Here is a 72089-nt window from a genome sequence, read left to right as displayed (position 1 = left end):
CCTTTCCAGCTCAGGCTAGCTCTGCCTCACTGACCGCTAGCAGCGTCAGGAGTGGGGAATGATCTGGGAGCTATTTGTCCCAGACCGAACCTTCAGAGCTCTTAAGCCCTCAGGCACTGCGGTCTCAGCACGTTGTGGATGCTCGGTGGAGGAACGGAGGAGGCTCAGAGTCCAATAATCTTCCCAGAAACCGGATTTATTGTAGGAGACAGGAACAGTAGACGGGGAAGGGACTGGAAAGGTCAAAGGTAGGACAAACTGAGCGAGCAGCACCTCTGTGCGCCGCAATTTAAGGTGGGGAGGGTACAAACTCAGGAACCAATCAGGGTATTTCAGGGGAGGAGTTGGGGGGAGGGTTTACAATGTTGGGGGCCAATAGGGATAACACGTGGGAGGGGCGGCAGTCATAATGCCAATGGGGCTTCGAGTAAGGGATGAAAAGCAGGGAACTTGCTGGATCAAAGGGTTGGGTTTACATAGATTGATAGGGCTCGGGGGCAGGATCAGGGTAATGTATGAGGAACAATCTGGAAAAAGGGGCTAGGGTTTACAATAATTGACAAATGGGTGAAACCAACACAGAACCACGGGGGGGGGACAACAGGAACAAACCAACTAATTGTGTAAATAAAATTAATTGACTGCCTGCAACAACAGGTAATACTTTTATGTCAACCACCTATAACAGCTCAAAAAAATCTGCAACATTCCAGGCTTTTTTTGTTACTATAGCATTGAGAGACTTCAGCACTACGTTTATTCTCTAGAGCACAATTTTGTAACAAAATGAATAAATGGCACTCTCTGTTTTTTGAAATAAACATATTCTCTGAATGCAAATCCGTGATGTTGAAATCAGAACAATATTAATGGCAGGTGATTCTTCCCACTGCAGTATTCCATTCTAGATGGAAACTGCCCAGGTGGTATTTTAATTTTAATTAAGTTCTCTTAGTCTTTGTATCCTTTACCATCCTTATGTTTTTCTCTTACATACACTGCTGTAAGAATTTATTTACATGGCGAAGAAAGGACTACAAAATATTTCTTAATTTTTAATATCAAGATATTCATACACCTTTTGAAAGCAAATCAATATAGAAAGTGGTTAGGAAAAAACATTCAACAAGACAAAATATCTATATATTATATACAGACGTTAGTTGGATTTGATTATTATCCAATAAAGGAGGATTAGGAAAAAAATCCACAGAAGAAATCATCCTTGCACTGCAGCAACCTCTGTAAATTACTGGCTGCCTCTAGACTAAATTAAAACCAGTAAGGAACGTGGAAGAGCCATCACTGCTGCTGCTTTTCACTTCCTCTGAGTCCCTGTGTAACTGAGCAGAGGAAGGCTAAACCCTGTCTGTCAAAGCTGCAGCTTAATTAGCAAATATAGCCTCTGCCTCAGGAAAAAGAGAACATCCTCTGGGCTACTTCTAAGCTTGCAGAGCTGAGAAATTAGTATTACAAAGCAAGAGGCTCCTTCAAAAACAGGATATATAAACATTAGGAAAAATGGGTGGTTATGGTTGCTTCCCAAATATTAATGTGGTACCAAGACCCTTCCTTCTTCTTCCTTTGAGCTATGCATATACCAAAGCATGAACACCTCTCTTCTACCCTGCTACTTTCATTTTCCTCTTGCAGAATAGACCCAAATTGCTTCAAAGAAAATTAAAAATAAAATCCCAACTGCAGTAATTCAGTAATAATTACAAAAGAAGATAACCCACTCTGTCACTACGATACACCCTGCACTGTCTGCTATCGGCAAGACAAAACTAGAAGGCAACTGGCCAAAAGTGATTGCAGAAATATGACATTTTTTTTCCTCCAAACAACCACCTTTTTTACCTAAAATTTGAAAATATTTAACTGCTTCTCTTCAGCAGCAGTTTCTTTTTTTGTTACATATCCTGATCCAAATTTTTTTGGGTTATCTGGGTATGTGCATGAAGACAGAAGACACACTGACAGAGATCACTGCCATGGAGGTCAGTGGCAAGGCAACCAAAGAAGAAATTGCATTTATCTCAACTTCATGCAGGAGAATAAAAATATTTTGCTGTCAGTGAAATTCTGGAGAGCATTTTTTTGAGCAGGCATTTTCTACCTTTCAGAAATCTGGCAGCGTCTGTGGAGCGAGCCTCCAGATGGCTTTGTCATTTACCATGCTAAAAATGTAAAGATGCTCTATGCACGTTATTGATGTGAATATCCAAATATAGCTTATGTCCAATACCTTCAGCATCCTCATCAACCTGCCCTCAGCAGAGTGGCCAGGACTGGAGCAGCCTGGCTGGAACAGCTGCTTATGCAGCATTCCTGAGGGGGAACAATTGTGCTGGCAAAAATAGGGTTAGAGCTGTCCTGAGACACAAAATTTCTAAAAAGTCAACCAACAATTTCCAAGGGGTCCTGGCTGTCAAATGGGGAAAATGTAGCCCTGTCAAGGGGGAAACCAGCAAGAGGTTCACTCTGTCATATTGGGGACATCTCCTGGCTTGGCTTGGTTGAATTGCCCCCACATTGGTGCCTGGCCCCAGCTGGTTTGTGCTGATCCTGCTGCTTTGTATCATCACCAGTGACAAAATGTGTGTATGGAACCAGAAACTGGAGGGAAAATGGTCCATTCTGGGGTGACCACTGGAGGTTAGGCAAGATAATTCATGGTGTTCAAAACAGCTGTGGTCAGGCAGGTGATCCATCACAATGAGATGGAAATGTGATTCCAGCGCATCTCAGTTTCAAACTGAGCCCAAGGCACAGAGATACTGGGATTTTCAAAATGAGCAGGAATTATTTGTTAAATATTTTAAAAAACCAAATTTTTGGTTTTGTTTTTTTAATTTTTTTAAAGGAGATGGTTCTGGAAAATGGACTGGATCCCAAAAGACCCAGAGTTTTATAAGAATTATGCAAAATGCTTCTCATCTGCTTCAGTCATTTATAGAGGACAGCCCATCTACCTCTGCTTAAATGAATTATATAAAATGAAAGCTGGCCTAGGATACCCAGAAGCTCACATGGGTTTCTCTCCCTTTATTCAAGCCTTTATTTCTATGGTGCTCTGAAACCAGAAAGTTGAAGAAATGCACTGAAATGTATCTCTGATGACCCATTTAAAAAGAATAATTTATTGTCCTGATGATCCACAAAGAGATAAGGAGAGACACAACCCCAACTTGATATAATGTCAATAAAATATAAATATAAATATAAATATAAATATAAATATAAATATATATATGTATATATATATATATAAAATAATATAATGGAATGGAATGGGGAAGAGTCTGTACATCCACAGGATCTTCACTGATGCCTGGGACTCGATCACTGTGTGCTCCACGTGGCACCATGAGGGCATTAAAAAGTTACCAAGGCTGAAAAAAAGAATATAAAACAGAAGTGGGAATGTATGGAATAAACGTACAACTCCCAGTGAAAGAGCTGAGTGAGAATCACATAGATTTTTTTTTTCCTGAAAGAAAAGGCAATGTGTTTGCATTGCTATCTTTGAGACAATTAACTCCACTGGTTTGGGTTTTTTTTGGTTTTTTGTTTGTTTTTTTCTAATAGGTGAGAGAAATCAAGAATCAAGGCTCAGTCATGCTCTATTATCCTGTGGATCAGCAATGTTGGTGCAGGGTGAAGAATGCAGAGAGTAGATTTCATAAAGAAGTCTTAGAAGCTTTTATTTCAGAATCACCACCAAGCCCATAAGGAAACTAAATTCCACTGCTTTCAGCCTTGTATTACTGCTGTGCTTGGAACATGTTACTTTCAGATGAACATTTAGTCACAAAGTCTATGACACTGGCTGAGATAAGAATGATCTTGTTTTGACCCTTAGAAACATAGATCCCAGAATTTCTTCTTTTGAATAAAACACAAAGGAGAACAAATATGTTGCAGCGGCCTCAGGGAGACAAAGAGTTACATTGTCCCACCCCAAACCCCTTGTGAAGGGCGGCCCAGGAGTTCTGATTGGGTTTGAGTCCCTGGGGGGTTCTCCCTTGGTGTGTTTCTAGTGGTCCCTGACCCTGAACTCCACCCTCAAAGGTGTAAACCCTCGATTCTGTCCCTCAAAAACCCCTGCTGTGCCTCTGTTCGGGGCTCTCTGTTCTGGACCTGACTTTGTTCCTATGCTGAATAAATGGTTTCATGAACCGGGAGCCCGTCTCGTTGGTGTTTCATGCTGGTCCCCAGAATCCTGCTGCTTCCCTGGACGAGATCCTGAGGTTGCAGGCTGCAACAAATGGTGAGAGAATGCGTGGCATCCAGGAGAACAGCAGGAGCGGCTCCATGGACACCTCGTAAGTCCCCGGCTGATGGCTTGAGAGCCAGCGAGACCCCCGCCTTGGAAAGGAGGACTCGAGAGTACCTGGCAGGGAGACTGGGTTGGGAGTGCCTCGGGCATGGGGGAAGTAAAGGGATTACGGAGGTGTGGGAGCCGAGACCAGACGCTGGGACAAGCACCTACCATCACCCAACGAGACGTATTATGGACGATATCAACACTATGGACGATATCAACATTATGGACGATTAACATTATGGACGATTATGGACGGTATGGATCTTCCGGTGGACTGTTTCTGTCTTCTGTGAAGTTCCTTTTTTTTTTTTTTTTTTTTTTTTTGGTGTATACCTCCCTGTACCTTCCCCTTTCCTCTGTTCCTAAGGGCAGGACAAAGGGTGAAAAAAGCTAAGATGGCTCGGGGTTGCTGCCGTCTGCCCGCCGTTCCGTGTCCTCCTTCACCCCCTGTCTTTCCATATTCCCCGTTCCCTGTCTGGGAAAGTCCATCCCGGACCCCCCCCCATCCCAAGATGGCGCCGGCCACGCGGTCTGGGATCCCTGGTTTCCCGCCTCGCTCCTTCTTTTCCGGTCCCAAACCTTCCCTTCCCGAACCTCCCAGTAACTCCTGCTTGGCCCCACCCCTTTGTTCGGTGCTCCACCCCTGGGGGCTGTGCCTGTTCCATAGTGGGCAACACCTCCTCTGGGGAAATCGAAACTGTAACCGAGCTCCGAAAGCCAGTGTTTCACCCAGATCATCTAAAGGGCGACGCCCACATGGGAGCCGGAGCCGAAGCTGGAGATCGAAGAATTCTGCCCCTCGTCAGAGGAGATCTAAGAGCTGCACCCTTCCTAACAGAGAATCCTAAAGTGGAAGAGACTGAACAAAAGAAAAAAAAATTATGTTTGCATTAAGTACCATCACCGTTTAATTTGCCCGGCGTAGTCCGAGATTTAAGTGTTTGTTTTCAATTTTGTTTTTTCTGTTTGCTTAATGTGTTTTGTTATTGAGCTATTGGTGTCCCACAAAGCAAAGTGGGTGCTCTGTGGAAGAGGTGAGATTTTAAGGTGTATGTTTGGAAACATTTTAAGCTCCTAATTAAAATTTGAAAAAAAAAAAAAAAAAAAAAAAAAAAGGAGCAGATGTTGCAGCGGCCTCAGGGAGACAAAGAGTTACATTGTCCCACCCCAAACCCCTTGTGAAGGGCGGCCCAGGAGTTCTGATTGGGTTTGAGTCCCTGGGGGGTTCTCCCTTGGTGTGTTTCTAGTGGTCCCTGACCCTGAACTCCACCCTCAAAGGTGTAAACCCTCGATTCTGTCCCTCAAAAACCCCTGCTGTGCCTCTGTTCGGGGCTCTCTGTTCTGGACCTGAGTTTGTTCTCATGCTGAATAAATGGTTTCATGAACGGGAGCCCGTCTCGTTGGTGTTTCATGCTGGTCCCCAGAACCCTGCTGCTTCCCTGGACAAGATCCTGAGGTTGCAGGCTGCAACACAAATACTTTAGACAAATCCCCGTTTCACTTTCTTTTTGAAATCACTCAGGATTAAGAGCACTGCTGCCTGTTAGAGGGCATGAAAATAAATTAGCCTTTGAGAAAAGAAACACAAGCAGAGGCTGTTGTTCTGTTTCTATCTCTCTGCCACATACAAATTCTTTTCTCTCCTTGCCTGGGCCCAGATAGTAAGTGAATATAAAAATGTGTAAAGAAACAGTGAGATTGTGATCTGTGTCTTCATTCTGCACTATTTTTCTTCTCAATTTCTTAATTAGTTACAAAAGTCTGTATGTGCCTATCTTTAATTTCTCCAACTGTACAATCTCTCTGCACTTTTCCTTCAATTATTCTACAGCATGCCATCTCCCTGTGTAAGAAAGCATTTCATTATATGAGGCTTGCAATTTCTGCTCCTTAATTAGCTCTCATTACTTCTACTTACGCTCTTGCTCAATGTTCTAAATAATTCCTCTTGAACCTTCCTGTCTTCTCCCTTAAATATTTGCACAATTGACTCGTGTCCTTGTTAGTCTGTCCTTAACTAAGTTTTAGTAACAATAAATCACTCCTGAAGAATCAATCACTCCCCAGCAACCCTACTGAGAACTGTTCTTTGAACTTGTATTCTAGTTAAGAAAACATCCTGAGAGAAATAGTTTATTATCAAAGCCTTATAAAGATGAACTACTTCATTTCTGCCCCATGACACCAGGATCTGGCCTTTCTCATTGGCATCTCTTGTAGCAACCTCATGTCTCACCATGGGCTTGTTTTATCTTCCCATTTCTCTGGGATATAGATCTCTCCCTCCCTGAGGAAATATTTTTCATTTGTCTAAGCCGGTCGTAGGGTTCTGGAAATTATTTTTATTCTCTTGATCTTGCTCTGTCTGCACTATTATTTTTAATGTTTTCTTCATTTGCAACCAGTGGCAAATCTAATTTTTGTTCACCTTCATCTCCCAGATCACTCCTATCATTAAACAGAACTCACTGTTTGTTGTCTTGTCTTTTTTTTTTTTTTTCTTATTCAACACATATCAACTATGTAGGGAATTACTTATTTAAAAATGAGCAGTTAGAATTTAGAGCTGAGGCAGTACTGTGACTGTGACAGATTAAAGTGTTTAACAAGAAATAATAACAGAACTTTCTGTACAACATATTTGTCAAACACCTTTCAAAACAAATATGTTTGAATCCAACAGTAATCCCTGTGCCACAAGAACAGACCTCATCTCTTTCCAATTTAAACTACTGCTGAGTTGTAGTACCCTTTGTTTAGAGGTGTTCAGCTAATTTTGAGTCTCAAGGAGAACATAGCTTATCAGAGCTAATTTCCTTTCACTTCAAAAGAATTTTCTATGAATATAAAATTAAATACAAATGCTTTATAAGCTATAGTTAGTATGAGAGCTTTTTTCCTATGGCTTTTTGTTTTGTTTTCCTGTGCCAGACTAAGGAGAACTTCACCTGAATGTTACCTCCCCTCTGTCAGCCAAGCTGCTGATTTAATTCTGTTACTGATACTCTCTGGATAACTTTGTTCAGCTCAAAGTGATATTTTTCCCACTTGTTTTCCATCCCTGCCTTGCCTACCTGTGCACCTCCATTCCCATCCCTGTTGGCTGCAGTAAGGAAAGCAGTACACATTCATAATATTCTGAAAGGATAATGTGGCTTTTTATTTCACTGGCAGGCACTGCGTTGTTGGCAGGTATTCTATATTTTCCATTTAAATCTATATCAGGATAATCATAAAGTGTAAAAGTTAGGGAGCCCATGAGAGGAACGATGGGAACCAGCTAAGACTGAACAACGATCTCCAACCCTTTCCCAGCTCAAGCTGAAAGAAATGCCAGAAAAGGCAGCAGAGAATCCACCTGTACTGTAGGTGGGAACATCCCTATAGCCCTGTGCTGCAGGCTTAGACTTCATCCCTTTGGATTGGGGAAAGACTGGCTTCCACCTTTCGTCCCAGCACATTTAAACCATCGCATCTCACAAACATTTTTGAAAGCAATTTGTACTCTCACGGCATAGGACACGAAATGGAAAGAGGCTGGATGTCTGTGTAAGCCTAAAGCTGATTACTCATTTGTCACCCACATATCAGCTATCCCAGAATCATTAATCACCAGGAGTGGTACATGACAGCTTCAGAGCTTTTATAAAAGGAAAGCTGGAAGTACTTTTGCACAGAACTGTAGGAGTTTCTTTTTCTTGCAGCAAATTTTCCCCCTGTAAAATTGGTTCTGAATTCATCGCCCACGCACGCTTTCCTGAATTCTAGTAATATTTTACATTTACTGGCATGACGTTCAGGATAACTTGGCTTTGTTTCTCCTCCCCTCTACCCCTGAGGAGTTACTCTGTCCACAAGAAGTAATGGGCAAAAATGTTTATCAGTGAGGATTGAAAGTTTAGCTGCTTATCTAGGAAAACAGGGCATGCCTGAAGTCATGGCAATGAAGTCAGTGGCAAAAACAGGCTTCCTCCTGAGCCAATGCTGAGCCACTGTTCCCTTTTCTTCTCCGTGAAGCAGGCAAGGAAATATGCTAGAAACCTCTCTCTGGATGTCAGCAATGGCTGTTTCTCTTGTCTCTGGTATTTTTTGAGGAGTGAGCAAGCCCAGCAGTAGGAAGCCTGGCTGTTTCTGCCTGTGAGGAGCTAAACCAGCCCATAGCCAGCCCTGTGTGAGACCTGGTGGGCTCTGGATAGCTCCCACTCTCTGTGTTGGTTAATGAAGGTGAACAGAACTGGACTTGTTCAAGTTCAAAACCTACATGTATTTCAGTGTTCAGAAATTCATCTCCACATCTGCACAAGCCTACATTTTTACAGTAGAGCAGCATTCCCCCTGTGTTCTGTTCCTGCCTACTGCTGCTTTTCTGGGTATTGTGCTGCCACAGTCGGACTATTCTTGTTCTAAGCTAACAAATTCTTTCAGAGGCAAAAAAAAACCTCCTCTGGGGCTCCTTTATATTCCTCCTAAGACCATTCAGTGCACTTTGCCAGGTACTGTGCTATTGTCTTTAAAAAATAAACCTGCCCTGTCTCACCCCTCCACCTGCCACATCCTCCATGACTCCAGAGGCAAAATCTCCAGGCCTCCAGGGTTTTCACCCCTACACAAATGTTTCCTTCTAGCCCAGCCTCACTTTATTAAGGCAATATTGACCGTAAACCCTATGCATAAAGTGCCCAGTGTTGCACTGTTTGTATTTGAGAGGAGCGAGCAGTGCCCCAATAAGCTGACTTCAAGTTATGTAATACACGCTTGGAAAATTGCATTTTATTGGCATCATGGCTTTTCTATATTTGAAAATGGAATTTAAAGTTATTTTCCTCAGCAATCGTGGTGATGCCATTCAAATCATAAGCAGAAGCAGTGAGCCATCTGACTTACAGAATCTCAGGATTCAAATGAACCTATGAATTGCTGAGGGAAATCTTGAGACTGAAACATTTTTAGTATCTTCTAAATATCTGTTTAACAGAACTTGTCTTCATTGTGCACCCACAGCCTTAAACTGTAGGCAAACATTACCAACCAGTCTTAACATCTCTGTGTTCAAACAGTTTCCTTGGCTGCAAGTATTGCCTTAGTGAAAAAATACAGCTTTTACTTTGCAGAGGGTTAGATCAGATTAATGGTCCTTTCCAGTCACAAAATCCATAGGGCTGTTCTCCGTTGTTTGTCTTTGCAGAAATTTTGGTAGAGTTTCCCTCAGTCAGGACTGGCTTTTTTCACACATGACTGAAATGTTGCAGCAGTGAGGGAGAGGACACTCTGAAGCTGATCCAGGGGTGAGAGTTGTGCATCAGCAGCAAATCTGGCACGTGTGGATGTGACGGATCCAAAGGTTTTTTCTCTAGGACACCCCACGTGAATGGGCAAATTCCCTTCAGGGAATTCCCTCTACAAGGGACGTGGATCTCCCAACAGAGTCAGCAGAAGAGCCAAAGCCTTGGGTGTAAATACAAGGGCTTAGTTTACTGCGGTTGCAAGCCTGCGCTGTGGGCTCGTCATTTGACCGCTTGCTCTGACCGGTGTCTGGATCAGTGCCGCAAGTTGACTGACTCCAGGTTTCCAGGCTGCGGTGCCTTTTTGTTGGGCTTCGCCCTCTCCCTTTTCCAGGGACGGGTTTGTCCCCTCCCTTTCTCCGCCTTCCTTCCAGCGGGCTCTTTTCCTTACTAGGAGACACTCTAGAGCATGCTCTCCGGTTGGACCGTGAGCTCTCCTCCCCTTCACTCTCGGCGCTGTCCGCCCGCCTCCCCTTAGACTCCCGATCGCGTATGTCCGCGTGTGTTAGGCACCCTTCGCTCCGCCCCTTGCTCGTGTCCCCGGCGCCATTTCGCGGCGCATATGGCGGGGGCCTTTCCCCGACATCTCCAGGGCCCGCGGTGTCGGGTCCGCCCCGTGGCTCCGTGGCATCGGTACGCCCCGGCGGCAAAGTGTGTTCCGCGGCCAAACCTGCATTAGGACCGGGCAGGCGGGACGGCGACTTGGGTCGGCCGTCATCATTAGATGGCTCGTTAAAATCGGTGGGGTAATCAATACACGTGGTCTGAGTGGCAGCTCCTACCCCCACCCGTGGTGTAACCCTTAAACAGCTTTGAGCTGCCTTGCAAACTTTCTGCTCGTGAAGCGCTTTTCTCAGCGCTTGCGTAACTCTCACCCAGCTTTTAAGGCACTTGCTGGACTTAATGCGCAAGACGTCATTTGTGAGCGCCTCGGAACACCTATCCCAGCAATCTGGGAGAATAATATCTACGGGATCATCGGTAACACGATTCTAACAATCTGACAACCACGCATTCAAAATTCCTTGATTTTTTGCAGTCTATACCGCTCTGCTTATGCAGCTGCGAATCTACCTTGCTGATCGACTGCATCTCGGCGGTACGGGAGCGTCCTCCCCGCTGGAGTCGGTCCTGCCGCTCCAGCCGTCACTCAGCGTCCGGCGAGACTCCTGAACTCCGGCCGCTCGAACCCGCGTGTATCGGGGAGCGGTCCCGGGTTTCGGCAGCACTTGTCGCCTCGGGGTGAGGCGTAGCGACCCGGTTCGTGGGTGACACGACGGCTGAACTTACAGGCCTGTCGGGCAAATCACGCGCTAACACCAATCTGGTGGACGGTGAAAAAGCCGTTATTTCCGGTGAGCTAGGTTTTTATAGCACCGAGATATGATGACGTAATCACCGTAGTATTATGGGTTATAGAACATTGTAGAAGGAGGGGCCCTATCTTCGCGTACAACGCGAGATCTTCCGATCGGCTTTCCCTGTCTATCCACAGCACCCTTTCCATAATGAAGTGAACTGAACCCTGGATTTTATGTTTGCACTACACAGCTATCTATGCTGTAATTTACTTTCATTTAATTAAATGACCAGAACTTCCTAAGAACACAGTTAGGAACCTACACATTTACAAAGATGGAAACAAGGAGAAACAAAGACTAATTCCAACACCTGCAAATTGTGTGCATCTCCACACCACCTGCTTGAAATCTCAATGATATCATCAGCATGGCAATCACTTTGATATGCCCCTCTCACCAATTAGAACTTTATCAGAAGTTTATCAAAGTCACTTAGATTTAGAAAGCTCAACACAAAAAATAAAGAGGGTCTTATGCTACATCCTGAAGGTAAAGTTTGTATAAATTGGGCCTGTCAGCAGAGGCTGATCTCACCTGTCAAAGTGACACACAGGACACAGAAAACAAGCCTCAGGACAGAGAAGTATTGAATGTTACAGACCAGAATGGAGATGCTTGAATTGCAAATGAGAAGCCAGAGTGGCCAGCAGAAAACAGTCAGAGCTATGTAAGCCTCATGTGCTTCATCCCACTAATTAAACCATCAGCCTCATTTTATTTCTGGCTGGTGCCCACATAAGCCCCTCAATCTGGCCCCATTTAGGAAAAGGATTGTAATCCAGTTTGGGATGGAGGTGGAATAGAGTATGCACTGAGAACCCACAATAGCTCATAACTGCTCTAATCCCCAGGCTAGACAAGTAAAGGCTCTCTTGCCACAGATATTGCTGGAGACGTGAGCCATGGGAATTCGAGAGCACATCTAGGCAGGGAATTCATTATGGAGCAGCTGACACGCTCCTGCACCGAGAGATCACACTTCACACACAGCCCCAGCTCCATCTCTGAAGTCACCCTCAGCAGCCAATTCCACCTGCAGGAATTCTGTGCTGCAGGAGCACTGCCAGCTTCCCCTCCCGTAGCCTGGCTCCAGGAGCACTCAACATTTACCTCTCAGCCTCCTGACAGTGTTACAAAGCTGAGCATCACACCTCCAAATGACATTGCTCCTTAAAATTCACCACTGCTCCCTCTGCTGAGCTCTTCCCTCTTCATAGACAGGCTGGACTAGAAAGCAATGTCTGGATAATCAACCCAGAGCTCCAGGCTGAGGTGCTGCAAAAAGTCATGCTGCTGCACCATGCCTTATGTCTGACTGCTATCAAAATGTGTCTGCTGAGAGGGCCAAAACAGTATCAAAATTGGTTTTCTTGGAAAAGGCCATTACCAGCCATTAAGGAAACCCAGTTTCTGTATCTGTCTCACACCTGTAACCATACTGAGTGATCTCAAAGGGAAAAACCAATTGTTAAATCATGACAGAGCAGCACTATCACTACTTTGAGTTGAAATTAGTTCTCCCAGAAAGGCTGCTTGAAGATTAATGTTTTCACAGCACTCTGCAAATGCAAGGACTTACAGGTTACACATTCTGATAAAAATACTCACAAGGTTCCTCATGTGTTTCAGCATTATTGTCAGACGGCTGTTCTCATAGGATATGACCAATTGTACTCCAGGATTGTGACCAGCTGACTGAGGACCTAAAAAAGGCCAGACAGCTTGATTATTTTTAGTTAACAACTTAGAGGAAGCAGATCTGTAAAATATTGAAATACATGTTAGCTAACATATTAAAACCTGCTCCATGCTTAAATCAGGGATGAAATTAAAAAACACAGATAAGGAGTGTGATGGAAGAAAGTGGTCTGACATGCAGTGCTCATTTTCCTTCCTGTTTGTTAACTGCCAGTGAGATTTTCTGTTTACTAATTGCCATCAGTCTGAAATTCAGTGGCAAATTAATGCTTGAGTGACAAATAATTGGGGTGTTTTTTTTTTGGCAGTCACTGATGACACTATTCACTATTGTTGCAGTTCTGTCTGGTCAAAAACACTGGATTTTATTTTTTTTTTCCTCCAGTTTCCAAGAGAAAGGGAAAAATAACAAAGGGAAAAAAGAGCAAGTTTCCTGACCAGCTCCAAAACAAGTTAGAGAAACAACATCACATATAAATTCCCTCTTCCTCTTTCTCTACTTTATGTATTCCAAGTTGGTTTTCATGCAACCCATTGCTTTCATAGATTTTTCTACTAAGATGCACTTTAGGAGTCTGATACAATTCCCACTGAAAAAAAGCTATTTTTCATTTTCCAAGCAAGAAGAATCAGTCTCATAACGTGGAAGAAATGACTAAGCAAATCCTGCTCCATCTTTCTGCTGGAGGCACTGAGGCAGCTGTCTTCAGTGCCAGAAAGGTGTGTCCTTGAAGCTGGTAATGTGGTTTACCTGCCCTGCAGAGACAGCAGGGAATCACAGCAGGGAAAAGATGCCTTTTACCACTGTAAATCAGGTAATGGTGAGCAAAACCTCTCCTCAATATCCATCTGACCTCCTTATTTTGTGGTGTTTCACCTGAGCAGGGGATGAGGAGCTGGGCTTGAGCCATTTTGCACCACCTGGTCAGCGAGGACAGCCCAGACACTGCCCGTGTGAAGTTGCCTGGTTTTATTCAGGCAAATAGGGCTACATTTAACTAGACCAAAGCTGTATTACAACCACAATTTACCCAAAAAAGTAAGAACTCAATCCTGCAAGGCTTACAACACAACAAGGATGTCTCATGAGCTGGGCTCTGCTCTCCCTGCTCCCTGTTAAAACAGAGACCTGAGACAGAGAAGTGCTGCTCTCCATCCTGCACCTTGGGATCTGTCACTGACACAGCAGCCCTGAACCTGCTGCAGGGTGACATAACAACACAAGACAAGACAATAGAGTGGTAATTAATTCTTTAAATAGAAGCACATCTTCTGAGAAGCAGAGGCAGTGGGAAAGGATGATGAGAACGTAAGAAGAGCCACCACGCGCCAGGGTCATGCACTGCCACAGGAGGCTTTTCAGGGAGTACCAGGACTGTTCCCCTGGGTAGCAGGAGGGTTCCCGCCTGTCCCTTTCATCCTCAGCTGGCACCTGGGCACTCCCTGTCCTGCTCTTGTCCTCTCCTCCCCACATGTGCCCCAGAGCTCTTACAGCCAGGGCGGTGGCAGCAAGAAATGCAACTCCCTCTGCTCAGCCTTTGCTCTGTGGCTCAGCACAGGAGGCAGCATGAGGCTGTTCTAATGAATAAGCCACACTGGGTGTATTTTTCTGAAGAAACCAAATGTGTAACCTCTGGAGCGAACAGAGACTAAAATAACTGCTCAGCAGACACAATGACAGTGGTGTCATGTACTACTGACAGCCAGAGAGCCGCTGTAATTGCCATTTATCCTGAGGAAGGGAACTCGAATGAATTAGAAATAACACAGTGTGTACATGCAGCTGCCATAATATAATTTTTCCAGGCAGCCTGGATACCAGCACTGCTGAGTTTATGATGCTTGGAATGGAATTTCAGAATATGAATCCATCTCCAATGCCTCCCCTGTAGAGAGTACAAAAATACATTTTTAATCACATCCTAACTAGAGAAGGGCCCGAGACATTCTTGAAGAATTGAAATTTGTGTTCTGAAAAAAAGGTGTTCTGAACTCCTTACTGCAGTGGAAAACTTGAATTTTTGTTTTTGTTGTGTATATAAATATGCATATATTATACATGTCAATCCTTCATTAAATTTTAAAATACAGGGAACTGAAAAAAAAAATAAAAGAGAGGGATTCACAAGCAGCTATAAGAATGTGAATGGTTTTCAAAGCATTAGAGAGAACAGGAGGCAATTTCAGGAATAAAAATAATGAAAGTTGGCATATTCCCTATGCAACAAAAAATCACTTACAGACAAAAAAGGGAGCAGTTGCAACTAAGTCTCAAAGACATTCAGAGCCATAAAAATGTATAAATAAAAGTTCAGTGAAGTTTTCCATGGAGTTGTACACCTTTAGTTTCTTCTCATAACCTTTATTCTTTCTCAAATTTCCAAGTTCCAAAAATAAAAAAAAAATAAATAAAATAAATAAAATAAAATAAAATAAAATGAAATAAAATAAATCAAAGCCCATCCTGGAGAATGTAGAGGGAAAATTGGCAAAGCCTGTTTTGTAATTACCTTCTTCAAATTAATTTCATAGCATTGCTAAAAATGAGTAGGCATTTTCAGTGACATCAGAACATTTATTCTGCTGAAATTTCATCCTTCTGAGCAGCTTTTGTTACAAATTCTGGTTTCATAGATCCCCTCTTTTCTAGAGAAAGGAAATTGAAAGAAAATGAGAAGTTCATAAAGGTAGGCTGATAGACTGATACTACAATATTAAATGCTTTTTATTATTGCACTCTTTGCTACAGTTTTTCTATATAGAAACAGCATTTTAAAGTTGACAGAATTTAATTCTACAGAACAAAACAATGTATTGCAAAATCATGTCTCATAAGGGATTGATCTGGTGGAATAAATCTTGAAACTGAAAGTCATTTAACTGTTCCATCTTTTTCATCATTCTTTGTTGTTCCTTATTATTTGTTCATGCTCAATATTTGTGAAAAAGTGATTTTTTTCCAATCCAGAATTTCTAGTGTTATATCTGTTTCTGTGAGCACTTACATCTATGGCCAAAATTTCTTCTATTTTCTGGTACTGCAGATATAAAGACATAAACTACACGCCCAATAAGCCATCTTCACTATAGCAGCCCTGGATTGTATAACATTTTTAATAAAATTACTCCTACTTTCAATAAAGAAATAATCACTTTTTCAACCAAATTTCATGTAAAGACAGCTACTTGTTCATTGAATGGTCTCCAGCAGGAAATAGGCACTAAAGGGTTGGATTGGTGTTGGATGGATCTCAGTAGCAGCTGTGGGGTGAAAAGAGAATGACCCAAAGGTAATGCAGCTCTCTTTGAAGAACGGAGGGAGCACAGAAAATGCTCTCTGTGCTCCATCTTTCTCTCTATTCAACTGCATTGGTTTCTCTGGGATATTTATTATCATATCCAGATACATAGAGAAAGGAACCTCCCAAATCAGAGGGCAGTAAGTATGCAAAATCTTCATTTGTCATCACAAGAGTAATCTGAAGATGCCCATTTTTGCACAGTTTTTTCTCCTTGAAACCATATCAATGCATAGTTCTTTATGACATTTTAAAACCAAGACAATGAGAGCAATCATGGTCAGTCAGCAGTGAATCTATAAAGCCACAAATGAGTATTTACAAAAGGGTGTGTTTGACCCATGTGGCACTGCAATTCCCACCAGCTATGATAAACAACAGCAAAATCTTATGCTTACAATGAAAACATCTAATATGTGCAAGAATAATGCTTGAATGTTTACACCTTTTGTTTTTAAAGTGTAGTATTTACAGTAGTTCTTGCAATTAAACTTTGTTTCTGTTGAAACTCTAATTAAAAGTTATGTTTACAGAAAACAGCAAGGATGGTAGGCATTTGTAATAATCTGTGATAAATGTTAGGAAATAATCACTATCATAGTTTGAAAGTAAACCAAAATCACATGCATTCCTTTGACCTTTGTAATAAATACTGGGAGAGGGGAATGGCATTTCTTTATTCTATAATGCTGCAACACCCAGCCTACATCCCTGGTCAGTCCTGAAATATCTTCTGCACTAGCTATAAGAAATTTATTCCTCCAGTGTCCTGATCTTTTCTTTGTTCATGTATCTATATAAGGGATTCAGAGATATATGCACAAGCAAAGCCTGAAGGCTGAATTTACAAGGTTTCACTAGCAATAAAAAAAAAAAATCTAGATATAATGTCCCAATGTCTTTGCTGATCTTCCTTACTAGATTCCTTATAATCAATGCTTCATTTGGTGTGAAATTACAAAAATGAATATAATTTTGGTTAAAACTGCGAAGGAAAGTAAGAATTTGCTTGCTATCTCAGCTGGAGCACTCTGCTGCCTTTGACATTTTGACTATTCCTGGTAAAGTACTTAAAAAGTACATGAAGAAAGTGAAAAAAAAAAACCCAAACAAATTATTTCCAGTCACTGCAGACCTGAATTATTTTTAAAGTGGTGATTGACTGATGGAAGACTCTGTACTCTCCTGAGTGATCCAGAAATAAATCAATTAAATAACTCCATTTTGTCTTTTTTCCCCCATTTTTTATTTAGGCCATCGTATCAAAGCTGGTATTTCAGTAAGCATTGAGGCACTTCAGCATAAAATCTGTGGCAAACTGCCTTTGGTCTGTCACATTTCGAGTCTCACTCAGGCTTGCTGACAGCTACACGGAAGCTGGCAACTTCGAAGCAGTTTGCCTGGGGAAGAATTCCTGTAAAACGAGTGGGAAATGGAGTCAGGGTGTAAGTCCAGCCTGATTTCCAAGGGCTGTCCCAGTGATTTGAAGGCTGATACTGGTGTGCCTCAAAGCAGGACATGGACAGCTGCTCTTGCCCAGGCTGGTTTTGAGGACAGAGAAGTTCCCAGCAGGAAAGTGGGAGCTTGGGTGGCCTCCCAGCACTTTGGGGTGGCATCCCACAACTCTCAACATCCACCATCACCCTGTGCCGTGAAGCCAGCTGGTTCCCCAAGGCCCAAAGAAGGGATTTCCCCCCAGGTCTCTGCAGTGGGTTGGTAGCACAGTGCTCCTGGTTATCTGGGGGAAGATGTTGTGCTGGCAGCCTCTGCCTCACCAGCTTGTCACCTCGGACCGGGACAGAGAGACCTCGGCCAAGCTGGCCAAGCTCCCCTGGAGGACATTGGCACGGCTGGCTGCAAAAGGCCTGCTCTGCCCCACACAGCTCCTGCCAGCACACGTGCTGTGGGTGTGGGATATCCTAAGGGTGGGAGACGGGCAGGGCCTGGAGACACTTTGTGCTGGAAGGAAAAGGCACAGGATGGTGGCAGGGTGGTGGAGCAATGGGTGGGAGACAGGGGCAGGGCCTGGGGACACTTTGTGCTGGAAGGAAAAGGCACAGGATGGTGGCAGGGTGGTGGAGCGGGGGCAGGAAGGGGCCTGTGCTGGGCGCCTGCAGTTTGTGACATCACCAGAGCAACACTGGAGCGACACTGGAAGGATGGGGGAGTGAACATTCCATGCCATTCTGTCAGGTCACAGTGGCATGAGGAGCCCACTGTGAGCCCAAGTGAGATCTCGGCTATGCCACTGCAGTGAGGGGCCTGGAGCAGGCGGTGCACAGCCACCATGGATGAGAACAGATATCCTTTTCTTCTTCTACCTTCTCCTCTTCCTCTGCTCTCCCTGCCCTGTGACAGCTGCCATTGGGATGCCCCTGACATGGCCCTTTCCCCTCAGGCCTGGGCACACAGGGGATGCCCTGGAGGGCCTGGGGCAGCCAGTCCTGTCAGCCAGGGCCGGTTGATAATGTTTGGGTGGGCACAGTGCTGGGAGCACTCGTTCCCTGGTGTTTCTTGGCACTCCCCACCATTCCCTGAGCCTGCTGAATCCCCTCGGCTTCCCCACGTTTCCCTCCTCTCACTGCAGCCCTTTTTGCACCCTGACCACCCCTTGATCACACCCTCCCTTCGGCCCTTCTGTCACTGCTCTCTGGGACTTTGAGGACAGAGCAGAAATCTCTTCCTGCACACCTTGGGGCCTGCTGCATTCTCAGAGGGCAGAATGCAAGGATGTTCTAGAGTATGAAGAAAGGGAAGCACAATCTTCTTAGGTTTAATGAAATTAAACTTTTCCCCCTCATCCCCTCCATTAAAAGGCAATTTAATTGGCCAGAATCTTCCTTAACCTGACGTCTCATACGTGGTTTTGGAATACAATTCAGAATGATTTCATGAATGGGAATGTTGATTTAGAGGGCTGCAGGAGGCTGCTTGAAAAAATGCAAATAAAATTTGATGAAGACCATTTAAAACATATTTTCAAGGTAAGGTGTATGTACATTAAGCAATGAATGGTTTAGAAGTTCAGTTACACACATCATATGTTTGCTGATTTTTTTCAAGTTAATTTTTTGGGAAATGTATTTCAAGCTAGTGTGGTGTGCAAAATCAGCAAAGAATTTTCCTCCTCCAGGTCTTTCATGTCTGTGTAAAATAGATAACCCAGGGTTTGAATTTGAATCATGAGCCTTTAGATTGGAAGGTATCTCTAAGATCACTGAGTCCAACCATTAATACATTGAAAAGTCCACCTCTGCAACTTGTCCCTAAGCACCACATCTGCAAGCATTTAAGTACTTTCAAGGAATGGTGACGCAGACACTTCCCTGGACAGCCTGTTCCAATGCTTGACAACACTTTCAGTGAAGAAATTTTTCCTAATAGCCTGGCACAACTTGAGTCCACTCCTGCTTGTCCTACTGCTTGTTACTCGGAGAGACTGACACCCACATAACTCTGTCTTTTCTCCACAACAAATTAGTGTAAGATGGAAAATATGTTGGTTTGGATTCCCAGGGTTTTTTTTGTAACATGTCTGCGCTTGAGAAAAGTTAAAGCATTCTGGTTTCATCCTATTCAGCTTCTCTGGTCAAGCTAATGAGCCCAGACATGTCTGTCTGATTCTGGACAGAGCCATGAGAGCAATCTTCTCAAAATCCTCTTTCCAGGAGGACAATTGGGATTTCTCTGAGCTGTCCAGGCTTTAGATCCAGCACACATTCATTCCTTTCTCCACTATACCTCTCCTGTAATATTTAAGAGGTGTGCCTGAATGGATGGGAATCGCTCTCTAACTCCCTGGGAATGGATTTGGCCTTGAGAGGTGGCAGTTTTAAAGATATTTCTGTGAAGATGACATGATACAGCTAGAAGCTGGACTTAAGTTCATTTAGTGTAGGCAAGCAAACTACTGCCAAGCAGATCTTGTCTCAGTGAGCAAATACTAACAAATGAGTACTGGATACATATTTTCTTCATGTAATGACTCAAAATATCTAAGATTTTCCCTTTACATCATTTCCCCCCCAAAAAACCCCATCTGTCTGGTAATGCTTTTTCCCTAAGGGAATGAAAACAAGTGTGTATATATATATAAATATATATATTTATTTATATAAATACATGTATATTTACTTACTTTCACCTTTATAGATATGATTCTTTTGAGAATGTTGCAACCAGCTGGCAAATTTTGTCCTGATTTGGCAGAGACAATTAACTATGGCAAGTCAGAAAGGTCATAAGAAGGAAGGCACTAAGCTTTCCTCACCCTGTCTTCCTCTCTCATTGTTTGCCTTCTCAAACCAAGGTAGAACCAGCAGCATGAGCTCAACCCTGGCTGAAGAGGCTTCCTGTGGTTTTTTGAACTTTCACTGCATGGAGAAAGTTTCAAAGCTAGAGGATCTCTTGAGAACTTAAAGATATTTCTCGTTGTTTCCTCTATCTTCCCCCTACTTTGGTTTCTGGCAGGAATGTGAGAGATGGTCAGCTGTGGGAAGAGAAAAGGAGATTTGAGGGAAGTGACCTGCAAAGAAGAAGTCTGATCTAGTTGTATTTAACAACATATTATACCCAATAGCCTGATCTAGTTATTTATAGCAGTACTGTTAGGTGCCCTATGCTATTTGAGAAAGATTTACAGGGGTTCAGTAGTTTGGGGGGTTCAAATATTTCATCAGCGAAACAATATGTAAAAATCCAAAGCATTCTGGATGTTACTGACATCTTTGTAATTAACTGCACATCAGCAGTTAATCTAATGGTTCTACATAGCAAAATACATTTTATAGAAAGCTAATTTTAAGGAATAATCAGCTTTTTTCTTCTCTGTTCTCTTTGAGCTTATTTTACTGTAATACTCTTTTGAGCAGTATCAGAATTATGAACATTAAGGTTTTAAGGAATAATAAATTTTCATCTAATTTCTCTCAAGACTTTGTCTCTTCTTTTTCTGAACAGCAAAAATTTGATGTGCATTAATAAAAATAGGAATGATAAAAATCTACCCCAAAAATTTACAATATCTTTTTATAGTGACATGATTTTTATGACTTTAATTTGAAGAGTTCTTTTGTGTAGTATTATTGCCTGTATTTCACCAGGAGGCAGCTAAAATAGAAACTTTACTTTTTTGTCCAGCTTCTCTTTGTGCCAGTAACTAAGTGAACATCCTCCAAGTCCTGATAGACTGTTTATTTTCAAAAGAAGTTGGTATTTTCTTTTCCTGCTTAATGGTTATAAGCAAATTTGCAGCACTGTTAAGAACATTAAAAATTAGATGGAAGAAATCAACCTTAGATGGGGAATTTCTCAGCAGTAATGAAATGTGTATAATTAGCATTTGTACAGAAATATTTTCTTGCTGGTGATTTCTGTTAATAATGATCATTATTATTCTCTTTTGCAAACTCAAAGCAAACACTGAAGTACTCATTTGTAAGATTTTTTCACTAGAACTCCTCATGAAATTTAATTTTGTACTCGTTTCAGTTATTTAATATATTTTTACTCCTATTGTACTTATTCAGAAGTGCAGAAAGAACTTTACTGCATAGGAAGGAACTGGCACCAGATCTTTAAACTTTTGGCTTTCATGGTATGGCTTCAAAACCAATCTAATTTAGCAGTAATCCAATCTGTTGATCAAAGAGCAGCCAGAGCTCAAGTAAGCAATTTCCTGCTTCTAGACATTTCTGTGGAAGCCAAACCAGCCATAGTAAGGGCCATGTTTGGATGTTTGGATGCTGGAACGTGGTGTCTTTGGCATCTCAGTTTAAGGAGCCAACAACTGAGAATTTTCATCAGTTTACAGTCATAATCACTGAGGCAGTGGATTGCCATTTGTGGTTTTTGTGAGCAATTTTGTCAGAAGATTTCTCTTGATTTGGCAGGTTTTAAGCAAAAATCAGGCTAAAATGTTAGAAACATTTATATTTCTATATTGATATTAATTAATTAATCAGTACATAATTAACTAATATATAACATATATACAATATACAGCATATAGCATATACTATATTTTATATTATATATTAATAAATAATATTAATATACATAGTATGTAGTATATAGTTTATATAATAGAATATATGTTATATATTATTATATATATGCTATTATATCTTAATATACGTATTACATATTATATCTTATTATGGTTATATTATATTATATTATATTATATTATATTATATTATATTATATTATATTAAATTATATTAATGTTTTAATAAATTTATATTTATATTAATATTAATATTTATATTTATATTTATATTTATATTTATATTTATATTTATATTTATATTTATATTTATATAGAAATGCAATTTATATTTATATATTATATATATTATATTTATATTTTTATATATTATGTTTATATATATGCAAGACATATATTTATTTCTATGCTTATTTATATATATATGCAGTTACTTATTTTAAGTAGAAAATTTTAAAGGAAAAATAGAATTGTTAAACCTGTGAAAAATGTAAAAAGCAGAAATGGTAAAAAAGCATTATTCTGCTCAAATTCTTTTGTGGCCTTTTAACTTTTCTAGTGACTTTTATACTGAAACACAGAAATTAATTACTATGCTAACATTCTGTAAGCTGTATGAAAACAAGCTTACAATTCAAGAATTCTGAAAGTGTGAATAATTAATCTAAGTTAAACATTCTGGCTTGTTAAGATTAGAACATGGTGTCATAGGTTCTTACAAAATATCTTGTCTTCAAACTTGAATATTGTTTCGTTGTGAAACAATAAACTTCGTTTATTGAAGTGTTGAAAGGTTTGTATTTCTTGGTAATTTGGTCATCCTTATTTCATTTTTAAGATTACTGGTTGCTGATTTTGTGTGCAAATTTGACTGACAGTATTTACAATATGGTGTAAATAGCTGTTGGAGAGGTATTATACTAAATATATTTTCCACTTGATAAGTTTTATGCTGCACATTTATTTTAATGCGTAGCATTTTAAAGATTTTCAACAATGTGTTTGAATATTAAAAATGCATTAAATCTAAATTTATTGCACTTATTTAGATGCTAATTGTGTCATATGGTCCATTTTACTTTACATAAAATATTTGTAGCACACAAAGTGTCATCTAAAAGTTGAGGAGTGTAATCTGATTGTAGTCACTGTTGCCTGAGGATTCTTCTATGATGCTCACTCTTATGGTCAGTTATAAAAGAGTGTTTGGTGCATAATTTGTATAATTGCATGTTGTTTCATTAATTTCTTTTTTTTTTTTTAATAAATTTTGCTTGCTTTTTTCCCTCAGAAAACTATTGACAAACAGTCAGGAAATATTATTAGCATGGACGACTTCAGAGCAATTTATCGAGCTCTTGTACACAGGCCTGAATTTGAAGAACTATTCAAGGCTTACTCGACAGATGGCAAAATTCTACCTGACAGCCAGCTCCTTAAATTTCTTATAAAAGAACAATTTCAAACTGAAGCTAATGAAACAACTGCCTTAGAAATTATTATGAAGTATGAACCCATTGATGAAGGTATGTACAGTTTAACTATTTGATATCTAGCTCTTATTTCTCGTGCTTCTCTCAATGACTGTGTTGTCCTAAACCTCATATATTTCTTTCTTTAAAAGCATGTCTTTTCATCTATTTATTATGTTTTCTTCCTGTGTTTTAATTTCTTTTTATGGTGCCCTCCTTTCTCTGCTCTGTTCTTTTTTCTGTCATTTCTTTATCTTTTTATTTCTAGTCCTTCTACAAATTCTGTTCTTCAGCTCATTACAAACCATTTTCAATTTGTTTTTCTTAAAGTCCATATCTGCCATTTTTCTTCTCTGCTCGTTACACTGTCTTCTCTCCCTTGAGTCACTTAGTGAAAATTCAAGGCCTCAGACAAGACTTTTATGTCCTTCTGACTTCCTTGCAGGGGCACTGTGGAAAATTTTTGTAGGTGCCTGGTCACCTTTTGTGAATCACTAGAATGCTGAGATGAGGAGGGCTTCATAAATCTGTAACATGTTCTTCACCTATTTAAAGGTGCCTCAAGTTGGGGTGTAACACTTCTGCTGAGCGTCACTGATTTCAACTTGTGGCAAAATTTACAGCTAGGAAAAGGATAGAACTGCATTTTGCTGCAAGCTGTTACTTTATTCAGTGGAATATGTTCAATTCTTTCGTTTCCTTGGTTCCCAGTCGTTGAAAACGGGTGGAATTGATAAGTGGTTAAGAAAAACAAACCCTAGGGGAAAATATTTCTTCTGGGATAATAGCACTGGATTTTCTATGCTGACCTGTGGTGGAAGAAGAAAATGGAAAATGCCACTTTTTCAATGAGAAACAGAAGAACATTGGGTGTTTCATTTAGAGGCACTTACTGTCCAGTAATAAAAACATGTGACTCCTTATGCCTTTACTCTTTAAGGCTGCCTTTCAAATTTAACTGTATTTTATTAAACATATTCTGCTCTTTCAGAGGAGCTAATGTTTACTAATTGTTCAAATTACCAGCTTAAAAGGTTCCTTTTATTTTGTGTTACCTGTTTTGATGGGAAAGTTCAAATCTATAGCACAGTTAAACAATGAATAATCTTCAGTCCATTAGAAAACACCTTTATAAATATCAACTGAAGTTTCTATAGGTTTAATTTAATGTCTGGTTGAAATTTCAGATGCTGAGACAAATTCTTGTTTGTTTCTTCACCTGTGATAAATTTGTTTGTCTTGTTATTGGAAATAATCTCGCTGAACAAAATAACCTCTGTATTGTTCATGCTCCTTTGAGTGAATTCATACTCCCACTCAAACATATTTCTTGAAAAGTTCCAGTTATGATTGACATGAGAGATGATTCATATGGTATTGTGATAGACCATTTTGTGTAAGTGTCGTTCTGAATTTGCTACAGAACATTATTCATCAGGATGATCTGTTGGACTCATCTGTCACCCTTGCCCTCCCTGTGTCTTACAAAAAGGGAAAAGGCCAGGCTTTGACATTTGATTGACAGGTTTGCTAATAGTAATGACCATTCTCTCATAAATGTGATAGCACTGCTATGTCAAGATTAGGATGAAAACAATGACTACATTTTACATCTAATTTAAATAAATCCATTTATAGCATCCAGTGCATCCCTAACATTTCTGCAGAGAGATTTTCAAAGCTATTGAGCCAGATAACTTTGAATTTATTCTCTGTAGGTACTGTAGCTAGCTCAGGACAGTATGGAATAAACTAATCTTTCATTCTTGTTATACAATTTAGATGCCCAATGTCAAAATACTACACTAACAGGTTTTTTCACGTGTGTGCTAAAACCTTGCATTTTTGGTAGAAAGAGCCATTTCTATGGAATTGATCACAAAATATGTGATTCACACCTGACAGTTGTGTCTTACTAGCACCCCAATGAGAGTTTTATTCTTCCCAAACATTCCATTATCTTCCCGTTTTACTATTAGCTTTGAATAGAAGACTCAACTCATTAAATGAGATTAAAGAAAACATGCTAACTAAATAATTTTTTTTTAAGCTTGGTATATATGTCTTTTTTAAAAAAAATTCTGCTCATTTACATGGATAGGATTAGAGGCACAGTGAGGATAAGAAAGTGCATCCCAGTATTATTTACAATGTAGAGCCATTCAAGGACTCTATTCCTGCCTATTTTCCTGCTAGGCAATACAAAAACAGGGCAAAAATGCAATCCTGTCTTAAAAAAAACAGCTTGCTTTGTAAATAACAATATAAGCCTGGTGCATCTGTCAGACAAGGACTTTGAGTAATCCAGAATGTATTTGTGAAGCAAAAAAAAAACATTCGCAGTTTATTCCTAGTGCACACAGTCGTGAAGGTTTTTTTTGGATTTTTGATGTATGTGAGACAGAGCTGAATGTAGAGCACAAATTTACAGAAGAGAGCATTTGATCCCATTGGCCAAGGTAAATCAAACTTAATAAAGGAGACATCTCTGCCAAACTCCCACAGATTTCATAAAAAATCATGTGAAGTAAGAAAGATGGCTTAAAAATCTCAACTAAGACAATGGCTGTGGCTGGATTTGAGAGACACAATATATCAGATTATGAAAAGATGTGTAAAGGTCTAGTCTCAGGGAAAAAAATCAAGACAAGGTGATTATGAGATATAAACCCTTAGAAAACTGAACTGCTGTTCAGATAGATACTTTATTCCAGCATGCACCAGCTGTAAGTGTGGGTAAGGGAGAAAAAGCCTCCCTAGAATATAAACTGAGACTAGAAAAGAATTAAGTGTATTATAACTTTAGTCAAGGAAATACTTCTCTCTTTACTGTTCCCTTAGAGCATGAATGTTTCATACTGATGTAGTCAAATTTCATAGTATGAAATTCCATCTGATGATGTTTCTGCCTTTTAATGACTGAAAGATTCCTCCTTCCATTATAGCAGAGTAAAACCCTTGTCTGTGATTGCAAGTATTTCTCATGAGTTCACCCCTAAAATTCCCAGCAAATGTATCTGTACCCACTCCACTCTCTCTGTCCCAAGTACCATAGACATTTAATTACTCATTTAGCTCTCTGGAAGCAAAGAGCACTCACATACATTTAAAAACATGGGAAACATCTCTCTCTCCACATTTCCTAGTCTCACATTCCGTTCAGGCTCTTCTCCTCCCCACTCCTGAGTCTCTATTTCAGTCCAGACACCTCTCCCAGACCCTGGCAGGGCTGCAGGTTGTACTCAGTCCCTTCAGGAGGAAATGGGTCTTGCAGGAGGCTCTGGCCAGTGCAGAGTGATTTCTTGCTTGTTTTGTCTGCCTCATTGTGGGTACTCTAAAGGCCTTCAGGGCAACAAACATCTTGTGATAGTTTTCCATTTTTTCTTTCTGAAGAGAAACATTTTCAAAGAAATTCCAAGGTAAATAAGAAAAATGGAATGTAATAAACTCTGAAAATAATGTATAATGTAATCCAAGTTTTTCAAATACCCAGGTTCAAATATCCATAATTCCTCTCTGATATGACAGTATTTGTATATATGGCAGAGCTGGAGTTTACCCTAACAGGAGGAATGAGAAAAATAATTTTATCTTAAATCAGATTTAAAAAAACCCCAAACAATATAAAGGAATATTGTTAATAAAATGAATTGTACACTATCCAAAAGAGGAGGGCAAGACAAAAGAAATCATTGAACTTTGTGAACAAAAAGAGGCAAGGAGAAGGCAGAAATCTTTTCTTGCCTTCCCTTTCTACAACAAATGGATATGTGTGTGCACACTAACTACTGCTAAAAGGTCCTAATGGAGAAAAAGACTGAGGTTCCTCCAGGGGAGAAATGTAAGGTCTTGATGAAAGTCTTTTCACTGTGGAATAGTTATGGAGATGAATTCCCATTTCCTTTAATGTAGAAGCAGAAAATGTCTGTAAGTGGTCAGAAAATAGCATGGCTGGGCTATTCCTCAGAAATGTAAGCTCTGTAAAAATACAAAGATTTTTAGTCTGTTGATTGGAGACATGAGCTGAATGTTTTACTGAAGTCTATGAGCTTACATCTTGACTAACAAAACAATGTTAGATGTTCATTTTTTGGGGATTATGGTCATTAGCATATTTGCTTGAACATTAATTTCTCTTGAGAATATTGCAGTTAACTTTTGTCGATGACAAGAACAGCCAGGAAAACATCATAAATAATTCAGAAAAAAAGCAAGACTGAAAAGCCAGTATTTTTTCACTAATTTAATAAATAAATGCAGAAAAGGTAGAACATAAAAGATGTACACACACACACACACAAATAGTTACTAGCTCTACTTGTAATTGCTCAGAGAAATCTATAGACCATGAAAAATAAAATAATCCAAAATGAAATCCAGACAGCTCATGTAATTCATTAGAGGCAAAACATACAGGATGAGTGTATTCTGTTTTGAGTAATGTGAAAAAATTCAAAATGTTTTTTAAAGATCCAGACAGTAGAAATTTAATCCAGTTGTTACAAGTATAGAACAATATACCACGTGCATGTGGATAAATCTATAGGATTCACTTTTCAAGAGTCATCAAGGCTGCAAGAAGTCATCCTGCAAATCTCTCAGCTAAAAGAAGACCAAAGAAATTCCCGATGCAATAAGTACAGTCGGTTCTGTAATATTATTAATATTATTAATCTGAGTAAGATAGTCAAAAATATGGATGGAACAGGGTAGGACCTTCTTAAATGATGTAATCAGGTCAGTGAAGACAGGTTGACAAATCCAAGTTCTTAGAAAATTGTAACAAGCTTGACTAATACAAGTCAAAGGTTACTTTTGAAAACAGGGGGGAAATGAATGATGAATTGAAAGACTGGAAAAGATCAAATGTAATATTTGTTTTAGAAAGGGAACATCTAAAGAACTAGTCACTGTCAGTGACTAGAAAAAAAAAGGAGAAAATAATAAATACGTAAACCCTTCTAAGATGGTAAAAGTGAGTAGCAGTTTGTCAGGACATTCCATGAAGAAATAGTATCCTGTTTTCTCCTATGAAAGATTAACAGTACAGATGGATAGCAGAAAAACGAAAATTATCAGAAATCTGAAACAGAAAATGCCCTGGATTGGATTTTTTTTTGAGGAAAGGAGTGGAAAGTGGGAAGTGCAAAAGCAGTGTTCATAGGAGAAAAAGTGTGAAAAAAGAGGAGAGGAATAATACCAAACAGAACAAATATTTTGGACAGCAAGGAAGTTTCAGGGTAAATTTCTGTTTCCTAATTATGAAAAATTTCCTAACAAGGTTATTTAGCAGTTGAAATGCTTTTGTTGGGTTGTCTGTGGATTCTTCATCAATGGAAGACTGGAAGAATAACTTCAGAAAGACTTCTGTTAGGAATAAGTTGTTGGGTGAATGCATGTTTGATGTCTGGATGCCCTTCTGTTTTTCTTTATCATTGTAAAACATTGCAAGTTTTCTAGTTCAAAGACCTGTGTAATTGAGAAACAATTATTTTCTGTAAATTCTCATCCAGGTGTAAAACTTCCAGTCTGTCACACACCAAAGATGGATAATTGCAATTCTAACTTGTACATTCTGATTCTTATAGCTGCAGTAAGAATTACCAGGGCAGAAAAGGGGGTTTTCCTACTGGTATTTCCAGTCCCCAAGTTTGTATACATCGACTTCTAAACTATTATTAACATAAAATAATCTTGGATTATTTACTTATTGTTAACTACTAGCCTAACGGTGACAATAAAATTATTTTAGAGTAAGAACTGAGCAAAATCCCTCACTAATTCAAACTATATTTTGAAGCAAATCTAACTTTTGAGATTATATCATTTGTAAAATGACTGCATTACAAACATGACATTGAGAGCAGTAGCTGGCAGTGTAATGGCTCTGTTTGCCATTAAATCAGTCAAAACCAAAACAAATGGGATGACTATCACTGGTATGGACTCAATTAGTTCATTTTGTTATAAATATAGTAGTGTAATAGGCTTGATTTGCAATTCATCTGTGTAGACAGTTATTTCTTTGGTTACAATGCTATTTTTATTTCAAATATTTCTAAACATGATTTGATCAATATTTATTTGGAATTTTCCACCCCTGGCAAAGACATTTGGTGCTAGAAGTCATAGTTTCTGCAAGATTATATTGAGAATTTCTGACTTTTTAGAGAACAATCCTGGTTCTTTTAAAAGAGAAGATTCCCTTAACACGTTGTCTGGCATGTTACTTTCCAAAGTAAATGACAAATATTTTATTTATATTTAATTAGGACTACTGAAAATTCTTCTTAGTGCTGTCCATAGAAGAATAAAAGTGTCAAAACACATTTTTTTCCTCTCAGAAGTTTGAACCACAGCAATTCAGCTCCAGAGTCACACGTATCTGATGTTTGTGTTGTTTATACATTTGGTATGAATTTTAAAATTGCAGGAAAGCATTGTGCTGTATAACCTTTAGCAGTGTTCAGAATTGGCTATTAAAAATTTCAGAAAGTGCATCAGAGTGGCTTCACAACAGAGATTTATTTTTTTTTCCTTTTGTTTTTGTGCAGTGAGGAAGAAAAGGCAGTTGTCATTTGAAGGATTTATAAGATACCTGAACTCAGACGAATGTTCAATATTTAAAAGCCAGCACAAGACCGTCTATCAAGATATGAACCAGCCATTATGTGACTATTTTATTTCATCTTCTCACAACACCTACTTGATAGCTGACCAGCTAATGGGACCCAGTCACTTATGGGGCTATATCAGGTATATAGACATAATTTTTAATATTTTAAACTTTCTTTGGCTTTTTTTTTTTTTTTTTAATTAATGCTAAGTCACATACAATCCTACTTGGAAATAAGGGACAAAGCCATCAAAGATACAAGTTGAAATGAGAGTGGTATTTTATTTTGTGTGTACACTTTTCAATATATTTGCCAAACCATCTGTTCATAGTCTGGAAGCAATCTATTTTTTTCACTTACATCTCAGAAAATCAACCTTGCAGCAAATGGAATCTATAGTATATTGTACAGTACACGATTAAATCAGTTTTTAATCTCAACGTGCCATGCAAAAAATAAATAACTCCCTGAAAGAAATGTAAAATTCCTGGGCAAGCTGTGATCTGTTCAATGTAGAAGATGTGTGTTGGAGTATGTCTGTGTCAAGGATATCTGTGTTCAGTGCATGTTGCGGTGTGGGCAGGTTAGAAACAACAAAAACAACAAAACATGGGCATTCAAGTAGGCAGCAGGGAGAGGAACCTGTGCAGTGTGTGACTCCAAGAGGATGATGACCAGGATGCCTTATTGCCAAGACAGGGAAGAAAGAAATTAATTGTGTAGTAAATGCAACACTGAGAGGGCAGGATGTATTAAGAATTAGGAGGAGATGTGTCCAGAATTATTTGTACTACTTTAATGAAGAGAAAGCAGCAGGAATCATCATCTATCTGAACACTTTGTAATTTTTTTTTTGGTTGCTCTCTTGATGTTCTTTAGTGACTTGCAACCATCAGAAACAGTACTGAATTTCTAACAGTATTTAAAATTCCATTATGTTAATGCTGCCTTGCTGAAAGTAATTGCAAAGAAGGTATAACCCCCTCTCTCTTTATCTCCTATATGTGTGAGGAAAATGCTAAAATCAGCTAAAGGCATATTTGACATATTGTTAATGTGTGAAAAGCAGGATGTAAAAGACAGCTTGGTAATTAAGTAAAACAGTTTATAAGAAATGTTTCAGTTAGTTGCAAGTCAAATATTAGAAACCTAAGAATTTAAGGGATGACACTAACATATTCAGATTAAAGCAGTAAAGTCAGGGTGTCTCAGAAACTTTAGCACTCTTAGAAATGTGGTCTGGGGAGAGGAACTGTTTTATGTAAAGACCAAGTGCAACCTGATTCTCCAAGTACTATAGATTTTTAAATATAGTGATTCTCAAAATTCTAAGCAAGTTTGGAATAGTAGCACAAAATAGCATTGAAAATATTTATTCTTTTATTTTAAGTGGCAATTTGCCTTTGTTCCAAAATTCCTTAATTGAAATCTTTGATTTTTAGCCTTTTAAGGAAAATAATGCAGGTAATCCCATATTCTTTAAAGGTCTAATAAAGTTTATTAAATAACACACACCTAAAACAGGCAGAAACAGAAAGTATGTCTGTCTCATATAATTCTGTAGGATTTCTATTTATGGTGAAAATGAGGTGTTTTTTCTGTAATTAATCCCTGTGCTTGTAATTAGAAACACAGCAACTTGTATAAAAAAGTTTGCTATCTTTCTTTTGGCTGCAAAATTGTTTCTCTTGTTCTTCTGAAGTGCTCTGTTAAAAGGATGCCGTTGCCTGGAGATTGACTGCTGGGATGGCACCAACAACGAACCTATTGTGTATCATGGTCACACTTTAACAAGCAAAATTCCATTTCGCTCTGTAATTCATGTGATTGACAAGTATGCATTTATGGTACGTACAGATCTGTGTGTGTATACATGAGTTGGTTAGAATGGGATGGTGGCTTTAACTAAGTGGGGACATGGCTCTTGTAAATTCTCCAGGGTAAAAAAATGCAACTGAGCAATGGGTATTTTAAAAATTAATTGCAGAGCAATTGTGCTATTTGTTCTTAATGTAGTTTAAAATCTAGTTAAAGGAATCATAATCATTTTTCCTGATAATGAATATAAACCAAACTTAGTGCAAAGGATTCAGGTGATCTCACTCAGCTTGTTAGGTGGAATTCTCACCTGACATAATTTAAACAAGGACTGAATCTATATTGAAGACCTAGTTCAGATTTTTTCTGATGTTTTCCTCCTTCTTTATATCCCTTAAAGGTTTTTTTGTCACTTACTCTTCTGCTGCTATGAGTCTGTCTTGTATCCTCTGTGTGAATTTATAAAATAGACAAAAATATTAGATAATAGATGAGTTTGAGACTTTGTTTTCCATTTCCTCTCTTTTGATTTTGAATGTTGACACTGATAAATGTTAGCAGCTACTGATGTTTTTTGGTCAGGTGACCCATCAGAGCAAAGTTCCTTTTACCTATCTCTAGAAAAACACTGAAATCTGGAGAGTTTTTGCACCGTCTCAGGCTTTTGTATAAGCTTCTGGTGAAACTCCTGCTCAAAGGAAGTGCTGAATGACTATTAAGATAAATCTCAGAATCAGGCCAGCATTATGTGTATGAATATATACATCCACGATCATAAATTTATGTGGATTTTCATGCATATGTATTTATAGCCTTCTCAGTGTTAATCAAAGCTGCGGTTTTTTTCTGTTTTCTATATAAAACTTAATTAATCTCTGATTTTAAAAGTGAAATTAAAAACATGATTTTATTCCACTGTTTTTCAAAACCCACTGGATAAAACTTGCCTCTTCTTGCTAACACACAGCATATTGTGCTTAACTCTAATTCAAACTTCAGTTCTCAAGCCCAAGTGCCAATGAGATGATAAAATCACAACAGGTCATGGTTGGTACCAGCTGTCCATGCAGGCTGAGCTTTTCTTCTCTTAAAAGTCAATAGCAAGTGCTCAGGAGACAAATGTAAAGACAGGAAAAACATAAAATGGTGTTTTCCTTATTGACAATTTAGGCTCTGCCTGAGCAAAGATTTCATTCAGACTATATTTTTGGTATCCACCAGTATTATTGGCAACTTATGAGATTTACTTATAAGTCTAGATGGATGCATTTCTTTTGAGTTCTTCTCTAATTTTTACTAATTTTCTCTTTTTCACCTTTTAGCTTTAATTTTTACTCAATTACCCTTGCTTGAGTAGTGTGATGAGAAAAGTGTATACTGTTCCTAGAAAAGTTTGTGGTATTATCAAAAATAAAAAATATCCATAGCTTGTTCATGTAAAGGAAATAATTTCTGAACAAGCTTTGGGGAGACTATCAGAGTCTTGATAGACTATTTGAAAAGCAGTCCTTTTTTCATATATGTCTAGCTCTGTTTTAACTTTCTGAAGGTGCATTTCTTTTTTCTTCTTCAATCGTGCTTTCTTTTTTCCACAAATGTTACCTGTTTTATTGTGTTACTAACCTGGAACAAGTGATCTATATTCTGAAGTTTTTGAAAATGAATGTAAATACAGATGGCCAAGGGGACTTTTGTAAGATATTTTGGAAAAGCAATTATTCATATTTTTATTTATTAATAATAAAATCCTAAAATTATATTTCCAGTCATCTGCCTATCCAGTTATACTGTCTCTGGAGAACCACTGCAGCCCTAAACAGCAGGAAGTAATGGCAGACTGCTTGAAAAGTATTCTAGGTGACAAACTTCTCACTACACCAATTGGTGGTGCAGTAGATATGACTGAACTGCCTTCTCCTGAGGTAATAAGTTTTCATTTTTCTCTGTGAAAGAAATGGAAATGATGGTGGGGTTCTTCATTATTTTTTTTTTTCAGTCCTCTGGGACTGAATTTATGGATCACATCTGTGTCAGAAATAGACTTCAGGTAGTAACAAAAATATTTAAACTGCACCAAAAAAACACATGGAAATACATCTGTTATTTGCTGATTTATTTTTTTGTTGCTTAAATTGAAGGAAATTCCTGAAATTTAAACATGTTATTGAAATGGAAACCTGAGCCTACATTTTTTGTCAATAACAGTGATGATGGAGGTTTTTTTTGGTCCTCTGCTACTGCAAAGCCATTCTCTTTCTCAGTGTGTTTCTCCCTCAGACAGCGTTTCTCAGCGGATGGCCCGAGACCCCTGGGACATGAAGTCAGAAAAGGCAATTAGATGGGTGTTGAAAATTTTATTGCAAACTAAAACAAATACATTTCCTTTGTTCCAGTCTTTGCACATAATTTTCTTTCAAGGACAAAAACTTTTTTCAAGTCTTTTGTAGCACAAATACGTGCACACATACAAAATACTTATTTCAGCTTCTCGCTGTTGCCAGTATAGCCATATTTTATTCCTTGTGTTTTTACAGTAGCTAAAAAAATGCAAATGAAAATGTGGGAAGGAAGCACTGTCATAAGGAAAAACAACACACAAAAGGTGTTTAAAATAATTTTTTAAGGATTTGTCAAGGAAAAATATTTTTGAAGTGATCTGTGCAAGAAGATGTGCTGAAGTATTACCGTACTCTTATATTTCCATGACAATGTTGTAATATTTAATGTTCACGTTTCTCCACCCTTTTTTTTTTTATTGTAGCAATATATTTTTTTGCATCATGGTTTCCAACATAATTTTGAAGCCTTGAAAACTGTTTTTTCAATTAGGAAAAAATCTAAACTCTATCAAACAGGAGGGCTTGTTGTAAAGCTTCTCAAATCACGGCTGGATTCAGTGTAGGAGATGTGCAAGGATCATATGTCCTCTGAAGCAAGCACAAAATCAGTGAAATGGAATCACTGAATCACACACTTAAAAATATTAATTTCTATGATATATGTCCCTTACCATATGGTTACTGTGATACAGGGAGTTCATACTTCATATTTCCACAGCTTAGAGTTTTCATGAGTCAGCTCTGTAGAGTTTTGCCTGAAAATGGATTGCTGGGTCTATGTATGGAAATGCTGTCAGCTGAGATTAATTCTCCTGAGCTTTTAACATATTAAAGTATTGTGAGACATATTTCCCATCTGTGCAAGGTGTAAGGATTACCTAAATAACGCCACTGTCGTCACCTGATTACAAAAGTTTTAATTCAGAAAATTATTATCTTGAGAATGAACACAAATGAGGATCTTCTCTGTTTCTCCTAGGTTTTCTGATCATGCATGTAAGAAAAGTCAGTAGGACTTTACTTAGCAATGGAAATATGTAGCTATGACTGAATTTGTAAATTCAGTTATAAGCTTGACTTTGGCTGGCATCTTTTTGAAGAGCCAAAAAAGGAGTTTAGTGACATCACATCTTTAAAGCTTGGGACCTTGTGCATTTTCAAGGCCTGGGTAAATTCATTGTCATTTGAGAAAACCAAATTCTGAATTTAGTCTTCAGACTGCTTTACTCAAGCTGTGCAAAAGAGATGTTACAGAACCACAAATGATGAATTTGAAATGCTCTTTGTTGGAAGGATCCTCAGTTAGTGTGAAAAAGAAAAAAGCTGTCACCTATATAAGTTGTTGGTCCACTTTTTTCAAGATGGAGCATTAGCAAGAAAAGGGAAAAAGCCACCTCAGTGTTCTTCAAGATCAGAATTGAATGGTTATTTTGTGTGTACATGAAGTGGGAAATCACATAGTTTCTCCAAACACTTCAAAGAAACATTAGACAACTACAGGTTCCTTTTAGGTTTTGGAGTTTTGGAGGCTTCCATCGAAATAATTTTCTTTTATATGGTCAATCTTCTACTTCTTTCTTTAAGTAGGTCTTGAACTATACCTTTGTCAACTGAGATGATTGTGTGTGTGTGGAAGGAGGTTAAAATGAGGAACACGCCCACTCTTAGGTGGTTCCTTGGACCACCTTGCAATGATGTCTCCTACCATTGTAATTCTAAGTGAAAATCACATGGAGGCGCAGGAAATAAAAGCGGAGGATCACTGAACACTTCCTCTCTCTGCTTTTCCCAACACTTGCTTCATCTGAAAAACAAACCCCAGAAAATTTCAGGACTAAAGGTTTTTTAATTCTTTGCCTTCAGTCATATATTCACACTTCCATCTGACTATATTGATATTATTAATTCCCTGCAATTCCTGTATTCTGTGGCATCTCAGCACACAATTCCTCCTCTACATATGGAGGAAGGAGAAGACTTTTGCACTACTTCTTTCTTTCCCACAAACTTTATCCCATGAGAAACTGAGGCTGCTTTTAAGCTTCACCTGTCCCATCTCTTTCCCAAGAAGATGTTTTGCCACCCAAAGCGACAGACCTGATACAATTCTCTGCTCCCAGTCTTGGCCATCATGGTGCTTCTAAAGAGACTTCATGAACTCCCTCTAATCTTCACTGGAATAACAGGTCCTTTGAGTCAGGTCCTGCATTAAATTAGATTTGACATCAGTGACGGGCGCCAGACATCTCTGCTGGTTGTACCAGCACTCGTGGTGATGTGCTGATAGAAAGTGAAGGAATGAAGTGCCTTATGCAGCAATTTGTAGATGAACTTAGAAAATATCAGGATGCTAGAAGAGATAAGGTTTTACTTACCCTGCTGTGTTCTTCCTCTCAAGAGATCTGACAGCAATTGAAAGGAGCATGTGGGCATCCAATATAACACAGAAAAGAATGTAAGCACATTGATGCTTTGATGAAAGTTTGTTCCTCAATTATTTTGCATTGTAGAGCATTGAACTGCCTTACACTGCTGACAGGATAGATATATCAGATAGTTAGGAATCTTTTATTATTTGCAGGTTTCCTGTCACAAAGCTGGAATGAGATATTGCTGTGTGATTAACTGAAAGTGAAGTGGCAACTACTGTGATTTTACAAGTTCTCTTTAATGTTTACCACACAGCTGCAAGATCAATTACTGCATTGTGATGTCTCAGAAGCATTTCTGGCCAGGATTGCCAAGGCTTCCCTATGGTTGTTAAACCTGTGGTGTCCAAATAAAAGGATCTGTTTAATGAGATCCTTGAGAAAGATCAATAGAAGGTCTCCAGTACAACTTCATGGGCTATGGATATTTTAAATTCTGCTATTATGGGGAAAACCAGCTAACTCCATAAGCCAGGACTCATCCTTCACACTTTTCTTCACCTTTATCTACTCAGTATAAAAAGGAGAGCTTTCTCTACACAGTGAGTGTTTTCAGTGAGAAATTCAAGATTAAGCACATCTAATTCTGTTGCTTCATTTATGAGATTAATTCCTATTTATTTTGACCAACACATTCACATATGCAAATGTCTTGACCAAGTCTTTGCATCAGAAATACTTTTGTTTCTTAGCAAGTCAAAATGTTTCTAGTCACTCTTATGCCTTTTGATCAGTCTATGGCATCTATTCTTTACAAAAAATATGAAAAAAAAAAAAAAAAAGAATGTGGTATGTCTTGGTGATGACCTCAAAAATAATAATAAAAAAATCCATACTGTTTCTCATAAAATTTCAGGAATCTCTAGGCTGTAGTGAGTACATACAGAAGACTCATCTAATTCCTTCACTATTTTTAGGCATTGCACTCTTGAGGGAACATGATTTTCCCAGAAATGTGGTAAACATGTGACAGTCATTATCTGTTAATAGCTTCTTTGCATTGTAAAGCAACTTCAGGAGGTAACTAAAAACAAGACATTGCCATATTTTATATCATTACCCAGGTAGGTCTTGGGTCAATGGCTTATTTGGTGTATAAAAATCATGTGGTTTGTTTGGTAAGGCATCTTCTTGGATCATTGAACTTTGGTAAGGAATCTGTGCAATGAAGACTCTGAGCCAACCTGTAACCATCTTTCTCTGCAATCATCTGGACTTATTTCCAATGCATGCAGAGATTTAGTTGCCCATGTAGAATATAGTTTCAGCTATAGCACAGCTATTTATCCTTAAGTAGACTTAAGGTAAGTAGACTTACCTGAAGTCTACTACAGAGCACAACACAGAAATGGAATTTTCAGGGTAGGGTGCTTCTCACTGGGTAAATGTGTTGTAGGAAAACTTGCTATGAGGTAGCTAAAATGCTGCTCCTGATATAATTAGTATTTGTTTGCCTAGAGCTCAGACCTTGCTGGTGGTATTGATTAAAAATATCTGTATAATAAGTATACAGTATTGATATAAAGTATCTGTAGATGATAACTGTGATTTATAAGGCTGCCACAAAGACATCCATTCACACTTCACTAAGTGTGATTCGTTAAAGATAGCTGGTGTTGGGTTTTTTTAACAGTTGTACTTAACAAATCTTGTCATTGTCTCAAAACCTTTCCCTGTGTCAGACTTCACAGGAGGTGTTGTATCTTAACCCTATATCAGTATTTAAGGCAGCAGTATCATTCTTGAAATAGAATATTATGTAAAACTCAGAAGAGATTTTAACTTTGTTACTTAGCAAGATTTTCAAGGCTTGATATTCCTCTAACTGAGCACCTACAGCTGGTCAGGAGAGAAGAAGGGAGAACAACAAGCTCAATTTAAACAGGAGAAGCTATTCTGTCTTTAATACTTCTGTCTCAAATCCAGGGTTTGTTCCTTACATTTCTGGGCACTGAATTTTCACATTAATTGTAGTCATCAATAGGTGGGTTTGCCTGATCCAAAGTGCTTGTGATTTTTATCTTGGAAACTTGGCATTACTTCAGCTGATTTGTGTTATACATCCCATTAACCAGAATGCACAAGAAAAAGGTTTTGTTCATTTAATTATGTAAATATTTGTTCTAGTTGATTGCACTTTGAGGTTTTTGCTTATGCCAGTCTTGAAGTCCCACTATGCTCTAGGGAGGTCCTATGATGTTTTACATATTTGAATTTTTTAGTATGCTTGCAGTTTTTATAGAAGTAAACAGCAAATGTATTTTTAACATATTTTGCCTTTCATAATAAAACTAGAAAGGAGAAGTTATAGTGAATGCTCAGACTTTCAGCTCATTAAAAGGCTTTTCAGCTCTCTTAGAAGACCTGGACATGTAGAGAAAAAGGTGTCACATGTTTAGCAGTGCTGATTACCAATTAAAGAACTCAGATTTCACACAGTCACTGAATTTGTAACCATACATTTGTTATAAGTTTTTTTGAAGATGTGTGAAGTTCAGACAAAAGCCTATGCCATTTTTTCACTCTGTGTTTCACTTTCAGTGATTGGGGGTAACTATTATTGTCATTTGCTTCTGGCCAAAAAATAGCAAATTCTCTGGAGTATTTTTGTAACTGTTTCTGAAAAGAACCATGATTTTAGAATGTTACCTTTGTAGAAAACAAAGCAAACCTTAAAAAACTTCTCCTACCTCAGGATGTTTATGTTTTTGCTAACAGCTCGCAAACAGAATTTTAGAGACTGATTGACATCATGACCCATTTTTATATCATTACACACACACACACTATTGTCTTTTTTTACTTAAAGTTATGTTTGCATATAGGAGGCAGTAATGTAACCATAGATAGTTTTTTCTTCCCTTGTATACCAGGTCTTTTTTTATTTTATTTTATTTTTTTTTATTTGTAGAATGAAGTCTTCCCATGAATAACAAAATACAAGATCAAAAGTGGATAGAATTGCTTTTAGATACTGGGAAATGTGAACATGCAAAGCAAAATTCAGAACTCTTAAAAAACATGAGTAGCATTAATCATATTAAAACTCTTCTAAAAATACCAGAGAAAAATAAAAAAAAGAGTGCATTAATAAGAAATGAAGGCAATGTTAAAGGGCATCCTTATCCTGAGTCACCAGTGCAGAGAGACTAATCAAACCTTCCAGCAGCATGGCATTGATAGATATTGGGCATAGGATGTCTCATTCCACTGGCACCCTGGCAAACTACCAACACGAGATCTGAAGCGATAGGGGGATTATGAGCAATGGAGCTTGCAATGGAAATAAATGGAATGTCTCTATCCTTGCCTATGGCTCTGGTTTCTACTAAAAAACTTTGGCTTTATATATTTCTGTTATCCATACCTTTCATATTTACTTCGTGGATACCTTAAAACACAGCATTTCAGTTACCTTTCATTTATTGTGAATTTTTTTGTTCCCTCTTCCCGCCACACTCCCAGTAGTGTAATCTTCCTTTCCACTAGAGCATAGGAAATTCAAAGAACATTGTTGTGGATCACTTTATTCAAGAGTGACAGTAAGTCCTGTTACTCCCTGACAGCTCCTGTGCACAGATGTACTGCTGCATAATAGAAGCTTTACTATTAATATAGTTTTGTAAATTGAAGTGAAATATATACTCATAGGATTCTGTTCCATAGATGAAAGCCATGCTGTTAGAATCAATATAATTCAATGATGTTTTTCTCCCTTTACATTACATATTATGGAGGTTGATACACGTCTATTTAAAAATAGAGAAACTGCTTAGGCAAAATCACCAAACTTTTGTTTCCCTGGCCAGGTAAGACCAGCATAAGGTTCTACTGTAAAATAACACAAGTTATAAACAAAAGTTTTCATTTGGTACACCAGAGAGATATGCACAAAGGCATTAATCAAATAACAAATTTCCTGCAGGCTTAGTGATAGATGAAAACATTCCAAATGAATAGCAGACACATCTTTAAGTGTGTATATACACATAGAAGTACATTTAGGCTTAAAATAGAAGTAAAAAAATAAGTAAAAAAATATACCTTCTATGTCTTGCCTGGCTATCACTTTTGGCTCTTACTTAGCTTTCTACTTTTATCTTTTCATAGTTTCAGCATCTGGGTTCCTGTGGAAGAGAGCCTTTTTTCCTGTCATGGTGTTAGATAGGCTCATTCTGTTGTGTACATTGATCCCCAGATTCTGTTTGGTTTCTTTGGCTTTGGCTTCTGCCTCACTCTATTTTAATTCATTTTGCAACCTCACATCATTATATTTAATAAACAACTTTGAAGATTGGTTAAATAACACCAAGAGATGAAAACCTAAGTAATTCTAGTTACTATTGTTCAACCTCTTTTCTATAGGCATTAAAATTCAAAGTTCTGATAAAAAATAAAAAAGTTGGAACAATTGAGGAAGGTCTGCTCAGGATGGATGCTGAATATGGTGGTGAGACAGAGGAACTGAGTGACTCTGAATCTGAGTCTGAGGATGACGACGCACATGACACGTTACCTCTTCAGCCATCAAGGAGTCCCACCAGAAGAAGAAGAGATCATAGACTTTCACCCCCACCTCAAAAAAAACCAAAGGTAACTTTTGCTGCAATTGAATATAGAGAACACACAGATTTTTTTTTTTAAAGAAACTCGATTAGCTTAAAATAGAGACTAAACTGAAAAGTTGTTATAAATAAGTTATTTTAAAATAATTTATATTTTAAATTTAATTTAAAATTTAAAGAGAAAACTTTAAAATTACTAAGATCAGTGCATTTGGAAATTACATTTTTTAGCTCGAGGTTTCAGAGTTTTCCTACTCTTATAAGAAAAGTCAGACTGGACCACATTTTAGTACCCAACTCAAAATCAACCCCTTCCTGTGCTCCCATCTTGAACTTCAACATTTTCCTCTCTCAAAACTTGTGCTTGTCCCAGGCTCTCGGTCCCACAGTAGATTTAAGATGTGTTTTGTTGGTGCCATGGCTCTCCTGGAACTATGTATAGAGAACACTTACAGCAGTACCTGATGACAACAGGCAGAGTTAACCATTTCTTCCCCAGGTCTTCCAGTCTATTTTTAAGATAGATAAAGTCTCCTATTTTCTTCAGTTCTGGATTTTTTTGCATTAAATTAGGTGCACATTCCTGGTTGTGCTGGAACATTTTTCAGCACCTGGAGCTGAAGAGGTGTTTTTAGATTTATCATGCAGAGACTTAACTTTATTTCTGAAAAAAGTGTAAAAATTTGGTGTTTGAAAGTCAAATTGAACTTAGTTTTTTTAACCAACTATAACTCTCTACCACGGAAAATCTGTTGCTTCATCAAGGTTGAAACTGCCTTGTTCAGCTTTTTTAGGATGTCAGGCAGCACCTGGTGTACCCAGTCACTCTTGCACATCATGCTCTGATTGCCTGAATGTGGCTAAACCAGCAGTGCTCCTCAGAGCCCAGCACTCTCGCTGAGAAGCAGTGTCTCTTTTTTTTTATATGATTTGAAAGTTTTTTTCTTCTTTCTCATTCCAACTGACATGGAGAAATAGTAAGGAAAAATTCTGAGGAAGGATGGACTCTGACCAGGAAGGACCAGCTCTCTAGACAATAGGTTTCAAGAATATTTGTAGGACCATGTAACGGACTAGAATGAATTCCACAGACTCTTAAACAGCAGCAACAAAAAGGATCTGCTCATGTTTCCCAGGCAGAAGAGAAAGTGGTTTCCAGGGTCCCACTCTGTTGGAATATTTGCCTTGATGTCCCACTGTATTGCTTTATGGGAGGGTGGGAGAGCATTTGAATCCACAGCCAAGATACCCCAGTGATGCTGCTGGCTTTGCCTGCCTCCAGAGTTGTATTTTTCAGGATTTCCATGGCAGTAGACTCCTGGTGTCCTCATGGGACATAGCCCCAGAATAATTAATGCACTTGAACGTTGCATAGTTTAAGAGCCATGAGCAGGTAATCTCTATTATTTTGTGGGATGAGAATTTGCCTTCAAAAGCTTTAATGGAATGTAAACATGATTAGCATCAGCAGCTCTCTGATCTGAGATCAGCAGTGCTCTGAGCCCCCAATTAGCTCAGAAGTTATGCTGAGGAAAATGAAGTGGTCACACAGTGCTTCTCTGTAAGAGAGAAGATCCTGGTAAAATTTCAGTCACTTTGGCTTATTTTGGTAATTGAGCAAGACTAAATGAAGATTTTGGTGAGAGAACTTTCAACCTTAATCAAGAAGAAAAGAGTTTTCCTAACTTCAGGGCAATGCTTAAAGGAATAGGCCTTTGATTAATTTTCTTGGCGCAATGTAATATTTTCCTGTTATTCTACATTTTATAGATGAGTTTATTCTGTTGGTCTTTTCTAGTACTTTATATATTTATGAATAGAAAGTTGGAGGTATATTTTTAAGGAGCAACATTAAAAGCCATGAAAAATTATATTATTTGCAAACCACTCTTAGGAGCAGGAAAACTGTAAAGCTATTGAGAAGAACATTCTGCTAGGAAGGATCTCTCCACTCACCCTATGATTGCTGTGATAAACGTGGGCACAATAACCTCAATTTTCTCTCAGCAGATCAGATCTCACTATTAAAGGTCATATTTATTAGATTCATTAACTGTGACATATTTTTTCATGCTTTATGCATCCAAAATGATTGTTTCTCTGAATTATTAATATTAATAATAATGAAATACTCATCATTGTGACTTTTTTATTCCATTATTCATCTGATGATGTTTAGGTGAGAAAGGGAAAGATTGCCCTTGCATTGTCAGACCTCGTGGTTTATACCAAATCTCAGAAGTTTGTGAGCTTTGAGCATTCCCTGCAGCATCAGCAGTGTTATGAAAATAATTCAGTTGGAGAGAGTGCAGCACGAAAACTTTTAAGATCTTCAGGTAATTTCTTTTGAGTCAATCAGTTAAAAGTTACATTGGTGCTATGATTGCTTCACTGCTTAGGCATTGAAGGGTTAAAATTTTATGAAACACCTGCTGTCTGATTTTATTTGGTTCTTTGTATAACACTGTTTTAGATATGTACTTTGCATAATATTTTTATTTCTGTTGGCTTTGGGAGGAAAACTGAAATTCAACTTTGCTTTAATTCCGTGTATTTTTATAAGAACAAATATTTACACAGTCTAAAAAATGTACGTCTGCCTTTCGATTCATTGTTTTCTGCATCAAGTAATTTAGGAATTGCAGTCAGCACTTGAAAAAGCGTGGAATAAATTTCACCACCTCCCTCCCCACCCCCATGTCTGGGCTGAGAACTGAGCGGAGTTGGCTCGGCAGTCGCCTGGCTTTGGTGACAAGTGCAGATAAGAGAGTCCTCATTAATGGGATGGATAAACCCCAGAGCAGGCAGCTTGCTCCACTGGAGCAGACCTTCCATCCCAGCCAAACTGAATTATCCAAACCATTCTGGGCTGGAGCAGCTCCATTTGGTGCAGCCTCTGCTGTTTGAGCTCCAGCTGCCTGCAGAGAGCCCCGAGGGAGCGTTAAAAGCAGAGATCACCGAGCATGACAGTGACAATGACAATGAAGGCTGCCACATGCCCACTCACTTTGTGGAGGTGATTCAGTGGCTGGCTGTTGCTAAAGGACACAAAATGATTCACATGAACACTTTCCAGTGGTAGAACAGGAAAGAAGGAACTTTATTTTCTGACCCCAGTATTTATAGATTCTCAACAATGACCAGGGATTGGATAATTAAGTTACACCTTCCCAAGCACACTGGTCGTGTGAAACGTCCATCAAAAGATGTTTCTTAGAAGGAATGTGATAAACAACTTCTGTTTATAGAACTTCCATGGGAAAGTAACTAAAGCTATGAAAACATTATCAGGTTTTAGTTTTCAGGGCAACAGCTGGCGAGGTGAATGATGCTGAACAGTGTCACAAAGTAGGATTTTCCAGCCACTGAGTCCTCTCTCTGGTTCCTCCAGCACTCTAGGAGATAGAAAAGTAGCTCTAGAACCTCTCCTCCCCCTCAATAAAACCACCCCCAAACAACAAAGCAAACCAAACTCTACCAAACAAAACCGCTAAACAAACAAAAAATGAGGTGAGAGGAAAATGGAGATCAGAGAGATGACCCTGGAAATGTAGATTTTTGTTTAATCACTAAAAAGGAATCGTGCAGATAGAAGTCATCTGAAGTTTCCCACATCCCTGCAGTCAATGCTTACATATGAGAAAGGAGGGAACACTGCCAGCAGAAGGAAAAACAATGTACATGATAGTTATCTTCTGAGGCTTATATAACAAGAATTTCAGTGGCTTTTGAAAACGTGCTCTTCCCTGGTCCTAATATTATTTAGCCATTTTATTTAAACCTCCAAACAACAAACAAGCCAAGATCATCTAAAGATGATTTTTTTTCCTTTTTTTTTCATTTTGAGCTATTATAGAAGGGGGAAACTTTTGTGCAGTTTCCTGTGTCTCAGTTTCCCATGAGAATACAGTAGGCTTTAGTGTAGAAATCATAAGGTTACCCTGCAAAAAGGTGAAGAAACAGAATATTTCAGGGAAGGGATGGTTTTTGGATAATGAACTTCTTACAAAGGAATATATATTTCTTTATACAGGAATACTGTCAGATTCAAATACACACAAAATATTAAGGTTTAAAAATTAATTATTAAATGAACAAATGAATATATTTCAAAATAAAATGATGTTAAAATAGAATAAATTGGCATAATATTGTGTAAAAATATTGCTGGATCAAATTACTGTATTTTTATTATTTGTTCAAATAGGATTTCTTTAATAACAAAGGTTTTCTTACCAAGATTTTATCCTTCTGTTTATCAGCTAAAGAGTTTATTTCACATACTACAAGATTTATTACAAGAATTTACCCCAAGGGAACAAGAATGAGCTCGTCAAATTATAATCCTCAGGAGTTCTGGAATGTAGGGTGTCAGATGGGTATGTATCCTTGCAGAAACTATTGCATTCTAGGCTTTACAGATAAAGGAGTTTCTTGCTTCCTATAGTATTCTGGTGTTATGTAGGTTACGTAATTTTCCCCCAGTGGCATTATTTTAATTTTTGTTGTATAAAATTTTCCTTCAACCCACATATTCCACCAGTTTTTTCTCACTAGTAATTGTAAATATCACTTTGTGTTAAATAGCTGTTTCCTATGCCAGATATTCCATTTATTCTATTTTATTAATCTCTTTAAACTACCTCTTTGAATTGGATATTAAGAAAATCACTAATAACAAGCTCAGCATTTTTAAGTTTCCGTTACTCAGCAATGCAAGTTTCTTCTGAAGGGTCTGTGGGTTTTCAGTGGCACTCTGTGACTTGCTTAGGTGCAGATGTGAGCACAACAATTGATAGTAGTGCCAAAAATTCCCAGAACAGGATATGCTACACAAGGCAGCACTCAAACATTCCTGGTCAGCACAACATCCAGAGACAGCTGGGAGCTGCTGGGAGTCTCCAGTCTTTATTCAGATGAACATACATGTAGAATTTTAATTTCCAGTACAAAACATATTCGTTTCCTGGGCAACAAAAAAAAGTGCTAACTTCTGCTTCTTCATTGAAAGTTATTTATTTGAATTTTTTCAAAATAAGCATGGCATGACTTCTGTACCCAGCAGGCTTTGGAAAACCTCTCACCTGTAAGCATTTTGTCCTTTTTAATGGCTTTAGAGACAATTTTACCTTCACGTGTTTATTCTTCAGTTTAAAAGATTCTCAGTTCCAGAACATATTTCTATGTTTGCCTGCTAAATTTTCTTCAGCCCTAGGTAAAGTAGAGCAGAATAGTTTTTGTACCCAGGTATATATTCTGTCTTTGAGTCTTTGCCAAGGCCACCTGAGGGAGACTGTGGGGCGAGCAGGGCACTTTGCCTTAGGCTCTCGGTTTTGAGAGGTGAGAGGTGTGGATTCACCTTGTTATGTTGAAATACACACTCATCCAAGGACAGGCACAGATTTCATTCTGTCTGTAGGGCCCTGGAGCTTATGTCACCCTTGTTCCAGGCTTCCTTTTCCACTTGTTTCCTTTCTCAGCTCTCCATATATCTTCTGTGACAAGTTACTTTCTCCATCCTGACTGTTATTTTACATAACTACATAAGGAGTACAAAAATTACTATTTAGTATAAATTTGACTTGCTTCTATGTCCTCATAAATGCTTATTTGCAGTACAGATTTGGACTTGTGCTGGACTATCCAAGTATCTTCTCATCACCATACTGTGTGAAATTGGTTTGATTATGTTGTGTCCTTGTGGTTCATCCACACTTAGTGCCATGTCTGGATTATTTACCTGGGGTGCTGCCCTCCCTGTGTGCTATCATTGCTATCTAAACTATACATTGCCATTAAAAACTAGGAAGTTTGTTTCATTCTTAGAGAAAGCACTCGCCAGAGGTCCTTAATTTAAAATTGAATTAATCTCCCAGTCTTATCATACTGCAATTTACTAGTTTTCTTTCTAGCCTGTGAATCTCCACACTTATCTCTGCAAAGGATAACCATTTGTTAGATCACAGACAGCGCCAAAATCTTTCAAAATTACTACACTGGCTGTTTACTCAGAGTGTGCCTTAATGAGAAGTCAGTCTAACCATTTATATGCAAAACATATGACTTTTGGTGCATAGGGGGTTTGGGCCCCTTCCTGGAAGAATTAAAAATCTGCAGGAAGTGGTTAGATTTGCCCTCTTGGTCACTTCATTTGCATCTTCACTTAAAAACCCCTCTATTTTTCACATGGGAATAGGCTGATTAAAAACAATTCTCCACATACATTATTTCCAAGCTATGTTAGATCTATTTATTCCCTAATCTGCTTTAGATAGCTGTTTGGCAGAAATATAGCAGCTCTTCACAATGCAACTCCCAAAGTGAGGGTATCTCAGTGAATCTTCTGCTGATGTCCTTTCACTGATTTAACACAGACTTTTGATTTTTATATCTGTCCCATGTCTGTATAATTCACACACCCCTCCTGTCTGCCTGCCTTTGTGCTTTACACCCCATGCACAGAAGTGAATCCTCTAGATCCCTTTTGCAATTCCCTGAAACTCTTCAAAGGACTCTTGGATTTCTCTTTGCCACCTATTCCCCTTCTTAACTCCCTTCTCCTCCCCACACCTGCAAGCTTACATTCCTTTAACATCCATAACCTTTCTGGCTGGGCAAAGAAAATATATTAGGTTTTGTTCAAACCTACACATAACACTGCCTTCCAGGCCTCTGCATCTTGTAATTATGAGAACTGAGTTACTCCTTCACTTCCCTTAGTGATTGACTCAAAACAGTGCTTTCTTCTGTACCTTGCCAGCAATTTTCTCTGAATTGCTTGGAACATATTAACTTGGAGCAGCCTGGCACTCAGCTAAAGCAGGATGAAATGGTCCAACAGGCTCAAGACTTTTTGGGGCTGAGGACAAGACATGTAATTGTGTAAACCTAATTTCCAGAGGAAGGCAAGTTAAAAAGCTCAGTAAAAAGTACAGAGTTTCCACAAAATAGCTTTTGGATATCACTGTGTACTCCCTGTCCATTCTCTGAAAATTGAGACTCATAAGAACAGGAGGTTTTGGGAAAAAAGAGGTCTTATGGAGAAAAACCCTCACTTTTCATAGTCTGTGAAAATTAGTATGCCTCCTGCATACAACTGCAGTGAGGCACTGGAAAGAACTGGTTTGATGTATCCATGTCTCCTTTTTATTTAGGAAATAAAATGAAATGGAAAGATTTATGCAGGGAAATAAAATTCAGGACATTTATTTAAATAAACTGATATCAGTTGTTTTATATAGACTGAAAAAAACAACAAAAATCCAAAATGAAAGAAAGCCTTGGTGAAAATCATAAAAAAAGACTTAAATAACCTTTTGAATGTGGCATTTGGAAATGTTCTACATGTACCAAAGCACTCTGCAGGAATGACCAAAACATGCCATAACTTACAGGAGAAAACCATGGTGTTGTAGGTAGAGAATTTTATTTCAGAATATCTCATATGTGCTTTTTGGGGTGTGCATAAATTTATATGCTGCTGTGAAAGTTGTACTTGTATGATGGGTTTTTTACTTTCTGTAGGTTTTATTTTGGACTGTGACACTGAAATGCAGCTTGGCAATTTTGTCACATCTGTTTTGTGGTTCAGTCTTGTGTGCAATAATATGACAAAATATGGTAAAAAATGATGCATGAAAAGAGGAGTGATAAGGAGCTCTCTAACTAGTTCTGATTTTAACCTCTGAAGCAACCAAGGGAAAAGAAACCAACTAATTTTGATCTTGGTATGCCTCACCTGTGGAAATTAAAATGACTCAAACCCGACCCTGCTTGGGTTCTGTGTCAATAACTATATTATTGCTCTCTTCTACTGGTTTTAATAGTCCAGAAATGCCTCCTTAGGAAGTGAAACCTAGAGGACTAATTTTTTTTTTAATGTTTTCCCTTGAATTTCACTGATTTAGTCTTCACAAAGAGTGAAGTGGTACTGCTAATTCAGGTGTAGACACCTGCAAGATAGGTGGGATAATATGATTCAACATCTGAAGCTCTCCAAATGCACACAACTTTCCTTTGGAATGGCTCCAAATGCTGGGAGTGGTTTTGAATGAAGGTTTTATGTCTCTTCTGCAGAAATGCTTCTACTGCCAGGTTTATGAAAAAGCTCTTGGGCTATTCTGCTTCTTTTTAGGCAGTTTTTGGTGTGTGTCATAGATACTGGAATTTCACTTTAAAGCAAAGAAACATTGAAATTCCATTTTATCAGTTTTTCCAGCTGTCTTCACTGCAGACAACCAATAGAATAGTAAATAATTTATGTGAAGTCTAATAAATTTTAAAGGAAGATGGGAAAAAATTGCAGGAACACAATTGTTTCTGAAGTAGTTGCTGATCTTGTTCTAAAACTTGTCAGTGACTCCAGACTAAAACAGGAGAGGGAAGCTGATAATATTCACTTTTCTGCCAAGAATCACAAGTTAAGTAAATTTTAAAAATTATTTTGGAAACATTTCATGTGTAAAATTGGTCAAATGACAACCAAAAATACTCAGACTTACACTGAAGTGTGACTTTCAGACTGACACATTAATTAGACAGCAAAAATCAATTTAGATTTTCAGATCTGATAATTTATCAGAAATGCTTTAGGTACTTTTCCCATGAGAATCTCACAAGAGAGGATCTCTACTTAAACCCTTTGCAGATTTACTTGGACAATGGAGGACTCTTAATCACCTGACATCTCTTTTCCAGTAGGACCACTTGTAATGAAGTAGGAGCAATGTCAGCAGTTATGAACTGTGTGACTGGATTCTTCACATTTCTAATGACAGTGTCTTTAGAGCCACAGTATTAAACTGGCCCAAAGACCATACAAAAAAGACTGACTGCACATTTTAAGGATGTTATGTCATGCAGTTATGCATTTATTCAGCTCTCAGAGGAGCAGTCCCTCTTCCTACGGCAGAATCCCTCACATTGTAAGCCATAAATCAAGCTTCTGTAGAGTGAAAACAACCATTTCAAAATGTGTAGGTGAAAAATAAAGCCAGAAGCTATCATTAAGATTAATATAATTTGGAGTCTGTTAGGGAAGAGAAAAAATACAGTTTTACTGATTTTTTTTTTTTTGCCAGGAAGAGAGGTGATACTTTTTATGCCAAAATGTATATTGTCCATATAAGCTTGCTCTGTGTTGTAGGAAAATCAATCATTATATATTTTATTTTTTTTCTGGTAGAAAAAAAAGAGGTTTTTTTTCTTTATTTTTGGTCTAGTAGACCAAAGTCCTTGCTCATAAAGTTTGTGTGGGGTCTCACCTCTTCACGGGTTTATTCTCTTTCACTTTGAAGCTCTTCCCCCCTGTCCTGTTATGCCCCTGTAAATAGTCTCGCTCCATCTTTCCTGGACTTCTGAAATATTTCTGTAAATTTGGGCAGTGAAGGATTGAGTGCAGCTGTGACCTGCATGTGAGAAGAAAGCCTAGACAGTCTGTGCCCAGCTTGGAGTGCTGGTGTGGAATGAAAGCAGTGGCTTCAAATCCAATCACATTGATCATCTCATAAGCAATGGCAACATTCCAGAGCATTAGGATACGCTCCTGTTTGCAATAGCATTTCCCAGGCTGGGTGGAATTCAGCTCAGATTTGGGATATCTGAGGCACAGATTTTCGTTGCATTCATTGTGAGTGGCCCACTTTAAGAGCACAGACAACTGGAAAGAGCTGAGAGCAAGACAAGAAGGCTGATAAAAGTGTGATCTATTACATCTCTTTAGATTCAAATGAGTGAGGTAAACCATGGGGATAGGAACATTGGCACTGTGAGTGCTTTCTGAATATGAGTTTTTTTGAAAGGGCATAAAATTGATACATTTTGAGATGCATTTTTAAATGGCATAAAATGCAATTAAGTAACCCATTTCAAGAAAAAATGGTGACAAATGTGTCCTTATCTATTTTAAAATCTTCCCATTTAAATGGGAAAATGCATTAAACCTTATGGTTGTGATGTAGCTGATAGAACCAGCAAGCAAAGAACAAAAAATAAAAAATTACAATTTAAAAGTCCCACTGGGAATATTAATGAGAGGCAGGATCAAAAGATGTGCAGTTTTCCTCAATGCCTTCAAATCACAGTCACAATTCTCATTTTGGTTTTACAAAGCTTTTGCTTTTAGTCCACAAATCAATTATGTCTTGAATGGTGGCACCTATAGAAGGTGCTGTGTATGAATATTTAGAGTGTCTTTAGTTCTGCAATTAGTGGTGGAACTGACTTCAGTTAACTGCTTGTGATACAGAGGTTTGGGGTCAAAAATAATATTCTTCTGTGTATTATGGATTGGCTCATTTTTTGGAGCTAGTCTATTTCCTAACCTCAATTTGCCATATGAAGTTATTTACACCTGGGGCTTACTGGGACTGCCATGGCAGCTTTGGTACTTTGCAAGATGATTTGAGTATTCAATACTCTGATCTGAAGGGGATTTAGCCTCATGGTTCTAGGAATAGTTAAATCTGTTTTAGGTGCAGGAATCACAGTGAAGAATTGCTTTGCTCAGGTTGTTCCCCAAGCCCATGTTTTGCTGTGCTGCTTTGATTTTGATGTCAATATTAAAATTCTTCTGGTGCTTAATGAAAGGACTGAGGAGAAAATTTAATGTACACCGTGTTCAACTTCAGATGCCTTTACTTCCCCATGAAAACCATGCATTAAGATTATGTACTGCTCAGATGGTTTCATTGCAAGCTCATTTGGGTTTCTTTCCAAAATAAACTGTCAGTTTAAATCTCTCTTCATACATGCATTAAATTTATACTGTTTCATAAAACAAAAGTACAAAGAATATTATTGAACAGTTCTGCTCTTGAATTCACCAAAGCTAAAATGAAACACTGGGTAGAAGTTCAGGATTGTTTGCAGAAAGATATTGCTCAGCCCAAGCTGCTGGGCATAGCTTTTAGTTTATGATCCTTGCCATTTCTCAAGAAGTGTTAGGGCTATACTGCACCTGTTTAAAAAGAAAAATTGTACATCAATGCACCATAAAGTAGTGCCCTGGGAGGCTCCAAGCAGCTATGAGCCCTGTAAACAGTTTTAGTAGAGGTTTGCATCTCAGAGAATATGACACAAAATCTCACATTTGCTTAATCACCTTAAAACTTGCAATACAAAGAAACCAGTAAGTAAATTAAAACTACTGTTCCATGCGTTTTTTAACTTGTTCTTAAGGTCAAATTAAATTAAGTGAAAACACAGTGCTGATGTTTAGAGATATCAACCCATAATAACATTGCCCTTCACTTGTGTTGCAAAAGTAATTTTCCTAATGTGATAAAATATAAAGTATTCTCGTTTGCTTGTTGCTGTTGTTACATCAGATTTTCCTGCTTAGTCGCCTATAAAGCTTGGTAAATTTAGCAATAGTCTCATTATGTGCAATCATGTAATTTGGTTCATCATGTGGAAGCTGCTATTTGAAGCTGACTGTTCGATGTGCCTAATTTCAGTTGCACTTTTAAACCCACGTATCCTGAAAGTGTGGCCTAGGACTCACCTGAGGAGTGAGAGATCCTGGCTTATCTGTAGTTCAGACTTCCAGGGGCCACAGGGTTGCAGCTCCTGTAGCATCCTCTGCACAGCTTGATTCAGTGCATTAAAATATACAAGCATCATATAGCACCAAATTTGGGGCTGTTTCTGGATGATGGGTTGAGTCATAAAGAGAAAATTTTGAACCGCTGCCAAAACCATACCAAGAAAATACCAACCCTGTTTAAAAAAGGCAATGGTGGGCAATGGGCAATATGAACACTCTGAAGTTTGGTTTCTGTTGTTAAAGGTAAAACAAAATTCCTGTGTATATTAACATAAAATCATGTCTTTACATTAACACTTAGATCAAAGCAGGAGTGCATGTTGTGTTTTGTTTTGGAGGCTTTTTTTGTTTTGTTTGAGGTTTTTCTAGACAAGGTTTCCAGTTATTCCTACTTGCTGCATGTTGGTTCATGATGCAGAGCAATTTTAGCTAGCACAGATGGGATTTCTTTCAGATTAAACAGATGATGCACTCTGGGAGCACTTCATGTATTCCACCCATTCATTGGTTTTGAGGCTATGGAACCAGAGCTCTTCAGAAGTAACCCCACCAAAAACATGTGTTTATATATCATATTATAAATATCAGGTCCATTGTACCAGCTGCTTCATTCCTATTTGTGTTGTTTGCTTCAGAATATTTTAAAATGATCATCAAAGCAGTGAAGGAACGAGTAATTTTTGCAGTGAAAACAATTTTGTGTGTTTTCCACTTGCAATAAGGATTTTTGCATTATGTCAAATGTTCATTCAATGCATTCATATTATCTCCCAGGAAAATGTAATAAGGTCCTCTTTATGAATTATTATGAGTCACTTGAACTGCTTAAAGTCTTCTTTTTTCATTCCTACCAAACCATCCTTTTAAGTAAATGACTTCTTATCATTCTCTGTTTAACACATGTCATGGGTTCATAATGTCATAATTCATTGCTGATTTGACTTCTGCATTTTCTATTTGGAATGTGACAAGAAGCTCCATTGCACTGGAATAGGGGGAAATTTCATTAAACAGGTCTATTTCAATGTTGGCTTTATCTCATGAATTACAATATCCTGTTGATGAGAAGTGTGATATTTTATTATTGGTGCTGCAGCAAACTGAAAATGTTTTGAACTGCCAAGGAAAGGAAAAAATCTGTCAGGTGTATTCTTAGAATAATCACCAGTACTTGAGGATTAAGCTCCAAGAGAGTGTGTGCTCACATAAATTTAAGAACACTTTTAAAATTGCTTCTAGTTCTATAAATTTATATGTATTTTCACTGAGTATTCTAACTAAACTAAAGCTTCTTAATCTTCTGGGTGAGATGTTTTTGTGATGAATTCTGCACCATAACTAAGGTTAGATACAATCCTGAGGTTTTGACTTCTGCACCAGATCTTTGATAGCAGGTTTGGAGTGCAGGGTCTTGCTGCTGTAGAGAAACTAGGATGTGAATTCAGTTCTTGCAGAGAGAAGGATCTCTTATTTCATATTCTCCAAGGTCTAATTTAGAAAGAAAAGGGAAGAGAGGTATAGCAATGTAAAAAAGATCTATAGATTAGTTCTTAAAAGAGGGTGCAGTTCTAAAGAGTGTACTGTTTTTGTGCACAAATAATCCGTTATTGAGTATCACTTAATTTAAGGGAAATAACAGGATCCTACATATGAATTGAAAGATGTAGATATCTTAAGCTCATTTGAAATTTTTTTTAACTTTTTTTTATAAAATGTTATCAAATCTAATTCACTAAAATCAATACTGATATAATTTTACAGTGGCCTTAAACTTCCAAACACCGGGAACACAAATGGAATTGCAAGATGGAAAATTCCTGGACAATGGTGGTTGTGGCTATGTGCTGAAACCTGTATTCTTGAGGGATCGCAATACCACATTTACACCCCGAAATGTGGGAGGATACAGCAAACCAATGTCTCTGTCAATAAGGGTAAGATGACTGAAGTGTTGTTTTGTTCCATGAAAATGGGAAAGCAAATTTTATGTATTTCAGATGCAATTATTATCTAATTTTTTTCCCCATTTTATTCCTATTCCTGTTTGTTGGGAACTAATGTTTTCAACAAGATGGTAAAACTCTCACAGAGTATCAACTGCTGCTTGGGTGCTTTCCCATCTGTATTTCACTTATGCTTGCTAAAAATATGTAGGGGTTCAGAGCCTCCAGGAGACTGTAAAAATACATGATTTTTAATGATGCTGTACAAATAAATATAAATAATGTAGCTGAAAAAGGGGCCAGACAATTGTGCATGTGGAAGCTGAACTGAAAACACAGAATTCAAATGTGCACTTTGGGTGTTATTTCTTTCACTATCAATAATACCACCTGTACTATTATAATGTTAATTGACAAATGGAAATTTTTAAAGATAAGATAGGAAGCTTTATGCTTCTTTTAAGTCTCATTATCTTTCTATGCATATATAAAAGACTATTTATAATCCTTAAATGGTATAAATAAGGGTGAAAGGAGGGATGAATTAATAAGTCTTTGAATTATTTCTACTTCTCCCAAATTATAATGTGATTGACTTCCCAAAAATACTTGAAATGCATGCCATTTACAAATAAATGATTAGATAAGGCCTTTATTTTGAGGTCAAGTAGATTTGTTATAATTGTTCACTAATTAGAAAAGTCCCTTTTCCCAATGAAAAAGTAATATTTCTGATTACACAGAATACCACTTGCATAAATGCTATTTAATTAGCATATAATTAGTGTGTAATTGCTATTTTGTTTCTTTCAGAGTAATAAATAGCAGAGATAAAACAATAGTTAGTGACAATTATAAAATACTTACATAATGCACGCACCTAATCAAGAACATTCTAGTGTCCTGACAGTGAGCATACCAATTGTGAATAGACATTGCTGGATGATTTCAGGCAGCCAGGCAAATACATCACTTATTTTAGCCCTAATTTGTATGAAGCTGGAATTAGGATGAGGAGAAACCCTGAATTGTAATGCAGGAGACAGGCAAAACCATTGTCAATGCAGAGGAAGTGTCTGAGTTTGGAAGGAGCTGGAGAAGAGAAAGGCTGTGTTTAAGATTGAGGACTTTAGACTGAGACTTCAGGCTGGATAGTGCGGGCTGCAGAGAGGCAATGGCATCCCACTGGCTGAGGGAATGAAGGGCACAGAGAGCCCCATTCATAGCCAGCAGCAAAATCCAGGAAATTGTGGTTGAAGACAAAAGCAATTTGGAGCAGGAGTCAAAGGAAAAGCAGCTTCTGCTGAAAAAGTTACTAACCAGATGAATGCAGAAATGACAACAGAAAGCAAAGATAGAAAACATCTAAAGGGCAAATCTCTCTGAACGAATGAATGAATGAACGAATGAAGAATAGAAAAATCACATAGGGCCTGATGTTACTGAATTCCTTATCCTCAACCTAATGTGCCACAATTCCCATCAAGAGGCATAGAGCCTTTGAAGCAGAAATAGGGATGTTCAAGGTGCTTCCTAAATTTTTACATCACTCTGTATGTCTGCTTCACCTTGGATGTCAAAAATTGATTTGATTTATGGATTTGGGTCATGGTGTGCTTGAAAGAACTCACTCTTTTCCCATGCCAGGGGAGGCTTAGGCTAGGTCTAGCAGTGGGTCATGCAGGCCTTGGCAATGGCCCTCAGGAAATGGCAAGGAATCTCCCATGTCCTTAGTGGGCAGCCCATCAGTGATTGCAAAGATTCCTGGTGAAGGCAGCAGCTTTTCCTTAGGAAGAAAGAGCATCAGTGTTTGCCAAGCCACTGCTCTTCAGTATTTCAGGCTAGAACTTCTCTGGGGGCAAGGTGCTACAAGCACTGGAAAATATCAAAGCAAAGTGTGGGATTTGTGGGTTTTGATTTTTGGGGTGGTTGACAGGGGAATAAGAATCTCTTATGATGCTTAGGCCTGAGACCAGGGTCAGGAGTCATATCTTTCACCTGGACTTTCAGGCTTGTATATCTCTCTCAATACATGTTATATACTGATTCCTAAAAGGCTGATTACTGCACAGATGTTGACTCTTTCCTAGCTACCCTGAAATATAGATAAAAAGCAGACAAAGTTGTGACTTTCATAAATCCTGTCTTAGTCTGGGTGCCAGATTACAGGGCAGTCTGAGACAAAATTTCCTGTTTTTGGAAATTTTGGTCAAAACACATCAGGAAGCTCACTGAATGAAGAGTTTTTATCTAATACTAAGGAACACTGTGCAAGAGATGAGGCACAGGTGAGGCAGTCTGCTACATACCCTGTAGCACAATGCTGATGTCACGGTGGGTCTTGATGCTGATCCACTCCACACAGATTGGAATTCATGAGCTCGATAGCAGAAAATGTAAAAATCACTGTAGGCTGATTCCAATAGGATTATTTTGTACAGTAGCAAAATATAATTTTTATGTATAGCTATTGAATAAAAAAACCTGAAAATTATTGTTTAAAATATTATTTCAGTTATTTATTTATCTATATATTTATTTATTTATAAGGAGGGTGGTGAAACACTGGCACAGGCAGCCCAGAGAGGTTATGTGTATCCCATCCCTCTAACCATTCAAGGTCAGTTTGGACTGGGCTCAGACCAATCTGATCTAGTTAAAACATGCTCCTATACCACAATATTTCTAAAAAAAAAAAATATATATATATATAAGTAAATTAGATAGGAAGCACCATATTCTTGATTCCACTGTGTTTATTACACCAGTTTATGACTGGCATATACTTAAAGTAATTTCTTTTGAAAGCTATTTCTATTATGGTGACTATATGGCTGTGGTGAATTAGTTCGTTCTTACAGTTATTTCAATATAACTTTAATTTTCCAGCTGATCAGTGGCCATCAGTTACCACCCAGCAGCATCTCTAGGACCAACAAAGCTGACCCCACAGTGCAGATAGAAATCTATGGTGTACCAGAGGACCAAACAAGAAAGAAATCTAGTATTGTAAGAAGCAATGGTGAGCATCAGTCTGCTCCTCGAGGCTGTGAACAAAGCACAACAACATTTTATAAGGAAACACCAACTTTGCATCCCAAGGAGTTATAGAAAATGCAATTATTTCTCTCTAGACTAGGATTTCCTGGCACAAAATCTGTAGCAGAAGTTCATGCTGTGTGTGCCATTTTTCTAGATTGGTAGATTAAGTAGATTGGTAGATTAAGGAAGCACAAACACACAGCTGGGAGCACTCCCCCTTTCTAAAGGAAGGTGGAATTGTTCTTTTTGCACACTGCTGTGGGCTCATCCTGGACAGCAGCTCAGCTCCAAAGAGCTGCTTGCTTGTTCTCCTCTAGTTGGATGGGAAGAGGGCTGGAAAGGCCAAAATGAGAAAACCCTCGGGTAGAGAAGAAGACAGTTTGATAGATAAAGCAAAAGCTGCCCACACAAGCAAAGCAAAATAAGGAATTCATTCACCACTTCCCATGGGCAGGCAGGTGTAGAGCCATTCCCAGGGAAACAAGGCTTCATTTTGGAGCTCTGAGGTTACTTGGGAAGACAGACACTGCAATTCTGAATGCCCTCCCTTCCTCCTTCCCCCCAGCTGTGAGCATGACACCATTTGTAAGGAACATCCCCTTGGCCAGCTGGGGTCAGCTGTACCACTTGTGCCTCCTCCCAACTTCCTGGGTACCCCCAGCCCCCTCACTGGGATGGGGAGGCTGCTCTGCAGTGAGAAAGACAGAAATCTCGACACTGTGGAAGCCCTGTTCAGCAATAGCTCAAACACTGGGGTGTAGTCAGTGCTGTTTGAGTCAAAAATCCAAAATGCAGCACCATAGGGGTTGGCATGAAGAAAGTTAACCCTATCCCAGCCTTAACCACTTAACTTAATGACGAGGTTTTCTTAAGAAATTGCTGTAACTTCATCACTCGTCTCATTTGAAGTCTCTGGTAGGAGTAATCCCTTAATTGCTTGACAGGTGAAGTGTGTACTCTTTGTAGCTGTCTGTGAGCACTCCCTTATCTTTATAATACAGATCTTCTTGATGTCTCAGACTACAAGCTTTCTGTGATCTCATTTTGTCTGTGCCTCTGTCTTCTATGCTTCCTTTTTCTTTTTTATAGATAGCTGCTGTTTAAAATCAGCCCCTGAATTTCTTTTCCCTGTATGAACATTGCTAAAGACCAGGGAAACCCCTCCTGTTCCACATTCTCTTTTTGTATTTCTGGTCAAGTGAACGTTCTACTACCTGAATTTATTCATTTCCAACACTGTGAAAGGAGAAACTTTGACAAAAGCATGAAACTGGTATGGCTATAGGAAAATTTAAGCTGAGCAGAAGTTCTTAACCTGGCTATCCTTGTCTCATTTTTCTCTCTTTTAAGGGATGACACCAACTATCTTAGGCTTTTGCCCCACTACAGTCAGTGGGAGTTTAGTTATTTGTTTAAATAGGCACAGATACCTAGGGTAAAAGAAACTCTTTACCAGTTCAAACTAGTGATAGCAGCTTAGTTATAGAGTAGAAAAAAAAGAAATCATATTTTAATCCTGTTTCTTTTCTCCTTTAATTAGCTTTGAGCCCTAAATGGAATGAAACATTCTCTTTTAACATCCAAGTTCCAGAACTGGCAATGATACGCTTCTGCGTTCAGGATGAGATTTCTCTGTGTAACAACGAATTCCTTGGCCAGTACACTTTACCTGTGATGAGCCTGAATACAGGTAATATTTTTATGTCAACCACCTATAACAGCTCAAAAAAATCTGCAACATTCCAGGCTTTTTTTGTTACTGTAGCATTGAGAGACTTCAGCACTATGTTTATTTTCTAGAGCACGATTTTGTAACAAAATGAATAAATGGCACTCTCTGTTTTTGAAATAAACATATTCTCTGAATGCAAATCCATGATGTTGAAATCAGAACAATATTAATGGCAGGTGATTCTTCCCACTGCAGTGTTCCATTCTAGATGGAAACTGCCCAGGTGGTATTTTAATTCATTGCAAGAAGTGAGACTAGTCAGAGCTGCTATGAAGACAGTGGTTTTGTGCACTTAGATAAGTTCAAAACCCAATACCAAATTAAAACAAAATCAACCACCAAAACCCCCTCAGGTAACCTATCTGCAACTTTTCAGAGTGGAGCACAATGGTTAAAAATAGGGCAAAATATTCATGGTATTTTTCTTGCTGGAGTTTCTTTTGTTAAGCCAGTAGAGTTCCTGGAACTTTTGTAATGAAAAGGCTGCTCATAAAGAGCAGACACAGAAGCCAATAGGCCAAGGAGAAAGGCTTATGTAAAATGGCTGTTTACTACACTGGCTTTCCAAAGCCATTTCTGACAAAACAAACAGCTTTTATTAGTGAATAAAGACGGCAAGGCAAAACACTGGAGCTGGCAACAGGCACCACACCTTTTTTATTAAGCTTAACAGGATTTTAAATGGTGCATTTTTTTTCCCTCATGTTTGGAAGTCATAAAGCTGCTTGTGATTCTTAGTTGAGGCTGAGGAGTTATACAAGAAAAATGACATTACTCTTAGAGCTCAGTTGTTTTTCTACAACATGAATTTTTACACTGATAACCTTTTCGTTTCCTTTTATTTGTATACTTCAGGATAATGAAAGAACACTCAACCTAACAATTCACAATATCTGAGACAAATTCAAATATCAGGCACTGCTGCTTACAAGTACTTGCAAAATTATTGATTGAGGCTTTTTTAGATACAAATTTTCAGTGAGGCTTAATGTCTTTATAATTTTGGTTACAAATGAGGGATTCATATTTTGGAAAAGTAAGAGCAGTAGATTTCTGAAGAAACATTTTCAGTGCAATAATTAAAATTCTAGGGAGTGAGTCTAGGTACAAAAATTATAAATGATGCCAAACAAATTACCCCAATCCCCACTTAACACAATATAAAAAAAGTAATTTGCTATCAGAATGCCCAGAGGCCATAAATAAAATGCTTCTAAGAGGTAAAGTGATAAATAATTTCAAAATTTATTACAAGCATTCATTGCAATGCTTAACATTGAGATCTCTGAAAGCAGGTCTGGAACGATGGTTTTGCTTTAGGTACCCAAGTACTCTCTAAACAGTGAAATAGGAAAATAATGTTCTTGCAGAGGGAGTCACAACAAGCAGAAGACAAGGCAAGAACTGCCTAATATGCTGGAGAGTGAGCATGGATTTCAGTCTTAGTCTTCAGCATTCCAATTGCTTAAATCTGTACTACAGGACTGTCCCCAGGTCCCTAGGATTCATATCCCTGAGGTTTCCCTGAGGGCAAGTTGCTTCCAAAAGCTGAGCAGTGCTTACATCTTTTATTTTCTTTGACAGCCAGAGGGGCAAAGTTGTGCCATTTCCTCCCTCCTCTGCATTTTCTTTTGAAAGGATTCAAATCTATATCCACACTGCCTTCCTTTCCCCAGCAGCAGACTCCCAACTACCTGTAGACTCCACTGGGGAGGAATGCTCGCTGTCCAGCTGCAGCAGAATTTGATTTTCCATGTAGTGATTCTGTAGCTATACTCAGAGGGGCTGAAATTGAGAAAAATTCTCTACCTGGGTGGTTAAAGGCAAATAGGAGGGGGGAGTCCTCTCTTACAGTCCCTGTGCCAATGAATCTGCCATGGTGAATACTAATACAGGACAGGAACTCAATTTTTAACTCTATTATCATGGGATCCAAGAGTAGTTAATCATTTAATGCAAATTGGGGCAATTTCAATAACAAAAAAGAAGTTTTACTTCTCTCAGGAAACTTTGTAGAATCTTCTGTAGGTAGGGGCTAGAACACAAGTCTTCAGAAATTAGTCTTAGTCTTTGAAGTGTATCTTCGGATAAGAAATCAACCAAGCCTTCCACATATTGTGTGCATGCCTTAAAAACTGATCTCAAATGTAAATTGCCTACAACCAGCTTTAATATTTGCTGCCTAGAATCTGAACCTTAAATACCAGAGGAACTTATGTGTAGTGTGACAGAACAAGGGGAAATGGCTCAAGCTGTGCCAGGGAAGGTTCAGTTGGACATCAGGGAGAATTTTGTCACTGGTAGGGTTGTCCATTATTAGAAAGAGCTGCTCAGACAGGAGGTGGAACCACCATCTCTGAAGGTGCTCAAGAAACAATTGGATGTGGCACTCAGTGCCATGCCCTGGTTCACAAGGAGGTGTTCAGTCAAAGGCTGGACTTGATGATCTTAGAGCTCTTTTCCAATCTAAACAATTCTATGATTCTGTATGAAAGAAGCAAGAAATTCCAAACCCAGGTAAATGTGGCTCCCAAAGACTCCACAGGCATCCACACACACCTAAAGAGGGATTTTGAAAACTACTGTTCAGAACATGGATACTTCTACAAAACAGACTTACTTAAATAGCTGGAATTATTTACATATATACATAGAAAAAATACAGAATTTTTTTTAACCATAAGTGACATTGTCACTTGTTATTAAATAAGGGACATTTAGTCATATAAAGCAGTACAGGCCGGGATTTTTAAGAAAAAGTTGTTTTGTTTTCTAAGCAGGTAAGTGAATTATGTTTGAAATTGAGAACTATGGCTTTTCCAAATGCTTCAACAACCAGATGAACACATAGTTTCATGATGGCATGACTTATCTCTGATAAAGTGAATTACTCATATGAAATTAACATTTAAGAAGTCATGGTAGGAAGTCTTACACTTCACTTTTTTCTGCCTCAGCTGCACAGTGCATGGCTGCTGCAGCACCGTTCTGTAGGTGCTATCACTGCTGATTCACAAGTTCTTTCATTTGCTCTCAAAACAATGTGTGCAGCACATAACCTGGGATGTTACAATGTAAGTTTGCCCATGTTTAAATATCACTGGGCTGAAAGTCTTCCATTTGAAAAAATATCACATCCTGCAAAACACTGGGCTTTTTCACTCTGACACCAAAAATACCAGAATTGAAATACTATATATATATATAAATGAGAAAAACCAGCACAAATGATATTCAGTTCTAGTATAATTTCATTTTATTTTAAAGAGCTACTTACAGAATCATAAATTATGCCTTGTTTGCATTGGTGATCATAAAAACACTCCATCATAATATTTGTGCTTGTGGTTTATACGCTAATAAAGGTGTCATTATATTTACAGGTTACCGTAACATTCCATTGATATCCAAAGAAGGCATCAAGCTGGAACCTGCATCACTCTTTATTCATATTTCATATTATCGATGATATTCTGCAGAAGAAATCATTAAAATAACATCTGTGGCTTTGCAACAGCCCCAGTGGCCTGATTCCCAGAGAGGCACATTCACAATGATTTTGTGAAGCCAGAGGGAGTATTATGGAGGGGGTATCCCAAATAAGGGCTGCTGTCCTTGGCCCTACTGCTGTTTTTCTGTAGGAGAAGACTGGGTCTGAGAAAACCTAAGGAGCCTTGAGGTGCACAGGTCCATGGGACGTGATGAGAAACATCCACAGGTCCTGAGGAAACTGGCCTGAGCCGCGATCCCTCACTTGGGAAGTCAGGGCAGGTTGGGGAAGTTCCCACTGATGGAAAAAGTGGAAACATAGCCCACATCTGCTATCAAAATCAGCGTTGAGGGAGGTGATTTTACCCTCCTAGTCTGCTCTCAGGAGGTCCCACTTGGGAAGTTGCATTTAGCTTTGGGGCCTCCAACACAAGAAAGAGGTTGATCTTTTGGAGAGAGTCTAGAGGAGGGTCATGAAAATGATCATAATTAGCATCTGTGAACTTAAAGGAACCACTCATGTTAATTATTTAATATATAAATATATATTTATAGCTCTAAGTCTATTCAATGCATGTATTGACTTGAACCCCTTATGCAGCATAGGACTGCAATGTGGGAAGACTGCTGAACAAATATCTGTGGCATCATGAGCTTAAATAAATCCCCCCTGAAAGCTCACACTCAATATAATCTCTTTATTCATGAACATCAGCTTCTCCCTCCTCTCTTCACACAAATGACCAGTTATATCTGCCTCTTGGATGTCAGAATAAAAGAAACAATGATACATATTGTTGACAAATTAATGTCCTGGATTAAATGTGACATTGTATCAAAACTTCTAACATTCTTTAAAAAACCCAAAGTATTGATTGGATAAGATTTAATATGAAATTTGCTGGACATCTGCAGGGAAATGTATTGTCAGGGAACCATCCCATGGTCCTCTGGTGAACTCATCACATGCAATGATGATAAATTACATCATTACCAGCATTGTTTCAACACCATCAGTGGAATTAATGGGCAAAGAATGCGGCCCCACACACTGAGAATTTAGTATTTTTACTGTACTATTTAATATTAACAAAACCAAGCCCTTCATTGCTGTCATAAGAACTTCTGCATATTGCTACAAGTCCTTAGCACGTGATTCCTTAAACTCACGCTGTCAGGAATCTGTGGCAGGAACATGGTAGCACATTTAAGACAATAGCATTATGAAATGTTAGGATATGTGCTCAGCAGATGACTGCCTATTCTCAAGGGCAACTGAGACAAAATGTACCGTGGGAAATGGGATAAAGAAACATTAGTGAGTGGGCAAATAATTGAATCATCTCGGAGAGCATTTAAATTACACTGTTTCCCAGGGAGTACCACTTTTCTTCATTGAACTGGACACTGCTCAGCTGAATGTTAACAGCTCCCACAAATGTTCCTTTGCTTTTCACAACAAGCTTCAGTACACGGCCTTGGAGCTCTGGGACTCTGTCATATACAATCTGCAATAATATATAGTGAAATAGAAAAAAAAATACAAGTTTGTTAATCTATTTGACAGGCAAAGCACTTCAAATAGGATGATGATTAATCCAACTTTGTGATAATTGCTTTAAACTTCCATCCAGAATAGTAAGCTATTAACCATGAGCCAAATTCACTTAACTTAGTGAATTTACCTCAGAAATACATTTGACCTTATCTAGTTTATATAAAGAGATTCTACCTTAGAATCACGAGCTTAAGCTCATGAAATCTGATTACCATTTTAAAATAAATTTGAAACCTGTCTTGAACAATGCTTGAGAAAAAAAAAAAATCAGTATTCATAATTTTCCCTGTGAAAACTGGGAAAGATTGGACCCAGTTGAGCAAATGGAAGTTACTAAATTTAGATATATCTGATACTCCAGATGTGCTGTTGATACTTCTCCAAATAAATGAGATGGTAGTTTAGCATGTCTTAAACAATTATTAATGTCTATAGATTTAAAATAGCTTTTAAATTACCTTAATATTGTGAGAACACACAGGGATAAAGTATGAAATTATAATGGTGTAGTTTCTGAATTTTAAAAAAACCCCAAATAATCTGGAGCAATAGCCTAACAAGAATAAATTGCACTTAGAACAAATTCCCATGCTTCAGTCCCTGCATTAATCAAAAACTGTTGAGCAAACTGCATGTGGGCTGATAAAAATATGAAGGAAAATGCTCTCAGAGCGGGCCTGAAAGGTAAGTTTGCTTAAGAGAAGCTCATTTAATCTAAAATTGGTATGGCTGGAAATGTTTTTGCTATTTCACTTGCAGTGGAAAAATGCTTTAAATTTTAATCTCTCTATGCCATTTAAAAAGCAAACGTGGCGACATTCTCTCACTTCAGGAGAATGGAAAACTGAAACTGCCTTAAAGTCATTTGCCTGCTTGGATTTTCCATGGAATCTGAATGCAGGCTGTTACCTATGGCACTGCTGAGGGAAAGGAGAGGCAGACTGAGCCCCTCTGGCTTGGACCTCTGTGGGCTGGACTGATAAACCCTCTCTGTATTTCCACTTGCAATTGCATTCATGGAATGGACAGGACATCAGGTGACCCTCACAGAAAGCACCAACAGGACACCAAGAAAGGTCTTACCAGGGGGTTAAAATTCCCTTTTCCATTTAGAAGCCTTTGGAAATAATAGATTGGGATGGCTGTCATGAAATTTGCACCTGGTGCTTTTTGGTTTTCATGTTTACTGTGCCTAATTTGCCAGATTGCCCATGAATTACAGATTCCACAGCTTCTCTTTTCCTCACCAAAATAAAAGTGAGATGATGAAGAAAATCTGAAAAGCAAGGACAGGCACAGTAAGCAGAATATAATTTAGAGTAAGTCTGTGATCTGATGCTGAGGTGATGCTAATGCTATCAAAGAAAGCTGCCTTGTTTCTTTGCCAATGTATTAAAGGTACCAGCTGTTGCTTTAAATCACCAAAACCTACACATATCAGCTGTAAATGTTAAGAAACTGAACTGGGGTAATGAGCAACTTTCAATCTTTGGCCAAAAATAGGCTTTCATCTTTGAGCAATGACAGACTTTTGCAGTGCAGGGTAGGTGGTTTTCAAATTCTCCCAGTAAACTGTTTCTAAAATGGTATTGCAAATTCAGCTGGAGTAAGGATTATTATCAGGATGTAGGGACAGAAGAAAGGTCTGGAGAAAGCTGAATAAGGGTGTGGATAAAACAAATGACACGTTCCAGAATTTGGGAACAGTTAAATCCTGAAATGATTGTGCTGTGAGAATATTTGCCTGCCTTTTACACAGACAGATCCGATGGAGGTGAGTTATATGTGGCCATGCAGCAAATCAGTGGGACAGTTAGGGCTGGAATTCAACTATTGCTGGCTGCAAAAAGAGAAACACTGTTGACCTACAGGAGTCTAATGACATTTTAATCACAAATGAGGGACAGTTGCTTCTCCATAGGTAGCCATGGCACAGTTCCTAGATTTGGTAATTAATCCAAGGCAGTTTTGATGCATGGTGCTGGAGGGAGCAGCCGTGGCTCCTGGTGCAGTTCCCCTCCTCCCCTTTCATCAGACTGGCTGGGGCTGCTCTGCCTTCCTTTTCTCTTTACACTGCATTCCACTTTTCTGTGTTCCTTCTCCTCTTCTCTACCACCATTTCTTAATGCAATATAACATTAACTGCTATGAGTGCCACAAATTCCAAAATCCAAACACAGGCACAAGAGAAAAGAAGGATTTGTTTGCTAAAAGCAGCTCCACAACATTTGCTGTAACTCATTTTATTGTCAGCCCTCCTGGACTTTCACATCTTCACTCTCACACCCGAGTAAAAATCAAACATAAAAAGCAGTTTTGCAAGGTTGATAATTTGCTGTAGGCAGTCATAAGCAATAGAAGTACAAAACTAGAATCAAAAATACCCAAGAGAAGCACATTTCAGATTTTTCTCAGTCTGGAACAAAGAAGGAAATTAATATACAGCTTCCTTCCAGCCATTTGGCTTTAATAAAAACTTATGAACTCATAAAAAAGGCTACTACATTTCTGTACACGGTGTTTTGGACAGCAACTAACTTAAGAGACAGCTGACTTATATTTTTAGTAGTTTTGCTTCCCTGGGGCGGCTTCTGCCTCAGTCTACCAGCCTTGGACAAAAAAATGCATCCAGAATGACATCACATATGGAGGAGCAGAGCTGCTAAAGCACAGGCATCGGGTTGGAAGGGGCCAAGTTCAGTGGAACCATATGTCCCCACTGTGATTAGCACTTCCCAGTGAAAAAGATTGAGCATCTGGGAAGAAGGCTCTCCGTTTTGATTAAGGACATTAAAGCTTTCACGGGATTTCTTTTAACAGCAGCGGAATACTCGTGAACCACAATTAAATCTCCTCCCAGTGACTAGTGACTAACTGCAGACGGGATTTTGGATTTCCTTGCATTCAAAGGTTTCTAAGAGCAATTTGAAAGATAATTGTCTTCCAGTGTTGCTGGCTGGCTCTTATCTGTTGTCCATTTTGGATACCTTACAATGAATGTAATGATATAATCATATTATGTTCGTTTGCTTTAAATATCTTTCAAATGTAAAGGAATTTCTTTAGACAGATTAATTAGATTTATTCCACTCTGATAGCGAAAAAAGAAGGAAAGAACAGAAAAAATAAAGCCTAGTTTCTTGTTATTCCACTGCAGTACTGTAGGGAGGGAAATTTGTCTCAGCTGTGAGCAGCAATACTACTCAGGGAGCCTTCTTACAGAACGCTGGAAGTCATCAGTGTAAGCAGGCAACTTTTGTAATTAACAGATGTGGGAAAAGAGAAATATTACAACTCCAGGACTGAGAAACGAAGAGATAAGCACTGAGACTCTGCTGACTAACCTAACCTTCATCATATCTTATCTATGGAACAGGGTGGAGTGGTAATATTTTCCACACCTTCTACTTTATAGCCTGCTGAAAGAGCATTTGTAAATTGCTTTGAGATCTTTAGGAGATTTGTTACATGTAATAATTATAATCTCCAATCCCACCTACTGTTTCAATCTCATCTGCCCTTACAAATGAACACAGTTTATACCACTTCCCATTCTGCCATAAATGCTTCTCCATACAAATGTTTCCTTTCACCCCAGAGGCATGAGCACTTCAGTGGTGTGTGAAAGAATCATATATAGCTGTGAACTAATGGCATTTTAACATGAAAAGAACCTGGCTATTCATTCTTGTGTTATCATTTAGGACAGTGACAGCCAATTTTCAAATGTTAATTTGAATAACAGCATCCATTCAATTAATACTTTTCATGCTATTGTGCATATCTTCATTCAGAACTGCTGGGTTATGGTGCAATGATGCTTGATCTCATTTGGCTAACGTGTAACTGTGGTTATGGGGTAAGACAGGGCACTGTGAAAAATCCAACTGTTTTCCTGAACAGAGAGACATAAAAGACGCTGTTTCACTTCTGAGAAAGATGCAAAGCAGACAGTCATCACCATTTGTGGTTCTCCTTATGGTACATTCCTTCTTCTTGGTCACCCTCATTGCAACGGCTCTAAAAATGTTGTATTGTTGTTTTGTTTCAAGAGAGGGCAAAGCAAATAGAACAAATTGCACCTGTGTGGGTTGTAGGTGACCTGCTGGGAAGGAGCTCTGCAGAGAAGGACCTGGGGGTTCTGGTGGACAATATGAGCCTGCAGTGTGCCCTCATGGCCAAAAAGGGATCCTGGGGTGCATCAAGAAAAGCATTGACAGGAGGTTGAGGGAGGTGACCCTGCCTTTTTACTCAGCCCTAGTGAGGCACATCTGGAGTGCTGTGTTCAGTTCCAAGCTCAGCAGATGAAGAAAAGCAGGGAACCACTGGAGTGAGTCCAGTGAAGGGCTATGGAGATGGTGAGGGGACTGGGGCATGTCTCTCAAGAGAAAACTCTGAGTGAGCTGGGCTCACCCTGGAAAAGAGACAGCTGAGAGGGGACCTCATCCATGTCTGTCAGCATCTGCAGGAAGAGGTCAGGGAATGTACCAGGATCTGCTCCGTGAGGCCCAAAAATGGGACAAGAGGCAACAGGAGGAACAGATACCCAGGAAGCTCCACCTGAATGGGAGGAAGAACTTCCTTGTGCAGTGATTGAGCACTGGAGCAGATTGCCCAGAGAGGCTGTGGAGAATCCCTCACCGGTGATATCCCAGAACCATCTGGAAACAATCCTGTGCCACGTGCTCTGGGATGGCCCTGCTGGAGCTGGGAGGTGGCACCAGATGACCACTGTGGGCCCTTCCAGCCTGACCCCTTCCATGATTCCATGAAACAAGAAGGGGTGGAGGAAAGTGAACAGTACTCACAAGTTCATTGTAAGTAGGGTCAGAGCCTCTTGGAGCTGTTCTTGTTTTCCTTCGACTGACCTCATAAGGATCTGGCAGAAGATAAAATTCAGCGTGTGCACTTGGGGCAGAGCCATCTGGGAGGTGCTGGAAAACAAGAAGGTCATAAATATGAGTGTCCATGTTCTAGCAAAGAAAACAAATAAAAAGTACCAAATGAAATCTGTGTTTTTAGCAGACATAAAAACATGTTGCATTTTCAGTATTCTCTGGGCTAAACTGGAGTGCCAGTGGAATAACAAGCATTAGTAGAATTCAGCTTAAAATGGAATCAGGAAAATAAAAATTAAATAACACAGAGACAAGGTAAAATTATCTGTCTTTAATATTTTCATTCTGATGGAAAAAATCCTTAAGGCTCAATCTACTCTAACTCATCTTAATCTGATACAAAGTCTGGCCTTTCCACTTTCCAGAGCAAGGCATAGGAACTGGATTTTAGATGGTAAGCTCCTACTGATTTTAACCCCCAAGTATCTGTGCTGATATTGGGGAGACCGATGGTTTCTAAGGGTGTTTTGTAAAACATATTGCTATAGAAGAGCCAGGAGCATTTCCTGCAGCAATATGGGCAGAACAGGATTCTTACAGCAGCCTTTCTGATCTCACCCATCACACAGCTGCAATCTCTAATTTTCCAGTTCAGGTTACTGAATGATATTCCAGATATTCCATCTTATACGGCAGCAACTCGAGATCAGAGACAATCTATTAACCAGGCTCAGTCATCAACACCAGCCAGTGCTGGTGGGTGGAGAATTTTCTGATAACTTCTGAGGAGCTGTAAAGTCATTCCTAAAGCAGATTACAATTACTCAGGAAACACATTCTATTACTTGAGGCTTCAAAAGAACACACAAGAAACATAAAAATTAAAAACTACGGAGCAGGCACGTGTCACTTAATGCTTGGCTTATAATTAAATACAAACCCTTGTGTTGGTTACACAGTATACAGTCAGAAAGCACAAAATGGAGTGTATCAAAATATCAATAATTTTGATCATATAATCAGCATTTTAGACAGGAAGTTTGCCTGTCAGCACCCAAGCAATGCAGTGACATGATGCAAATGAGAATACAGGCAAAAAGAAGAGAACTTAAAACATTTGGAGCCAATGAACCCAAAGGATTATACAGGCACTTGCATTTCTATCTCCTGTTGTAGTTTTACACCTGGCTCAGGATGAAGAAATTTCTCAGATTTTGATTATTCACAGTATGTGTCTGGAAATGTGGGGCTTTCTACAGCATTACCAACATCATATCCCTGGGATAGAAGAAACTGCTGTCTCCTAGCAATAAATAATTTCTCTGTTGGGAAGGAAAACAGTGCTTGTGTGTGTGAACAACCAGTTCTTGCACAACAAACCTCTGGTTTTTGTTATCTGAAGTGATCCTTCAAGGCAAATGATGTGGTCTACTGCAAAGCTGATTCTTGCTACCATTAACATCATACAGCATCAAAGGATGCCCCACTCAAACCATTACATATTGTCAGCACTATGGGAGTGATTAATATTGCTATTGCTAAGTTCCCCAAAGCACATCTGATTTAAAATTCCCATGGGATTTAGATAGATGGGATTCAATAGCCAACATAAGAGAGCCATTAAAGGGCAATGGAACTAAAGGGTATTTTCCAATGTGGCCACATTGTTAATGCAGGATTTATAATTTACACTGTCCACTTGAAAGCCCACCTCTGTTGATTTAGGACTGTACTAAAACTTCAATTGAGGATTACAAGTAACAGTAAACAGAGCATCTCTTAAAAATCAGGAGGGAGAATGAAATGCAGCCCTAAGTCCCAGTCCAAGGAACCAGGATCCTAAGTGCAATCTAGATCTCCACTTCTCAATGAATAGGTAAACATCCCTGTAACTTGAAGGTCAACTGATTTTAGTTGTTTCAGACAAAGGAAGGAACCAGGCTGAGGTGACAGGCTCCAAAGGTAATGTAGTTTAACAGGACATGGGTGTCCAGAAGTGGATGTGATTAACTGAAAAGGAGTCAGGTAAAACTGTCACTATGCTTTTGAACTGCTCTTTCTCATGTTACCTTGCCTTCAGCCAACTAACCTTCCTCTGTCAGCTGATTCCTCCCAAAATTTAAGGGAGGCACTTTGCAGCAGTGTTTTGGCTGTATGAGATGGACTGAAAACTACTTCCTCACTATCTCTTTGAATGTATTTAAATCTGTGTTCAAAGAGGTGAGTGGGAGGAGAGGGTCAAGAGAGAAAATTAAAAAAGAGAACATTTTAGAGATTCAGACGGGAAAACTCGACGGGGGAGCTGTTGCTCTGGATTATTTCAGAACTAAAATAAAGCCCCTTTTCATGAATAGTAGCAATCAGCAGTCAGACTGTTAGAGGTAATTTGATGTGCAGCCACCTGAATTCCAAGTAGACATTGTAGTTCTGATTATTGTTTCTTTTCTCCCCCACTTTAGAGGTGACATTTCCCTCCTTCCTCCTCTCTTGCTGAGGAAAGGCAAACAGGCTGCTCCAAATCCCACTATTGTCCCAGTTTTCCATCTGCAGAGGCACTGTTATGCCACCAAACAATCAAAAAAGCTCATATGATGAGTTTATGTCGGTTTCTCTTTTGATTGGCACAAGAGCTGAATTTCTCTTCTTGTGAAAAGCCTGTTTAACCGTAGGATTTCTTGAGGCAAGACTTGCAATGGAAAGAGTTGTACTTTGCTAGACACTTCCT

At 38.6% G+C, this 72089-nt stretch overlaps 1 protein-coding gene across 1 annotated transcript; it reads left to right on the top strand.

Moving 5' to 3' along the window:
* Positions 1-17718: 17718 nt before the first annotated feature.
* LOC131586102 (1-phosphatidylinositol 4,5-bisphosphate phosphodiesterase zeta-1-like) lies at positions 17719-63046 on the top strand. Its single transcript, XM_058852842.1, has 13 exons — positions 17719-17873; positions 18804-18954; positions 23269-23503; positions 30004-30205; positions 31769-31913; positions 33651-33806; positions 41018-41245; positions 43397-43553; positions 45480-45596; positions 54524-54696; positions 57595-57727; positions 59288-59437; positions 62863-63046. Exons 1-13 carry the CDS (start codon positions 17719-17721, stop codon positions 62946-62948), a joined length of 2088 nt encoding a protein of 695 aa, XP_058708825.1. The 3' UTR covers positions 62949-63046.
* Positions 63047-72089: the final 9043 nt, after the last annotated feature.

The sequence above is a fragment of the Poecile atricapillus genome, chromosome 18 (assembly GCF_030490865.1).
Source record: "Poecile atricapillus isolate bPoeAtr1 chromosome 18, bPoeAtr1.hap1, whole genome shotgun sequence".
In the NCBI taxonomy this organism is placed as follows: Eukaryota; Metazoa; Chordata; class Aves; order Passeriformes; family Paridae; genus Poecile; species Poecile atricapillus.
Note: the sequence above shows the minus strand (reverse complement) of the source record. Positions and strands in the feature narration are given on the sequence as shown.

What these genes read in the sequence shown, in the direction of transcription:
- LOC131586102 (XM_058852842.1), top strand. Translation starts at nt 17,719, where the DNA reads ATGTTGTGCTGGCAGCCTCTGCCTCACCAGCTTGTCACCTCGGACCGG. An exon ending in CTCCTGCCAGCACACGTGCT is followed by an intron (nt 17,874 to 18,803) that starts GTGGGTGTGGGA and finishes TTAATTGGCCAG; the next exon opens with AATCTTCCTTAACCTGACGT. An exon ending in CACTTATGGGGCTATATCAG is followed by an intron (nt 30,206 to 31,768) that starts GTATATAGACAT and finishes GTTCTTCTGAAG; the next exon opens with TGCTCTGTTAAAAGGATGCC.